At 46.1% G+C, this 71,504-nt stretch overlaps 4 protein-coding genes across 8 annotated transcripts; 2 read left to right on the top strand and 2 right to left on the bottom strand.

Annotated features, from left to right (window-relative positions):
• Positions 1–32,949: 32,949 nt before the first annotated feature.
• On the top strand, positions 32,950–37,125 carry LOC125526636 (Pyridoxal-5'-phosphate-dependent enzyme family protein). Its single transcript, XM_048691287.2, has 6 exons — positions 32,950–33,247; positions 33,341–33,415; positions 34,107–34,250; positions 34,679–35,107; positions 35,195–35,430; positions 36,519–37,125. Exons 1-6 carry the CDS (start codon positions 33,032–33,034, stop codon positions 36,736–36,738), a joined length of 1,320 nt encoding a protein of 439 aa, XP_048547244.1. The 5' UTR covers positions 32,950–33,031; the 3' UTR covers positions 36,739–37,125.
• Positions 37,126–37,202: 77 nt separating this feature from the next.
• Positions 37,203–39,419, bottom strand: SVR7 (pentatricopeptide (PPR) repeat-containing protein). The gene has a single exon (XM_048691286.2). It carries the CDS (start codon positions 39,413–39,415, stop codon positions 37,349–37,351), a length of 2,067 nt encoding a protein of 688 aa, XP_048547243.1. The 5' UTR covers positions 39,416–39,419; the 3' UTR covers positions 37,203–37,348.
• Positions 39,420–39,714: 295 nt separating this feature from the next.
• On the top strand, positions 39,715–52,793 carry LOC147976376 (uncharacterized). Of its 5 annotated transcripts, none has more exons than XM_087518752.1 (7): positions 39,715–39,997; positions 40,113–40,210; positions 41,725–41,754; positions 43,243–43,383; positions 47,643–47,705; positions 49,066–49,128; positions 52,034–52,792. In XM_087518752.1, exons 4-7 carry the CDS (start codon positions 43,246–43,248, stop codon positions 52,199–52,201), a joined length of 432 nt encoding a protein of 143 aa, XP_087374878.1. In that variant the 5' UTR covers positions 39,715–39,997; positions 40,113–40,210; positions 41,725–41,754; positions 43,243–43,245; the 3' UTR covers positions 52,202–52,792. The 5 variants fall into 5 exon arrangements, with proteins under 5 accessions (XP_087374878.1, XP_087374881.1, XP_087374880.1 ...); XM_087518755.1 differs by having other exon boundaries at positions 49,066–49,142; XM_087518754.1 differs by having other exon boundaries at positions 49,069–49,128; positions 52,034–52,791.
• Positions 49,042–50,979, bottom strand: LOC125552288 (zinc finger protein GIS-like). The gene has a single exon (XM_048715787.2). It carries the CDS (start codon positions 50,092–50,094, stop codon positions 49,246–49,248), a length of 849 nt encoding a protein of 282 aa, XP_048571744.1. The 5' UTR covers positions 50,095–50,979; the 3' UTR covers positions 49,042–49,245.
• Positions 52,794–71,504: the final 18,711 nt, after the last annotated feature.

Here is a 71,504-nt window from a genome sequence, read left to right as displayed (position 1 = left end):
CCTACGCCACCTCCCTGTTTCGCTCCTGCACGAGCAGGACGACGGGCGCCTGATCGATCCGGATGCGTCGGTTGACCGCGAGCATGGCTGGGACACAACCATGTCGCGGCTGCAAGGCCCAGCGCCCACCTCGGCTTTGCCATCGCCGTGGGCCGCCAGATCCGCCAGCCTGTTCTACAGATCTGGGCCTTGGCCCATGGTGAGGCACCGATACCCCAGCGCCCAAGTGCTCTGTATGCCTAGTTTCGGCCTGTGCCTGTTTTTTTTACTGTCCGACATTTTTTTCTAAATAACCCGTGCATGCATGATTACAGAATTGCCATCATTTTAAAATGCTCACACCTAAATAACCATGCATCCTATTAAACAAATTTAATATGTAAAATGGTTAGAATTTCATCTAGTTTCATAATATCCCACTTTCATCTATGTTTAAAATGTTTAAAATGTTGCTTGTTTAAATTTGCTCAAATAACATGCTAAAATGATTTATTTCATAACTTAATAATCGTAGCTCCAAATTTAATAAAATTTATATGTAAATGGGGTAGAAAAATGCATATTTTAACATGGTGGCATTACTTTGCATTTTTAACAACTCTAAAATTGTATATAGGGCAGAACGGTACCAAATCTAAAATATGCACATGAGGATTTTCCGGACTTGTTGCTTGTTGTTCCGGACTCATTTAAACTTACCTAGATAGGGAGTTTTATTATGCTTCACATCTTGCCATGTTTAACAACATTTAATATTTTTGGGTACATAAACGAGAGTGAACTAAATGTCTGAATGTGGTGTTTCGTCAATATGTAACTCGTTGCATATTGAGCTCCACTTAACTTGTAGTTTTGTTTGTGCACTTTGCCATGCCATGTTTCATTAAATCGGACGTGCATCATACTTGGTTGTGCATCATGCCATGTTTATGTGATGGTTGTTTACTATGTTGCTTGCTTCTTTCCGAGTTGCTTCTCTTGTTAGCTTCGGTTTCGTTCCGGAGTTGTGAGGATTTGTTCGACTACGTTGGGTCGTCTACTTCTTGGACTCATTCTTCTTCCTTGCGGGATCTCAGGCAAGATGACCATACCCTCGAGATCACTTCTATCTTTGCTTGCTAGTTGTTCGTTCTATCGCTATGTCGCACTACCTACCACTTGTTATATCATGCCTCCCAAAAACAACACCACAACCCCACGGAGAAGAACTAGGCCGGATGAGACCCATTCTCTCTTGAATATCGAGTTGCTTCTTCAGCTCCTTCAACTCTTCAGGTCCGAGCTTGTAAGGACGCTTGCACACAGGTTCCATGCCAGGCTCAAGATCGATGACGAATTCAACTGGCCGGTGCGGAGGCATTCCTGGAAGCTCTTCTGGAAAGACGTCTTGATATTCGCAAACGACTGGAATTTGCGAGATAGCATCCAGTTCACCCTTCTCATTGAGAGAAAATAGACAGATGGTATCATCACGAGCGGCAAAGACAATTACATCCTCAGACGAATGAGTCAATTGAATCTGCCTGGCTGCACAATCAAGATGCGCCTTGTGCTTAGAAAGCCAATCCATTCCGAGAATAATATCAATATCCGAGTCACCAAGAACCGTTGGAAAAGCCAGAAACTTGTAGTCACCCAAGGTGATAGTAACATCCGGAACGATGGAGTTATCATGCATGCGCTTACCGGGAGAGACAACTGCTAACGGACTAGGCAAAACTTGTGAAACCAATTCATTCCTAGATGTAAACGGTCTCGAGATGAAACAATGCGATGCACCAGTGTCAAAAAGAACTCTTGCGGGAATATCGTTAACAGGAAGGTTACCCATAATGACATCAGACGAGTCCTCTGCCTGAGCTGCATTCATCAAGTTGACCTTGGCGTGCTTGGGGTTATGCTTGACCATAGCTGTACTTGCCGATCTGACAGGAGGAGGAGGAGGAAGACGCCTCTGGTTGAAAAACTTGTTGGCATAGTGACCCTTCTGTTGGCACTTGTTGCACGTGACCTCTGAAAGCGGACGGTGATACGGAGCACTCGATCTTGGAGCTTGAGACGAAGTCTTGTTCTGAAAGCCAGGGTTGGGTGGGTGGGAAGATCCACTGCCACCTTTGCTCTTCTGCTGATACGGCTGACGGAATGGAGGAGGAGGAAGCCAATACTTCTGCTGCTTGGCCACTTGAGTAGAGGAAGAAGGAGTAGCATCTCTGACTCGCTCCTTGGAAGCATCACACCTCAGTTGAGCGGCCTCTTGCTTCAATGACATGTTGTAGAACTCATCGTACCTCAAGGGCTCGAAGAGAACAAGAGCTAGCTGAATTTCTTCTCTGAGACCACCCCTGAACTGGTATATCATGCTCTTCTCATCAGGGACGTCCTGCTTGGCAAAGCGGGCGAGCTTCTGGAACAACTTGTTGTAGTCATAGACAGATAAAGAGCCTTGCTTCAGGTTGCGGAATTCCTCACGCTTGCTTTCAACCATGCTCTGAGGGATATGGTGAGCTCTAAAATCTTGACGGAATTCATCCCAGGTAATAACACGTCCACCTCTGGAATCCTTGTACTGCTGGAACCATTCTGCAGCTTGATCTTTGAGTTGGAAGGAAGCGAACTTGACGAAGTCCTCAGGCCTAACGTTACTGCACTCGAAATGCTTACACGGATCCACGAGCCAATCGTCAGCATCAGTTGCCTCAACACAATTGCTGAAAGTCTTTGGCCCGTTAGCAAGGAACTGGTTGAGTGCAGAAAAGTGATTCTGATTGTTGCCTTGGTTCCCTTGGTTGCCTTGATTGCGCTCTTGAAGAATTTGCATGATCAACTGTGTGTTTGCATTGGTTGCGGCCATCACAGCTTGCCATGCCTCCGGAGGAGGTGGAGGTGGTGGCGGATCCTGATTCTGATTCTGATTGGTGCTCTTAGCGGGAGCCATCCTGAAGAGGTTGACCACCGTTAGCACATTGACAGATAAAATGAAGCTCAATCAAACGGAATGAAAATTGCAACATAAAGTCTTCACATCCGAACATAAGAACGAATGCATTCCTCTTGAAATGGTCACATATCCAAAAATTGAGAAGCCACTTAGAATTTAGGTAGAGAAATAAATCAACAAGGTACGGATCAAGAACGAATACTCGGTAAGAAATCCCAATCTCAAACCAAATATCTGTGGAAGAAGAACTAGAGCTACTTGAATTCCCACCTATGAAACTCCCAAACATTTTCGGTTATGCAATCAGGTGTGGGGATACAGGGGAAGCATAATATCTCACCCAAATCTAGCAAATCCTACATCCAGCTGTATCCATCCTTCAACACATAACCGAGAAAAACTTCGAAAACCATCTACCTCAACCTTCGAAAAGCATCCGTTATACAAGTTATGGCGATACTCCCGAACTCCCGCCCTAGTACTGGGTGGCGTCGAGGTTATCTCACCAACGAACTGCATAAAAGAGATTTTCGATGTCGGCGTACTAAACTCAGGTATTCCAGAACTGCAACGATAAAATTATGACGACAACACCTCAGAGCTCAACTCCCCGGGACACTTCCACAAAACCCCTGACAGGAGGCACCAAGACAATGTTCTCATCATAAAACCATCGGAACGATTCCAAGATACCCGCGTGATCCTAAAAAAAATTTTAGTGAAATTTGAGAAGAGAAGAGTCAAAACTCTACGTCGCGATGCCTTACCAGAGCGATGAGGAGACTAGGAAGTAAAAAAGAATTCCTAACTCTCCGATATATAATTCCTAAATGACTCAAAACATTTTTCTAGACACAACTCGGCTACTCTGATACCAACTTGTAACACCCTCGATGCGACTATATCTCCCACGTGTCGAGGCACGACTTAGAGGCATAATCGCATTGAAGGCATATGTCGCAAGTTAGGCAATCTTCACAACATCCCATGTAATAATATAGATAATAAAAGGGGAGATAACATAGTTGGCTTACACTCGCCACGTCAATCAAAGTGCATAAATAACATTACATCATCCAAACACTCATGGCCCGACTACGGCGCCAAAATAAAAGATAACCCAACATGCGACACGGTCCCGATCACCCCAACTGGGCACCACTACTGATCATCAGGGAAAGACACGTAGTAACATTGAGAGTCCTCGTCGAACTCCCACTTGAGCTCGAGCGCGTCACCTGGAGCGGAATCATCAGGCCCTACATCTGGTTTGGAAGTAAACTGTGAGCCACAGGGACTCAGCAATCTCGCACCCTCGCGATCAAGACTATTTAAGCTTATAGGTAAGGCAAGGTAAATATGTGGAGCTGCAGCAAGCAACTAGCATATATGGTGGCTATCCTGTTCGCAAAAGAGAGCGAGAAGAGGAGGCAAAGCGCGAGCGAGAAACTAGAGGACAACCTGCGCAAGCATTACTCCAACACCGTGTTCACTTCCCGGACTCCGCCGAGAAGAGACCATCACGGTAACTCACACTGTTGATTCATTTTAATTAAATTATAGTTCAAGTTATCTACAACCGGACATTAACAAATTCCCATCTGCCCATAACCGCGGGCATAGCTTTCGAAAGTTCAAATCCCTGCAGGGGAGTCCCAACTTAGCCCATGACAAGCTCTCACGGTCAACGAAGGAATAGACCTCCTCCTGAGATGTTCCGATCAGACTCGGTACCTCGGTTCTTCAAGACACTCCGACAGGTTAAAACAAATCCAGCAACACCGCCCGAATGTGCCGACAAATACCGATAGGAGCTGCACATATCTCTTTCTCAGGGCACACTCAGATTATCCTAGGTACAGGTAGGCCAGCCCAAAGTTTCCCCTGGTGGCCACCGGCAGCTGACAGGTGGACCAACACTCAGAGGAGCACTGGCCCGGGGGGGTTTAAATAAGATGACCCTTGGGCTCCGAAAACCCAAGGGAAAAAGAGGCTAGGTGGCAAATGGTAAAACCAAGGTTGGGCATTGCTGGAAAAGCTTTAATCAAGGAGAACTATCAAGGGGTTCCCATTATAACCCAACCGCGTAAGAAACGCAAAAATCCGGGAACATAACACCGATATGACGAAAACTAGGGCGGCAAGAGTGGAACAAAACACTAGGCGAGAGGCCGAGCCTTCCACCCTTTACCAAGTATATAGATGCATTAAGATAACAGGGCAATATAATGATATCCCAACAAGTAAATAAATGTTCCAACGAGGAACGGTCTCCAATCTTCACCTGCAACTAGCAACGCTATAAGAGGGGCTGAGCAAAGCGGTAACATAGCCAATCAACGGTTTGCTAGGACATGGTGGGTTAGAGGCTGAACATGGCAATTTGGGAGGCATGAAATCAAGTGGTAGGCATCGTAGCATGGCATAGCAAAAGAGCGAGCATCTAGCAAAGCAAAGATAGTAGTGATTTCGAGGGTATGATCATCTTGCCTGCACAGTTGTCAGAGTTGACTGGATCCTCGAAAGCAAACTCAACGGGCTCCTCATTAGCGAACTCGTCTCCCGGCTCTACCCAAACAAGACAAACAAGCAAATGGAACACAATCAACCACGTGCAAAGCTCAAACAATATGATGCAAAGATGATATGCTATGCGGGATGCAATGCGGGATGCATATGCAAGATGTGACAAGGAATGCATGAACCTGGCCTTAACTTGGAATTCCAAGTGTGCCACTGGAAAGATGAGATGAAATCGCTTGAAAACGATATAAAGAACGCCGGAATCGGAGTTATGGTTTGGAAATGGCAAGCGATTCAAATATGACCACGTTATGTGATTTGCAGCAAGTAGCCATATAAATGCAACAAGATGAACATGCTACACCACTCAAACATGGCATAAAAATACATGGCAGGGATGCATTCAAGAAACTTAACAAAAGTCTAGCACTGAGCCACGGCCAATTCATCCATTAACAGGTTCAAACAAGCATGGCAAAAATGCATATGGTAAACAGATCTCACACTTAGTGAAATTAACACTTGTCTGGAATTTCAGATCAGATAGCACTCTTCGGAGCAACAAAACTACATGCTACAGGACCTGAACATGGCAAAGTAAAGCATGGCATGGAGCTACTCAAAGAGCTTAACAAAAGTACCTTAGTGACCTTGAGCCAAAAGGGATCAGAAAATAAAATTGCAAGCATGTGAACATGGAAAAAACATAATCAGTTCTCAGACTTAGTGAAAACTGGAGCATGCTGAAACAGATATCAAGTAGGCATGTTTACGAGCTCGATGCACTCACTACAGAGCAAGTCATGACAATCTAAGCATACACCCATCAAGAATACACAAAATGCAAGCTAGACATGGCAAGAACAATAACATAGCATGCACGGATCAACTACAACATCATCGGCAAAATCGCTAACAAGTAGACAATCTGCCCAGATTCACGAAATGACAAAAGTAGAGCTCGATTGACTCAAGCTAGGCTGCTCCATAATTGCAAACAAGGACATGGATGGATAGACCACTATAAGATTAACAAATCATCCTTACTGATCATCCTCAAAAGAGGCACGGATCACTACGAAACAACATGAACATATGGCCATATGAGATACACAGGTCAAGGACTTAGTGGGAATGCTAAGTCCCTGAAATCAGCATTATCAAATGTCTCACTTTGCAAGCTTGTGCTAGTCACCACACACATCACAAAAATACATGGGTTGCACCTCTGGAAAGATGGCAAAACCCTTAACAAAACATATGTAGAGCTCATGGGCATATCATGCACACATTAATCATGACAAAAATGACAAATATCTAAATGGAGCAGCAGATCTGACAATTAACTCAAGTAGCACTCTTCTAACAGCATTTCGGGCATCAAGATGAACTCAAATAAAAATGATGAAATGAGATGAAATGATGAGCTCTCTGAGACGAACATTTTGATATGCTATATGCCCAGAACAGAGCTACGGATGCGGATAAGAGACATGATGAACAGGAGCAAATAAACTAGGGTTTCGGGGCAAAAGTCAACCCGAACGGATCTCAGATCCAGATCTACTGTAGTTGCACGGATGACGAGGATCGCTGGCCGGAGCTTCGAGCTCGCTGGACTTGCGGAAGGAGGGGGGCCGGCCGGATCTGAGGTCACCGACGAGAGGCGCCAGCGGAGAGGAGGCGCACGCCGGCGCGGGGCGGACGACAGCAGCTCACGCCTGCGGGCGTGGCGGCGCCGGCGATGGCGAAGGGCGGCGGAAGGCGGCGGAGATGGTGGCCGGCGTGCGGGACGGGCGGCGCGGCGGCTCCCAGGCGGCGGGGCGCGCGATGGGCCTCGGGGGGCCCGGTTTGGGCCTCCCGGGCCGGCGGCGGGGAGAGATCCGGTGGGACACGTGGCGCGACGTGGTTGGGCAGGCGGTGGCGGCAGACGCGTCCGGCTCCGTCCGGACGTGTCCGGCGGCCGCGGAGATCCGATTTTTTAGGGTTTGGGAGAGGGGATCCGCGAATTTAGAGGAGGGGGTCTATTTATAGAGGTAGAGGGAGCTAGGAGAGTCCAAATGAGGTGCGGTTTTCGGCCACGCGATCGTGATCGAACGCTCTAGATGATGGAGAGGCTTTTGGTGGGTTTTGGGCCAATTTGGAGGGGTGTTGGGCTGCAACATACACGAGGCCTTTTCGGTCCCTCGGTTAACCGTTGGAGTATCAAACGAAGTCCAAATGGTACGAAACTTGACAGGCGGTCTACCGGTAGTAAACCAAGGCCGCTTGGCAAGTCTCGGTCCAATCCGGAAATGTTTAAACCCTACACATGAAAGAAAGGTATAAATGACCACCGGAGGAGAACGAAGCGCCGGAATGCAAAACGGACAACGAGGAAAATGCTCGAATGCATGAGATGAACACGTATGCAAATGCAATGCACATGATGACATGATATGAGATGCATGACAACAACAACACACGGAGACAAAAAACCGAACCCGAGAAAATAAAATAACTTAAGGCCGGAAACGGCAGGAGTTGGAATACATATTGCGTAAGTTACATCCGGGGTGTTACAAGGTGCCGATGATACCAGTGCAGGTGACGCAACCGAGCTCAAGTGGGAGCTCGATGAAGATCTTGATCGTTATTATGTGTCTTTTCCGATTGATCAGTAGTGGAGCCCAGTTGGGACGATCGGGGATCTAGCATTTGGGGTTGTCTTCCTTTATTTTGGTTCCGTAGTCGGACCTTTGAGTGTATTTGGATGATGTATGAATTATTTATGTATTGTGTGAAGTGGTGATTGTAAGACAACTCTTTATCCCTTTCTTATTCAGTACATGGGATTGTGTGAAGATTACCCCTCTTGCGACAAAACCACAATGCGGTTATGCCTCTAAGTCGTGCCTCGACACATGGGAGATATAGCCGCATCATGGGCATTACACCAACGAGGAGCAAAAGGAAATGACAAGCCGTTTTTAGCAAGGTATTCTCTGGAAGCACTAAAATTATAAGTAACGAGTAGTTTGATAGCAAGATAATTTGTAACGAGAAAGTAACGGTAATGGTAACAAAAGTGCAGCAAGGTAGCCCAATCCTTTTGAGGCAAAGGACATGCCAAAACGGTCTCTTATAATAAGCAAAGCATTCTTGAGGGCACACAGGAATTTCATCTAGTCACTTTCATCATGTTGGTTTGATTTTTGTTCGCTACTTTGATAATTTGATATGTGGGTGGACCGGTGCTTAGTTGTTGTTCTTACTTGAACAAACCTCCTACTTATGATTAACCCCCTCGCAAGCATCCGCAACTACGAGAAAAGTATTAAGATAAAATCTAACCATCGCATTAAACTTTTGGATCCAAATTAGCCCCTTACGGAATAGTGCATAAACTAGGATTTAAGCTTCTATCACTCTCGCAACCCATCATATAATAACTACTCCACAATGCATTCCCTTAGGCCCAAATATGGTGAAGTGTCATGTAGTCGACGTTCACATGACAACACTAAGGGAATCATAACATACATACCATCAAAATATCGAACACATATCAAGTTCACATGATTACTTGCAACAAGATTTCTCCCGTGACCTCAAGAACAAAAGTAACTACTCACAAATGATAATCATGCTCAAGATCAAAGGGGTATTAAATAGCATAATGGATATGAACATATAATCTTCCACCAAATAAACAATATAGTAATCAACTACAAGATGTAATCAACACTACTAGTCACCCACAAGTACCAATCTATAGTTTCGGTACAAAGATTGAACACAAGAGATGAACCAGGGTTTGAGAGGAGATGGTACTATTGAAGATGTTGATGGAGATTGCCCTCCCCAAGATGGGAGAGTTGTTGGTGATGATGATGACGATGATTTCCCCCTCCGGGAGGGAAGTTCCCATGGTGGAATCTCTCCACCGGAGGGCAAAAGTGCTCCTGCCCAAGTTCTGCCTCGAGACGGTGACGCTTCGTCCGGAAAGTCCTCCCTTTATTTATTTTTCTAGGTTAAAATGACTTATATACCAGAAGTGGGGCACTGGAGGTGGGCCGAGGAGGGCACAACCCACCAGGGCGCGCCTGGGCTCCCTGGCGCGCCCAGGTGGGTTGTGCCCACCTAGTGGGCCCTCTAGTACTTATTTGCTCCATTATTTCTTATATATTCCATAAAAAATCTCCGTAAAGTTTCAGCTCATTTGGAGTTGTGTAGAATAGGTAGCCTGACGTAGCTTTTTCAGGTCCAGATTTCCAGCTGCTGATATTCTCCCTTTGTGTGAACCTTGCATATTATGAGAGAAAAGACATTAGAATTACTCAAAAAAGAATTATTATGCATAAAACATTATAAATAACAGTAGGTAAACATGATGCAAAATGGACGTATCAGTAGCCGACCGCGAGGAAGAACTCGGTGAAGCCGCTGGGGGTCCTCCACCTTGATATCGCCCACACACGTAGTGTACGCTCAACGTACACACTGATAGGGTAGAGCTTCTCCGGCATAGTGGGTGGGAAGCGGTAGGTTGGTCTGTTATACTGCATGGCGAAGAAGATGGGGTCGAAGAACAAGAAGGGCAGATGGCAAATGATGGGAGATAGATGAGGGATGTGAGAGGAAGAAGACGATGATGGGTGGCTTAAATAGCCGTAGTGCGACGTGTTATTTCGCCATGGCAGTAATGGGGTCAAATGTGAACTAGCTTGTTTTCACACCCACCACGACATCGGGAACTCAAAACAAGGGTGAAGCAAAAAAACCCAGAGCCAATGCGACGGCCCAACCAGATCTTGGTTTCATGTAACACCCGTGATGCGGCTATATCTCCCACGTGTCGGGGCGCGACTTAGAGGCATAACCGCATGGTAGGCATGTTGCAAGAGGGGTAATATTTACACATCCCATGTACTGAATAAGAAAGGGATAAAGAGTTGGCTTACAATCGCCACTTCACACAATACATAAATATATCATACATCATCCAAGAATACAATCAAGGTCCGACTACGGAACCAAAATAAAGAAAGACCACCCCAAATGCTAGATCCCCGATCGTCCCAACTGGGCTCCACTACTGATTAATAGGAAACGAAACACAACAACGAAAAGATCTTCATCGAGCTCCCACTTGAGCTGGGTTGCGTCACCTGCACTGGCATCATCGGCACCTGCATCTGTTTTGGAAGTATCTGTGAGCCACGAGGACTCAGCAATCTAACACCTGCGAGATCAAGACTATTTAAGCTTATGGGTAGGGGTAAGGTAATGAGGTGGAGCTGCAGCAAGCACTAAGCAAATATGGTTGTTAACATACGCAAATAAGAGCGAGAAGAGAAGCAACGCAACAGTCGTGAACTAGAAGTGATCAAGAAGTGATCCTGAAACTACTTACGTTCAAACATAACTCCAAAACTATGTTCACTTCCCGGACTCCGCCGGAAAGAGACCATCACGGCTACACACGCGGTTGATTCATTTTAATTAAGTTAAGTTTCAAGTTCTCTACAACCGGACATTAACAAATTCCCATATGCCCATAACCGCAGGCACGGCTTTCGAAAGTTCAAAACCCTGCAGGGGTGTCCCAACTTAGCCCATCACAAGCTCTCACGGTCAACGAAGGGTATTCCTTCTCCCAGGAAGACTCGATCAGACTCGGAATCCCGGTTACAAGACATTTCGACAATGGTAAAACAAGACCAGCAAGACCGCCCGATGCGTCGACATCCCGATAGGAACTGCACATATCTCGTTCTCAGGGCAACACCGGATTGTACAAGATTCCGGTAGGCCAACCCAGAGTTGCCCCTGGTGGCCACCAGCGGCTGACAGGTTCGGACCAACACTTAGACAAGCACTGGCCCAGGGGGGTTAAAATAAAGATGACCCTTGAGTCTGCAGAACCCAAGGGAAGGTGATAGGTTGTTAGGCAAATGTAAAACCAAGGTTGGGCCTTGCTGGAGGAGTTTTATTCAAAGCGAATTGTCAAGGGGTTCCCATAACACCCAACCGCGTAAGGGACGCAAAATCAAGGAACAAAACACCGGTATGACGGAAACTAGGACGGCAAGAATGGAACAAAACACCAGGAATAAGGCCGAGCCTTCCACCCTTTACCAAGTATATAGATGCATTAAAGTAAATAAGAGATAATAATGATATCCCAACAATATTCATGTTCCAACATGGAACAAACTTCATCTTCACCTGCAACTAGCAACACTATAAGAGGGACTAAGCAAAAGCGGTAACATAGCCAAACAACGGTTTGCTAGGAAAGATGGGTTAGAGGCTGACATGGCAATATGGGAGGCATGATAAAGCAAGTGGTAGGTAGCACGGCATAGCGATAGAACGAACAATTAGCAAGCAAAGATAGAAGTGATTTCGAGGGTATGGTCATCTTGCCTGAAATCCCGCAAGGAAGAAGAACGAGTCCACGAACAAGACAAACGTACGTAGTCGAACGGATCCTCACAAATGCGACGTTATCGGAACTAACCCGAAGAAGCAACACCGGAAAGAAGCAAACAACATAGTAAACAACCATCACATAAACATGGTATGATGCACAACCAAGTATGATGCATGTCCGGTTTAATGAGGCATGGCATAGCAAAGTGCAACAAACAATACTACAAATTAAGTGGAGCTCAATATGCGACGAGTTGCATATTGACGAAACACCACATGAATTATTTAGTTCTCTCTCGGTTATGTACTCAACAATATTAAATGTTGGTTAACATGGCAAGAGGTGAAACATGAGTAAACTACATAGTTAGGTATTTTAAATGAGGCCGGAAACATCAAACAACAATTCCGGTAAATCCCCATATGCATTTAGCAATTTAATGCAACAACAATTTTAAACATTTTAAATAGTGTTATCATGATGCAGATGATATATGCAAGTTTATGCAATTTTAAGAAAATATTGGCATGAGCATGTTATGAGCATTTGTCATCGTGGCGGAAACGAAAGGGGTGCCACGACAACGAATCCGAAAATGATGCCATGGCAACATATCGGTTCCGGTAGCTCATAGAGATACCGGTGCAAAGGAAGTGTGACGGGAGCGTGTCATGCAAGGATGGTGGGGTGCTCCCGAATACCGGGTTCCCACATGTCGACGGCAAGGCAACGAGGAACTCGCAAAGAACAACTCGGACACGGTGCAACCATGATCCACTCAAACATCACATGCATTCATACACAGATGGTCGTCTCGGGGTTATACCTTCGAAGCATGCAATTCGGGAGCGGAACGAGTTCGTAGTGGAAGTGGTGGAAGTAGACGTTCTCGTGACGGTAGTTGAAGTAGTGGTACTAACGGTCATCGATGGTAGTGATACATGTTTTCCTGTAGATGTTCGGATTAACGAGGGGGTACTTGGTGCAACATGGTCTCCGGGGTCGTCGGGTACACGTCACGAAGTAGTCGTACACGTCGACGGTAGTTGTTCACTTGATGACCTTCAACGAGGGTAGTTGTTCTCGTATCGTCGTGGAAGTAGTGGTACTTTTTCAAAGAGGAACTTGATTAACCCAACATCTCCGAGGCGACGGTAGTCGTACACGGCAATTGTAGTTGAACTTGTAGGGTCATCCATTTCGTGGTACTTAGGTGAATCCACGAGAAACGGTAGTCATACACAGTTCATCGAGGAACTTGACGTTTCGGCCTGCAGTCGTTCAAGCGTCCGACGGTAATGGTACTCGGTCATTTCGAAGAGGTATTTGGGGTCTTCGAACTTGCCGGTCTTGATTCTTGCGACGGTAGATAACTTGACGTATCCGAGGGTACTTGACGACCGACGGACATCGTGGTACTTGTCGGTCCGGTCTTCGTAGTGTCGTGGTACTTGGGGCTTGGGATTGATTCCAGGGTTGCATGCGTCCACGGCAACACATCGCAGGTGCAAAGAGGCAACGACTTGCGGTTCTGGCCAATGTCTCGGGCAGCTTGTGTTGGATCTTGATGGGATGGCCGAGCTTGGCTCGTACAGTGCATAAGGGGACGCTCAGGAAGAGAGCAAGCTGCGGGCGTGACAATGACGAGGCGGATCTGGGCAACAGGCACGACGGCGCTGGGAACCGGGAGGACGCAAGCAGGTCCGGGCGGCGTCAGCAGCAGAGTTGGTCGGAGAGAGCGGCTCGGGCAGGAGTTCGTCAGCACGGGGAGGAGACTGGCGGAGAACGGCGAGGTGGAGACACAGGAAGGCGGGGCCGCGGGCATCCATGGTGGCCGCGAGCAACAAGGGTGCAGCAGCGCGGTGCCGGAGCATGGGCTCGCCGGGCGGTGCGGTCGCAGGGCAAGGCGAGGTCGAAGGAGCAGGAGGGAGCACGCAGGCGAAGGAAGCGCGCGAGACAGTCGGAGCAGAGGACGCAGGCGGGCAGCGATGCTGGCGACGTTCGAGGACGACGCCTCCGGTCAGCGAAGCACAGGTGCAGGGAAGGCGGAGTTCCTGCTCGGGGAGGCGCAGGAGATGGGCGCCGTGGTGCTCTGCTGCAGGGTGGCTGCAGATGGAGGAGGCGCGGGGAGAAGGAGAGGGATCGAGAGGAGGGAGGAGCGTGGGGATCGAGAGAGCATCTCCTTGACGGCGCGAGGTGGAGGAGACGATGGGGAGATGGGGATCGGGAGAGAGGCTAGGGTTAGGTGTGGCAGGGCCTTAGGGAAGGGATGGTTGGGCCTCGTGGCCTGCTAGGCTGTGCACTCTCTTCCCCCTTCTCTTCTCACCTTTTCCATTATTAAAACAAAACAGAAAAAGAGAAAGAAAAGAAAGAGAAGGTAGGGGTGGAATCTGGGCATGGGGATAATATTCACGGACTCGTAAAAATGTGCACGGTCCACGAAAAATAGAAGAGGCGTGATTGAAAGATGTGATTCAAGCTCATTTGAATTTAATTCAAATGGGTTTGCACTAGGGCTTGGTGAACGGGTGGTCCAAAAATGTTTGAATTTTTGGTGGAGCTCCAGAATATGATGAAAGAATAAATAGCAAAGTTAGAGGCCAAGAGTTGTGATAACAAAGGCATTGGGATTTTTGCAAGTGTGTTATGGTGAAATCCAAAATAATGAAATATTTAATATAGCTCCCTGATATCGGGAGGATATGTTATAAAGAGAAGTCATACTTTCCTCGATTTAAATAGATCAAAGATCTATGCATTTTATTTAGTTGAGTTTACAAAATTAAATGACATGATGACCTGATGCGATGCAAAAGATACAATGATGAATGCAACAAACCAACAACTCACACGACGAAAACTCGGAAAACATGAAAGGCGTCTGAAGCTCCGGTCTTGGGGCGTCACATTTCATTTTGGGCCCAATAACTACGTTTTTTCGCAGAGTCAATGGTGAGTGAGCGCAACCAATGGGAGAATATCTCGCAGATCGCCCCATGGTCCAATAATGCGGAGCCGTCCGTCTGATCCAACGGTGTGGAGACTACATGCAGCCATCCCTTCTAGAAGACCACATCTGAGGGTTGTCGCTTGGCGCTAGTGTATGATCGGACAGCTGATGTTCGGAGCTAGGGTTAGGCGAAACTCCACGGCGTTTAGAGGGGTTTTGAGCTGATCAAGGGTTATCTAGGCTTTGACTAAGCATAACTAATTTTAAAAAATAGAAAAAATATGAAACCTTCGACATTCGTCATTTTATAAGACACACTAACGAGGAAAAAAAATACTAAACTTGGTATACGGAAATTTAAAAAAAAAACTAGGTGGCATGATCATGGTCAAATGAGCACCATTAATTTCAAAAAATCAAAAAAATATAAAACCTGCGCACAATGTTGTCTTATGTGACATGTTACCAACCAAAATTCACAAACTTGGTCTATGGACATTTTCATGAAAAAACCTTCACACGTATGAGCTATCACGTACAACGTTGTAGAGAGTTCAAGGAGAGGAGGTAGGGTTCCCTTAGGTTTTTGAAAAATTTAAAAAATCTAAAAAATCACCAAATCTTGATTTCAAAGTGAATAAGAAGGATCTGAAGTTAATTTTCCATTTTTCATATTTTAAACATGTCTTTAATGGTTTTCTATTAAAGCGTAATTTTTTCAAAAAAAGAAAAATATGAAGATTAATTCAATAAATAGTGAGACTTCGAATCTACACTATATAGATTGAATAGATGTTAATTAAAAAATATTTGGCTCATTTGGAGTAGGTCCAAAAAAACTTGATTACAAATGAAGCTCATTTGGAGCACATTTCTCATGACTATAAGTTTTATCACGCAAAAGAGATCGGATTGATCACCTAATGTTTATAATAGCTCAACAAACTTTGCAACATCACACCACAGGGCAATGGACTTCAAATGTTGGTTCAAATTCAAATTTTGCCTCAAATTCAAATTGGAATATTTGATCTGTTATTGGAATACTTGATCAAATGTACTATCTTCATTCAAATGTTGTTTTTTTGCTCTCATATTGGAATATTTGATCAAATGATGGACTATTTGCTTATTCTTTGCAGCATGTCTGTCAGTGAAGCAACACTGAAGCAACATGTGTGATCATTGCAACACCTAAACTCATAGCTTACAACATCTAAACAGAACATACCATACACCACAGGCAAATTTAAGGACAGACAAATATAGATATCATAATACATTACTACCATAGATCGCACACAAAGTTTAGATACCACCACACAAAGTTTACCAAACAGACACATTCAGTTTACCAAAAAAAGATAAAGATAAAACATCATCACATCACACCGGAGTCAGTGCCTTTTGCGAGGGCAGCATGCTGCCCCTAATCTTGTAGTCCTCCCGGCGAATCGCTACATCCTCTGCATGAGACACAAGGTGATCGAAGCGGCCATCCTTTGGCTTTTGTCTTGGTGGTGCAGTAGGGGCAGTGCCACTTCTTGATCTTGCGGTTGTAGAAGAAAGCAACTCCCTTGGCCTTGATCTTCTCCACCTCCTTCGCTGTGAAGGACGCGACGTTGCTGTTGTACACATCTTCTCCAGAATCATACTACACACATGAATGAATTACATTAATACATTATAGATTCATATACACCATGTCAAAGGAACTAAATGATCAATCTAAATTTCAAGTAGGCTTACCTCATATTCTTCGTCGTCACTATACTCTGGATCGTACGGGTCAAACCTAGTAAGGCCCAGCTTCCTCTTATTCCCCACAGAATCGTCCTCCTGAATATACAATTACATCCATTACTGGTAAATATAGAAGCCAACTGATAATTTTTAGATATGCACACATGACACATTGATCATATTATCCATACTATGACCCTATTTGCATTTTCCATTGTCATGCACACACATTGAACAACAAAGCTAATATAACTACATATTGTGGACAAATTTATATACTGATGAATCAAGTAAGTTCTTAATCAATTGATAGGTACATCAAAATTAATGCATTCCATTTGGGCATATGACATTCAAAGCACCAATTTGTGTAGCATTCAAAAACAAATCTAAGCATACATGTCTATAGCATTCAAAATCCCAATCTGTATAGCATTCAAAAACAAATCTAATAATCACATGTAGCATTTCAGCACAGAGATCCCTATCTCTCATTAAGATATGTCTAGCATTTTTGCAACGAATGTGATCCAAAAAACCCCATACAAAAACCCCCATCCCCCTATACAGAAAACCCATCCCTCAAATCAATTCTAACCATCTGTACTACCCTAAGAATCACAATCCAACCAATGTGTAAGTGCATCTAGTGCCACCCCTAGTTGGTTTTGGAGTATTGACGACAAACCTAGTTGAGGGACTAACGTGTTTGTGAGAATTGCAGGAAAACACAGGTAGAAGTCCCTCATTGATTCGGTTTTATTACCAGAGATGACCCCTAAAAATGTACGAAGACATTGAAGACAATGGTGGTTTATGAAGATATTCATATTGAAGACAATGACATGAGAAGACTCCCTATGAAGCTTATTGAACTCGAAGACTTAGATCCTTCGTAGTTTTATTTCATTTATGTTGTGTCATAGGAATCACCGTACTGTTAAGTGGGGTCCAAGAGAACCAGTCAGAATGACTGAAGTGATGCCTAATTCAAATCCTATGTCTTCGAGCGAAGACTTTGAGAGAAAATCTTGTCCAGAGTCAAACAAGTCAGCTTTACTTGTAGCCCAAGTAAAGTTGCCGTGTGAGTTCAAAATTTGACCGTTGGTACACGTGTCAGTTCCTTAGTGACCCAGGGTCATTTCGGACAGATCAGGTCGGGTTGCCAAGTGGCTATAAATAGTCCACCCCCCACAACCATAAACGGTTGGCTGCTCAGATTTCAGTGCACGGCTTTTGTCGTTTGAGAGCAACCCACCTCGAAGCCTTTGAGAGAAAAATTCCTACTGAGGAGAAAAGCCCTAACCACCCAGAGCCAGAGTAAATTGGGCATCACTTAAGTCTTCGTGTCTGTGTGATCTGAAGACTTATTACACTTGAGGACTGTGCATCCTCCAGACGGTTAGGCGTCGCGTTCTGAGCATCCAAGAGAAATTGTGGATTGCCGGTGAACGAAGTCTGTGAAGGTTTGGGAGTCTACCTTGAAGACTTACCAGAGTGATTGGGCGAGGTCTGTGTGACCTTAGCTCAAGGAGAAAACGGTGAGGACTGGGTGTCTTGGACTAAGTGTCCTTGACTGGGTGTCCGGGACTGTGTGTCCTTCGGTTTAAATACCTAGCCGCTCCAACCAGACGTACAGTTGTCACAGCAACTGGAACTGGTCCAACAAATCATTGTCTTCGACGTGTCACTGGTTTCATCTACACTTCCTTTTTACTTACAGTTATTCATTGTGAAGCCATCGCGTGCTTGCTTTATCTTTTGTCTTCAAAACATGAATGTATGATCTGTTTGGCTTCATAACTTCTTCCTACCTGATCCTTATTACACTGAAGCTGTTTGTCATTGCGCTTTCACTCTATTGAATACATGACCATGGCTGGCCTAGTGTAATCTAACTTCCGCTGCATAGTAATAGGCATAATCTTCACTGTTTGTCTTCATAACTCTCACGTTTTGAAGACTTTCATAAAAATCGCCTATTCACCCCCCCCTCTAGTCGATATAACGCACTTTCAATTGGTATCAGAGCGAGGTGCTCCCTTGTTCTGTGTGATTCGGTTTAACCACTTGGAGTTTTATCTATGTCGACTGCAGGGATAATCAAAGTCTCCGCTGCTTGCCCCGTCTTCGATGGAACTGAATATCCCTACTGGAAAAATAAGATGTGCATGCATCTTGAAGCCATTGACGTTGACCTATGGTATGTCGTCGAAAACGGCGTTCCCAAGGCTGGAGAAGGTGTCACTGCTGCTGATGTCAAGAAGTTCATTCAACTGGATTCTACTGCCAAGAATATCATCTGTGGTCATCTGACCAAAGGACAGTATGGCCGTGTGAGTGCCTTGAAGACATCAAAGCTAGTCTGGGACTGGCTCTCCAAGGTCAATGAAGGCATCTCAACCCAGAGAGATCAAAGAATCAGTGTTCTTCGCAACCTCTTCAACCGCTTCAAGCGAAATGACAATGAGAATGTCCAGCACACATTTGACCGGCTCACTGACATCACAAATGAGCTTCAAGCCCTCGGCGCCACTGAGATCACCAAACATGAAATCTTCAAGACGCTGCTGAGATCACTTGATAGTTCGTTTGACATCCTGGCCCTGATGATTCAAGAACGTCCTGATTTCAAGACACTCGATCCGTCTGACATACTTGGGAGGCTCAACACACATGAGTTTCAGCTTTCTGAGAAAAGAGATATCTACGGTCCAAACTATGGGCGAACTCGTGCCTTGAAGGCAAAAGCTGTCTCCTCATCTGAAGAAGAATCTGACTGCAGTTCTGATGATCCTGAAGAAATTGGAAGAGAACTTGCAATGCTAGTGAAGAAGTTCCAAAAATTCACTAAGAAGAAAGGCTTCAGGAAATCTTCACGATCAAGCTCAAGGAATGATGAAGCTTCTGCTCATAACTACAAGAAGAAAACATGTCACAAGTGCAAGAAAACTGGACACTTCATCTCTGAGTGTCCACAGTGGGACAATGAGAACAGAAGGAAGAAGAAGAGCAAGGAATATGATTCTGACGACAAGAAGAAGAAGAAATTCTCAAAGTCTTCTTCCAAGTCTTCATCAAAGTCTTCATCACACAAGAAGAGCTCATCTGGCAAGGCACGTGCGTTTGTTGGAAAGGAGATGGATTCAGAAGAGGAGTCCGCATCTGAGGAGGCAGAGGTGGAGTCTGAGGAGGAGTCTGATTCTGGCATTGCGAGTCTGGCTACAGCATACGTCGCCAAGTCCATCTTCAACACTGAAGACAATGACTGCATCACCGACACCGACGCAAATGACAAGAACGACTCCACTCCTACCTACTGCTTCATGGCCCGCGGTGCCAAGGTAAACACATGCACTACTCGCTATGAAACATCCAGTGACGATGACTCTGAATGTGATTCAAAACCTAGCTACAAAACGCTTGCTAAAATTGCAACTGAACAACAGAAAGCTATGGAACATATTCAAAAACTGTTAGACAGAAGCGATGATCTGTTGGGTGCTGAAATGACTCAATCTGAATCCTTAATTGAAGACATAAAAAACCTTCACGTTAAGTATCAGGAACTTGAAGATCGTCATGATACTCTCTCAACAACTCATGAAAAGCTTGCCTATGATTATCTTCAAAGGAAGCAAGAACTTGAGAAATTGAGGGTGGCTCATGAAGACCTTCAAAAGGAAAATGAGTCACTTTGCTCCGAACAGATCAGTCCCGCTCAGGAAGGATTTGAACCGCCATGTCTTAAATGCATTGAGCGTGATAATGCTAATTCTGTTGCTGAATGTTCCACTGCTACTACTGTTGCAATATCCTCAACTGTTAACGTGGTAACTAACCCCTCTCCTGAGGATACCACTGCTATTGCTGATGAGAATGCTAGGTTGAAGACATTGCTTGAAACAGGAATGTACAAAAGTCTTCAAGGGCATCAGACATTATGTGATGTCCTCAAAAAGCAGATCCTGAATCGTAACCCTAGGAAAGAGGGTGTTGGATTTGTGAGGAAAATCAATGCAGATGGCTCTTACTGGAAACCTGAGCAGTACCCCAAAACTACATGGGTTGCTGCAAAGGAACTTTCAGCAGATCCATCCAATTTATCTGGCTTCACTTGTGCTAACCCTATTATCATTGATGAATCCTTTGATGCAAACTATAAACTGTTTAAGAATCAGAATGGTGAAGTGTTTGCCAGGTACATTGGTACTAACTGCAGGAATGGACCGCCTATGAAAAAGATCTGGGTTCCGAAAAAGTGTCTGGAAAATCTTCCTGTGAATGTCTTCATGACACCTCACTTGAAGAAGACAAACCTCAGACCAAAGGCTTCATACGGTCCAAAGGCTTCATATGAACAGAGGACTCACCAGAGTCGCACTAACGCTAATGTTTTGCAGGGAAACCATACTCAGGCATACGAATATGAGAGCGGTTCTTCGAACCGTCATGTTCATATGACCAAAATTATTCTGCTTATTCTTATGAGTATTATTGTCCACCTGCTAGACTGTTTGCTAAGGCTTCAAAGCCAAAATTCTCAGATGCTGCACTTAGACTTATTGCTTCTAAGCCACCCTTGAAGATGTGGGTGGTTAAGAAAGCTTAACTCTCTTTTGCAGGGAAAGGTCTCCAGCAGAAAAACAAAATCTTCTGATGCTATTGCTGGGGACCTTAAAAATCTTGTAGGGCGCAAGATAAAATGCCCAAATGGCATCATTATGTACTTCGTTCCTGAATCGCATGCTACTCTCCCTATTAGTCCTAATCTGGATTTAAGTTTTCATAATCCACTGGTTCGTCAAATGTTTATGCTTCACAATACCCTTCGTGAAGCCTATCCCCCTAACTGCACTGTAGGGTACGACACCAGTGACTTCAAAGTCTTCAGAATGGATTATTGACAGTGGGTGTACAAATCACATGACTGGCAAAAGAAGCCTTCTCATGGACTCAACTTTACGTCCATCCGACAAGAGCCACATTACATTTGCTGACACTGGTAAAAGTAAGGTATTGGGTCTAGGTAGAGTTGCAATCTCAAGGGATCAACACATGGATAAAGTCATGCTTGTTGAATCCCTTGGCTTCAACTTAATGTCTGTCTCAATGCTTTGCGATTTGAATATGATTGTAATGTTTGGCAAATATCGCTGCCTGGTGCTTATGGAATCTGACAAATCTCTAGTGTTTGAAGGGTATCGGAAAGATGATTTGTACGTGGTAGATTTCTCAGCAGGACCACAACTTGCAGTATGTCTTCTTGCAAAAGCTTCAGAATGCTGGCTTTGGCATCGAAGGCTTGGGCATGCTGGCATGAGGAACCTCCACACCCTTGCAAAGAAGAAGCATGTCATAGGCATCGAAGGCGTCAAGTTCAAGAAAGATCATTTATGCGGTGCCTGTGAAGCAGAGAAGATGACAAGGGCAAAACATCCTTTGAAGACAATCATGACTACTACACAACCCTTCGAACTGCTTCACATGGATCTTTTCGGTCCCACTCACTACTCAACTTTTACTACTTCTGCATGCCTCTATGGCTTCGTAATTGTTGATGATTATTCTAGATATACTTGGGTGCACATAATCCTTTACAAGACTGAAGTGCAGGATGTCTTCAGACGCTTCGCAAATCGAGCTATGAACAATTTTGGCGCCAAGATAAAGCACATCAGAAGTGACAATGGCACTGAATTCAAGAACACTGGCCTTGATACATATCTGGATACCTTGGGGATCACACATGAATTCTCAGCTCCATACACGCCACAGCAGAATGGCGTCGTCGAACGCAAGAACAGAACACTCATTGAGATGGCCAGAACAATGCTAGATGAATACAAGACTCCAAGAAAATTCTGGACTGAAGCCATTGATACTGCATGCCATACAATCAATCGTGTTTATCTTCACAAGCTTCTGAACAAGACATCTTATGAACTCCTAACTGGCAAGAAGCCAAATGTCAGTTACTTCAGAGTATTTGGCGCAAAATGCTGGATCAAGGACCCACACCACACCTCAAAGTTTGCACCAAAAGCACATGAAGGCTTCATGCTTGGATATGGAAAGGATTCGCACTCCTACAGAGTCTTCAATCTCTTCCACTACAAAGTGGTTGAAACAGTGGATGTGCGGTTTGATGAAACCAATGGATCACAAAGAGAGCAATTGCCAAATGTGCTAGATGAAGTTCCAGCTAATGAATCAATCAAGCTTATGGGAACTGGAGAGATTGTACCTTCTGAAGCTCATCCTGAAGAAGAACTTATCATCTCAGCACCTGATCCACATGAAGACAATGCTCAGCCTGAAGATATACCTTCAAATGACCACATAGATCAGCAAGAGCAAAGTCTTCGCCCTACACACCCTCGTGTTGCAAATGAAGTACAAATTGACAAAATACTTGACAGCATCAATGCACCTGGTCCACTCACTCGTTCAAGGGCAACTCAGCTAACAAACTTCTGTGGGCATTTCGCATTCGTCTCAATATCAGAACCCAAGAAAGTTGAAGAAGCCTTCATGGAACCTGAATGGATTCAAGCTATGCAAGAAGAGCTTCAACAGTTTGAGCTGAATAATGTATGGGAACTGGTTAAGCGTCTTGATCCACGGAAGCACAACATAATAGGCACCAAATGGATATACCGCAACAAGCAAGATGAGCATGGTCAAGTTGTCAGATACAAAGCTCGTCTCGTTGCTCAAGGATATACTCAAGTGGAGGGCATTGACTTCGATGAAACATTTACTCCTGTGGCTAGGCTTGAAGCCATACACATACTGCTGGCCTATGCAAATCATCATAACATACTTCTCTATCAGATGGATGTGAAAAGTGCCTTTCTCAATGGCAAGATTGAAGAAGAAGTGTATGTTGCACAACCACCTGGCTTTGAAAATCCAAAACATCCTGATATGGTATACAAGCTCAACAAGGCACTGTATGGCCTCAAACAAGCCCCTAGGGCCTGGTATGATACACTCAAGTACTTTCTGAAAAGCAAAGGCTTCATACCTGGTTCCCTGGATCCCACTCTTTTCACGAAGACATATGAAGGTGAACTGTTTGTGTGCCAAATATATGTGGATGACATTGTCTTCGGCTGCACCAATCAGAAGTATAGTGAAGAGTTTGGATATATGATGCAAGAGCAATATCAGATGTCCATGATGGGGGAGCTGAAGTTCTTCCTCGGTCTTCAAATACGGCAACAACGCAACGGCATCTTCATATCTCAAGAGAAATATCTTAAAGAGTGCCTGAAGAAGTTCGGTATGCAAGACTGAAAAGGCTTCACAACACCAATGCCAGCCAAGCATCATCTGGGTCCCGACGACAATGGTAAAGAGTTCGATCAAAATACCGCTCCATGATTGGGTCTTTGCTTTATTTATGTGCATCTAGGCCAGATATCATGCTTAGTGTTTGCATGTGTGCTCGATTTCAAGCGACACCAAAGGAGTCGCATCACTTAGCTGTGAAGCGAATTCTTCGATATTTGGCTCACACCCCAACTCTAGGATTATGGTATCCAAAGGGCTCAGAGTTTGATTTGGTTGGATTTTCGGATGCTGATTATGCTGGTGACAAAGTTGATCGCAAGTCTACATCAGGCACATGTCACTTTCTGGGACGATCACTTGTATGTTGGTCTTCAAAGAAGCAGAACTGTGTATCACTCTCCATTGCTGAATCTGAATACATTGCTGCTGGATCTTGCTGCGCTCAGCTTCTGTGGATGAAGCAAACACTCAAGGATTATGGCATTCATCTGAAGCAAGTGCCACTTTACTGCGACAACAAAAGCGCCATCAAGATTGCCAACAACCTAGTTCAGCACTCGAAGACAAAGCACATTGAAATTCGTCATCACTTTCTCAGAGATCATGTTGTGAAGGAAGACATTGATATCACACACATCCTAACACTTATGCATATTGATGACTTAGATGTGCAACACACGAAGTAGCGTATATCTTCAAACAATGAAGACATACATTCTAAGTGTGAATACATTAATGTGGAATTTGACTTCGGAGCGCCACGATAATTGTGCGCCGTGTCTGGGTCTAATACTTCCTATACGGTGGGTAACGCCACCACCAAACGTTCCATTTTGAAGTGTTTCTCTCATGGCGTTACCTCTCAATGTCTTCACATTTGGTTTGGCTTCATTCTCAATATGTCTTCATGATTATCTTCACTGCGTTGATTATATGGATATATATGTACTGATGTTCTGTCCTCTACAGCATTCACTTATAGCTATGTCTTCTTGGTTGAATCTTTTGAACTAAGTGAATGTGATCGGACCCTAACCTCTCTATGCTTTCTATCTCAAACTCTATCTCTCCAAGTCATATGCATTCTGTTGAAACTGTCAAATGTCTTCACTGTGTCCTTGTCAGCTGAAGACATAGTGACAACCATAAAAGTCCGTTTTTAATGCTCATTCCTCCACATAAGATCCGGAGAAGCAGGAACGACCGCCCGACAATTTAGGCGTGCGTGGGACGTGAAACAAATCCCAATCTTTCTCTAACTGGCCACGCGTGCCTCAAATGCGAACCGCCAGGGGTACCTGCGTAATAGCGCAGTGCTGCCTCTATCCCTATAAATATACGATTCACTGCGGTCATTATCTCCTTCTTCCACCCTCGCACGAACCCTAGCGCCACCGCTAGCACTCGACGACGCCGGCGACGAAGCGCTTCACTGCCGCAACCTCTCCGACGCCGTTTTCACGCCGACAGCGGACATCGCTCTCTCCGCCGTCGCCGTAGGTGTCTTCCGTCGCCAAGTTAGGGCACGGAGGATCGAACTGCTCGACCTCAACTCTCACTTCGTCTAGCAGTTCCAAGTGTGGTAAATAAAACCTCTTTTTACAGCCTCTTTTGGTCCCATAGTTCAGTCACTTTCTGCCATAAGGAGTTTCTCTTCACATCAGTTAGTTATCTCGCTACATCTCATGACATGCCTAGTATATTCACCTGTGCTTCATAAGGTAGTTAGATTCCTCACTTGTACTGATCTGTGGGTTCGTACAAATCTGGAACCAACTTCTTATCTATGAGTGAATGTCTTCGCACAATGAGGTCTATGTCTTCTAAACCGATTTATCTTCAAAATCTTCTGAGAATGCATATGACCTCTTCCCCTTCCCTCGCACCTTAATGCTGTCACAGGTACATGTCCGTGGGAGAATCCTTTGGTTCTCATAGTGTGCATTCATTTGCAGAGTACTTGCAGCATCACATCAACTCTCCTGAAGCCAGTTCTTGCAAAAGGAAGCCTTTGAACATCTTGAAGCCTTCCAAGTTATTCATGGCTTCAGAAACAGCAGCAAGGAAGGGAGGCAGACAACGACGTGGTGAAACGTCCAAAGATCTGCCTGATGAATTGGCAGAGATGTACAAAACTGATCCTGAAGAAAGCTATGGTCAGCGCAAGACACGAATCCAATGGATTCGAAGATATTGGGCAGAGCAATGGTTCCACTACCGCTTCGTCACTCAGGAATATGCGGAGAAGTGCGCCATCAAGAGACCGTGGGGAGACGTACTATACAAAAATCTCGTACCCAGGTCCAGAGTCGAAGCCATTGCTCAAGGCTTCTATCCATGCATGGTGAGAGGACCAAAGCCAGCTGAAGCACATCCGTCATCACTTCTCTGGTGCCGCGATGATAATCTCTTCAAGCGCAACTTTCAGTTTGCACAACAGTCAGCGAAGATAAACAAGAAGAAATTTGGGCTTGACTTCAACCCTGGTCCCTCCTCACCAAGGGCAGATGGCACACGCGACGCCGATCCCAATATCATCGGGCCGTATGCCAATCTTGCAGGCCTCATCACTCGCATCCTAGTCCAAGGGACTGCTGTGAATGACCCTCCAGCAGATACTGAGTCAGATGACGCCCCTGCTGCTCCGAAGCCAAAGCAGAAGAAGTCAAAAGCTCCAAAAGCTTCAAAGCCAGCCGCTTCTCCCAAAATCTCACGAGCGAAACCATTGGCAACTGCACCTCCTGAAGCCAGTGTGCAGTCTGAAGACATATCACGAGTCTCCAAGCCACAAGAAGCCAAGAAGCCTCAGCCACACACAGGCAAAGAGCTCACAGCTGCTGCCGTTCTGCGCTGCGAAAACATTGATCTATGAAGCGATGAAGATCTTTGAGATGACGCACTTGAGCAGCTCATCAAGAGCAAGGAGGAGGCTGAAATCTTCAACAATCTGCCTCTGTTCGATGTCGCCGTCATCCACAGCTTCATTGATGAATGGTTTGACACACCAGACATAAGCTTCGATGATCTGCAGCTGCCCATAGGCCTCAGCGTTGCCTTTCAAGGTGCAATTGCTTCAGAACTTGCAATAGCCCAGCGAATTGTAGAACTGAAGCAGAAAATTGATTATGAAAAGGCTCAGTTCAAGAAGCACGTGGCCAAGCTCAGCGTGCAAGAAGTGAAAAACTTCAAGATCATGTTGCACGAGCTGAAAGAGAACTTTCTGAAGACGCGTGCTGAAGCTCAAGGCTCGCGAGAGCGCATGAAGACTTTGGCTGATCGCTGCGTGCAGGCCTACAATGAGGCAGAGAAGCGCAAGGCACTTGGGCGTCCCGGCATTGACCCCAGGATGGCCACGAAGAAGAAAAAGAAGGCTGTTGTGCCTGAACCTGAAGCGCCAAGGTCAAAAACTGCTCCGATTGTCTTCCCCGCTGCAACGACTGGCTCGAAGCCAAAGAGTCGATCAACCGCCTCACAGCTCAAGAAGACATGGACTGCAGAGGCTGAAGCTAAGAAGAGAAAACACTCTGAAGCCTCTCCTTCTGAACCCATCATCAAGAAGCGCAAGACCAAGAAATCTCGGGCTGCTCCCATAGAGCCCTTGACAGTTGAACCCCTCTCCGTCCGCTATCCTGACGCAGATCGTCAGTTGACTGTGCATGAACCCAACGCTGAAGACATTCCAGCAGACGAACCCAACGCTGCTGAAGACATTGGTCTCCAAGACAATGTGCAAGGTGATGCAGCCCTTCCTCAGCTTGAGACAAGCGAACTGATCAGTATTGGTCGTCCATTGACGCCAATCACACAAGATGCATCGTGGGCAGATCGCCCACAGGAGGAAGATGAGCCCCAACCCACTACAACTCCACCGGCGCCTACATTCTGTAGGCTTCGCAAAGGGCCAAGGGCTCAGGCTGCTGACGACATTCCGGCTGCATCAGCCGAAGAGCATGCAGAGATACCACAAGCTCCAACTCCCCCACACCAACAAGAAGCAGTTCTCCAGGAGAACGTGCCTGAGTCTGCAAATGTTGAGGCTGCCACAAACAACGCCGAAGCAAATGTGGAGCCCAACCCAACAATAGCTTCAGAAGACAATGAAGCTACTGCTCCTGAACATTCTGTGCCTGAGTCTGCTGCCGGACCACAATTCAACTATCATATTGCGTACAGACCCCAGGTCCAGAAGCCGATCCCACGACTGCCAAGGTTCCCAGGTCCTGCATCAGCTCCTGGTTCCTTCAACATCAACGGCTTCAGGGCAGATAACACGTTTTTCGACCGCTCCGAGAACCCTTATTCAAGGGAACGGATTGTATCAGATAGGTTCTGGAGCCATCAACAGCGCAGCTATTATTCATGCATCCTATACAACCAAGGCCGCATCTTTCCTCACAAGCGCCTTGAGGTTGAAGCTGTTGCTGGTCTGCCTGGTCTGGAAGAAGCACTGGATTGCTTCAAGCAAGTGGGTTTGCTGCCATTTATCACTGATGAAGAGCACTGGAACGAAGAGTTTCTGCTCCAGTTCTATGCCACTTTGCATATCAAAGGCTATAACAGAGATCCGAAGACATGGATTCTGGAGTGGATGACAGGCAATATCCATCATGAAGCCAATGCTTTCGACCTAATTGAGCTTACCGGCCTTCCCACTCCTGGCGAATTCTTTGAAGAAGGGTGCCAACTCCATGCTGAAGCAATTGAGAGCATATTTCAGCGTCCTGAGCCAGATATGAGTCAGATGCTCTCAATAATGAAGCCACTGCCTCCTAATGCACCCTATCCAACTAGGTTCTTCGTTGAAGACTTAGAGTACCTGCCCAGAACAATATATCACATCATAAGGCGGACTCTATGGCCTGTAAAGGGACACTCTCGATATGCAACAATTGATGGTGCAATGAAGACTCTCATCTTCTGCATTCTTCATGGCAAATGCTTCAATGCACAGGATCTCTTCATCCGTCACTTTGCAGCGTCTGCCTCAGAACTGTTTGGATTAAAGTTCTATGCTCCTTGGGTTATGAGGCTGATCAAGCTTCACTCTGCAATCTCCTATCAACCCTCAGCCCGCAACCATAGGATATTTTTGCCAGATGTGGACACATCTACTGAAGCAATATATCCAGAGCCTGGCAAGCAACCATTAAGTCTTCAAAATGCAGAACACCAGAGCTTCACTCAAAATATTCAAGGTGTTGAAGCTCTCTCCCGAGTGTATCCAATGGCTGGCACCACACGTGCCCCTGCATCAACTGAAGCCACTGACAGCACAGCTGCCAAGAGACCCAAGAAGCGCGCTCGAGCACTCAATGACCGAGAGCTTCTTGTGGCTCTTCACCAAAAGCAAGATAGGCATCACGACTGGCTCAAACGGCAGATGAGAAGCATCATGCAAGACGTCAATCGCATCAGAAATCTGGCAACCAAGAATGCGTTTGTCGCACACGAGACCTGTCGCCGCACTTGGAAAGGCCTCACCATGATGAGCAATGAAGCTGAACTGCAAGAGGATGGCTTCAGAGAGAGATTCCAATTTGACTCCACGCCTCCAAGAAGAGCTGTGATGCGAAGCACACCATCACTTGAAGAGTCAGAATTCTCTTCTTCTGCTGCCACCGTGTCTGCCCGGATTATTGAAGAAGACGACGATGCGACATCATCTCCACCTGCTTCAACACACATCGAATCTGCACCAAGCTCATCTGCACCGCCACCAAACAACTCCACCGATCCTGCTGCGCCTGGGAACGCGTAGAAAACTCTATGTCTTCAAACCTTTTTGGTCATCACTGACAAAAGGGGGAGAAGCATGATGTTTATAGTCTTCAAGCGGGTCACTTTGGGCAGGTGCCTTTATATTTTGCTACATTTTGCTTCGTGCTTACAACTCCCGTTTTTGCTACATTTTGCTTCGTGCTTACAACTCCCGTTTTTGCTACATTTGCTTCTTTGAGTTGTAACACTTAGCCTTGATGGCTGTCTGCTACCTGTTTGTCACTCCGTTATGCGAAGATAAATTCCGCATGTGCGACGATAAATTCCGCACTCATCTCTTACTGCAGACGTCCATTTTCCATTATGCATGTCATTATCTTCATATACTTTCACATGCATAGTGGATTGTCATCATAAGTTGAAGTGGATCTCCACAAGTACAACCTGCCATGTGCATTTGCATTCAAAAGGCAAATTACTTATATGCACATCTTCAGGGGGAGCCCTTGCAACTTATGAAGACAAATTCCTTTACTATTTCACAAATTATGTTCCCCGTTGAAAACTTCAACTAGTTTGTCATCAATCACCAAAAAAGGGGAGATTGTAAGTGCATCTAGTGCCACCCCTAGTTGGTTTTGGAGTATTGACGACAAACCTAGTTGAGGGACTAACGTGTTTGTGAGAATTGCAGGAAAACACAGGTAGAAGTCCCTCATTGATTCGGTTTTATTACTAGAGATGACCCCTAAAAATGTACGAAGACATTGAAGACAATGGTGGTTTATGAAGATATTCATATTGAAGACAATGACATGAGAAGACTCCCTATGAAGCTTATGGAACTCGAAGACTTAGATCCTTCGTAGTTTTATTTCATTTATGTTGTGTCATAGGAATCACCGTACTGTTAAGTGGGGTCCAAGAGAACCAGTCAGAATGACTGAAGTGATGCCTAATTCAAATCCTATGTCTTCGAGCGAAGACTTTGAGAGAAAATCTTGTCCAGAGTTAGACAAGTCAGCTTTACTTGTAGCCCAAGTAAAGTTGCCGTGTGAGTTCAAAATTCGACCGTTGGTACACGTGTCAGTTCCTTAGTGACCCAGGGTCATTTCGGACAGATCAGGTCGGGTTGCCAAGTGGCTATAAATAGTCCACCCCCCACAACCATAAACGGTTGGCTGCTCAGATTTCAGTGCACGGCTTTTGTCGTTTGAGAGCAACCCACCTCGAAGCCTTTGAGAGAAAAATTCCTACTGAGGAGAAAAGCCCTAACCACCCAGAGCCAGAGTAAATTGGGCATCACTTAAGTCTTCGTGTCTGTGTGATCTGAAGACTTATTACACTTGAGGACTGTGCATCCTCCAGACGGTTAGATGTCGCGTTCTGAGCATCCAAGAGAAATTGTGGATTGCCGGTGAACGAAGTCTGTGAAGGTTTGGGAGTCTACCTTGAAGACTTACCAGAGTGATTGGGCGAGGTCTGTGTGACCTTAGCTCAAGGAGAAAACGGTGAGGACTGGGTGTCTTGGACTAAGTGTCCTTGACTGGGTGTCCGGGACTGTGTGTCCTTCGGTTTAAATACCTAGCCGCTCCAACCAGACGTACAGTTGTCACAGCAACTGGAACTGGTCCAACAAATCATTGTCTTCGACGTGTCACTGGTTTCATCTACACTTCCTTTTTACTTACAGTTATTCATTGTGAAGCCATTGCGTGCTTGCTTTATCTTTTGTCTTCACAACATGAATGTATGATCTGTTTGGCTTCATAACTTCTTCCTACCTGATCCTTATTACACTGAAGCTGTTTGTCATTGCGCTTTCACTCTATTGAATACATGACCATGGCTGGCCTAGTGTAATCTAACTTCCGCTGCATAGTAATATGCATAATCTTCACTGTTTGTCTTCATAACTCTCACGTTTTGAAGACTTTCATAAAAATCGCCTATTCACCCCCCCTCTAGTCGATATAACGCACTTTCACAATGAAACTAGGGACTAACTCTACAATCTAAATATTGCAACTAGGGTACAAGCAAATGGAAGTACTTCATGTACCACCTTCTCCTCGCCAGGGGCGGATATGGGGGCGCCCGGACGCGTCGGGCACGCCCGCCATGTCGACCCAGCCCACCCCGACCCCACTCCGTCCCCATAAATATTCCCAATCCGAAAATCCTAGCTCACTCCACTCTCGACCCGTCTCTTATTCTTTCCTCCGATTTCTCCTATTCGATCCACTCCGGTAACTGCTGTGACCATGTCGAGCGCCGACAACTACTTCTGCTCTGACTCCGACGAGGACCTAGCCCTCTGCGTTGCCCTCAAGAGGTCCAAGGTGGACACGGGTGTAAGTTCTGGATCGGCCTCGCCTCTTCCCTGTCGTTGCAGTGAGGAAGCGGTGCTAGCTCCTCCCGGCCCGTGCTTAGCGCCGCGCGGGCTGCGCAGTCCACGCTTCCCCCACGCTGTCCCCCGTCCCTGCCGCGGGCAGCGGTGGGTGCTTGTGCCTGCCTCACCGGCCCGGACACGCACGCATGAGTCAGAGGTGCGCGCCGCTTGCCGCGAGAGGCAGCCGGCAAGGGAGAGGGACGCGGTGGAGAGCTCTGTCGGCTGCCGCCGCGGCTTACCCGTGGAGCCTGATGAGGACGAGCGGCTCCTCGTGCGGGTCTACCCCCGGTCGCTTACGACGTCGGAGACAGATGCTCAGCGGCTCCACCGGAAGAATGCGAAGGTTCTCTAGCTAGCTATATCGAGCAGTTCGAGCGCGAGGCCAGAGAGAAGGCAACAGAGGTGGCTCGGCTGGCGAAGCTCAAGCGGCAGTAGGACCGGGCCGTCCGGCGCCTCAAGGGCCTCCTCATCGTCTCCTCCTCCTCCTCCGATGGCTCCTCGTCCGATGACTCGGATGATCCTCCACCAGCCCCCGGTGGCTATAGCTGCGCCGACGACCGGAAGGGGATGGGGCTGCCCCGGAAGTGGTGAAGATCCGCTTTTCTTCACTTTAATTTTAAGTTTAAAATGTAGTTTCAAGTTGTCTGTCGTTCATGTAAACTTTGGTGGTCGTTTGAACATCTGATCTTTTGGTAAAAGTAATGACTTACCTATGTTCGTTTGTTTATCTATGTAGTTCGATCGATATTGCATGGTTCAGTATGAATATAAAGGATCAGATATAAGATACACGGATGTAGACGAAACTATTTGAGGAGTGCCCGCGGGCACGGGCGTTTGAGAGGATTTACACGGCCGTTGATGCTCCTCCGATATTATGTGGGACGGATGGAGTAGTTTTTTCTTTCCCTATATTTTTTCTACTCTTTTTTTTGAGGGACTCCTCCCGGGTTGAACCAAGTCGGTTTGTCCCCCTCCCTCTCAACCTCCACAGCCGAACTGAACTTCTGAACCCCAAGGGTTCCGCTGCCCGGCCCTCCCACCCTCGCGATGGCGGCTGCTCCTGCCGCCGTCGCAGCCGCTGCGGCCGCCTCCTTATCCTTGTTTGCGTACTACCTCCTCTTCGGCAGGAGCGGGTCCAAGTTCCCATGGACCCGCACCACCGGCGCGGACGACCGGAGGACGCGGCGGAAGGGCCTCGTGGAGGCCGTCGGCAACACGCCCCTCATCCGCATAAACAGCCTCTCCGACGCCACCGGGTGCGAGGTATATTCGTGGGGTATCTCCTGTGTGCAGCTCCGCTTTGCTGTTTCGGTCTAAGTATTGAGGTAGTGAATTTGGTATTCGAACGGGCTGCAGATTCTGGGGAAGGCCGAATTTCTGAACCCGGGAGGCAGCGTGAAGGACCGCGTGGCGGTGAAGATCATCGAGGAGGTAATTTGTGCAATTTGGTGTATAATCAATGTTACTCCCTCTGTTCACTTTTATAAGGACACTTCAGACAGCGTGCAAAACAGCTCAATTTCAGTTGTCTGAAACAACCTATAAAAGTGAAAGGAAGGAGTAGTTTATAGAAGCCAGAAGGGGAGAAGTGTGAAGTAGATAGAGTTCGTGGTGTTTCCGCAATAAAAAAAAGATAGAGTTCGTGGTGAGAAGTTCCTGAGCGATTCATGCAATGTTGGTCACGACCACATGTTTTTTAGTCATTTGGGAGGTCATGTTCATGTGGCGAGTTCCTCCTTAATGAAGGATATGCTTATTGGAAATTTTAAGTATAGTCCTAGCATATGTACCCTTTTATATGTTATGAGTTGCTAAAGGAACAATCACAGTTGTTCTGGAACAAAGCATTCATGGAAAGCACCATTCAGTTATGACTTGTGAGTTTCAAGTATAAAAGAAAAGGGATTTTGAATTGTGCTTTTTTGGCATGAAATGCAAAAAAGTAGATGATAATATCGAATTACTTCCTTGCATACTTGGATCTAGCTAAATTATTTACATTTCAATGGATGAGGCATGAGATACGTTGTTGATATTCAGTTTTTGGTACAGTATATTGATCTTATAGAAATTTATTTTATCTTTTGACTTAACATGACACTGGGATTTTTATGGTGATTAGGCTCTGAAATCTGGGGATCTTGTCTGTGGTGGTGTAGTAACAGAAGGGAGTGCCGGCAGCACGGCTATTAGCTTGGCCACTGTTGCTCCTGCTTATGGCTGCAGGTGCCATGTTGTTATTCCTGATGATGCTGCCGTTGAGAAGGTATGGAGGTTCTGTTATGTTCGAGAATTCTTGGTGTACTAATTAGGACATTCTGCTGCCGTAGCACCCTGAATTTCTACTTGAATTGTCTTGTTGTACTATAATAAGATGAACTAATTTAGATCAGACCAGCTAGACCGGGTCTGAAATCAGGTTCTCAATGGGCCCAAGACCTATCACAAAAAATAAATCAAGATAACACCATAGGATTGTATTTCCAAGTATCAATATTCTGGGGTTCAGGCCTGAGCTTCCGGGACTGGTCTAGACTTGAGCCTGCCCTTTCAAGGGTGTGGGGTTTTTCAGGCCTGGTTGGATATTTTAGATGCTCCGGTGGGAATTTCTCCTACCAATGTTGCACAGTATTTCAATCCTGTTTGTTGCTTATGTTCCTGCTATGTAGTTTTACTCAAAAGATTGCTTTCCAGTCTCAAATAATTGAAGCGCTTGGAGCTACCGTGGAACGAGTGCGTCCTGTTTCAATCACTCACAGAGACCATTTTGTCAATATTGCAAGAAGAAGGGCATTGGAAGCCAATATAGCATCAGCACAAAGGGAACCTAATGACATACAAACTAATGGTTCAGCCTATGTTGATACTAAAACGCTGAACTCCAAACAAACTAACGGTTCAGCACATGCCAGTTCTGAAGTGCCTGACACTGGCAAATGTTGCCCTAATTCTGATTCGAAGGGAGGTTTCTTTGCTGACCAGTTTGAGAATATGGCAAACTATCAAGTGCATTACGAATGGACTGGTCCTGAGATATGGAAGCAAACTAAAGGGACTGTTCATGCCTTTGTTGCTGCCGCTGGTACTGGCGGTACGATTGCTGGAGTTTCACGATATCTTAAGGTTTGTATGCTTATTATTGTCTTTCTTCTATATATGTTTTCTTCTTGGGTCAACTAATTTTTTATTGCTATGATATTATTTACTTAGGAAATGAACAGAAATGTCCGATGCTTTTTAATGGATCCACCTGGATCTGGTCTGTTTAATAAGGTAACTAGAGGGGTTATGTACACAAAAGAGGAGGCTGAGGGCAAAAGGCTGAAAAATCCTTTTGACACTATTACTGAAGGAATTGGAATCAACAGGGTCACAGCAAATTTTATGATGGCAGAACTGGATGGTGCTTACCGGGGAACAGATAGAGAAGCTGTTGAGATGTCAAGGTACATACTTTCTGAGTTTAAATTTTTATTGACCAGCAGTTATGGAATAGCTATGCATACGATTTTGGTGTGCGATTCCTGTACTATGCAGTTCCAAGCCACACAATTTTGAAGAATGACTCAATCTATTGGTGTAGGCGTTTTTTCGTACTGAGATCGTATATAAATTGTCGTATGCACAGCGTTGTTCTAGCAGTTATTATCTGAAAGAGAAACAATAATTTGTTTAGTTGTATAGATTACATCATTTTTTTACTGCAGTCCGCCTTTAACTGATCAACCAATTAGCCTGATCTTGTAATATTTCCCTACAACTTAAATACATGTTGACAATATTATCTCTTGGGTTATTGGGTCCCTTGACCCCTCAAAAAATAAAGAAAAATGAGTACACATCCCACCCTTTTCTCAAACTCCAGTAGAAGCCTCAATCGTCATTTGTTAAGCATGTTTTTAGAACCAATATGAAGACTTACATACTCCCTCCGTTCCTAGATATAAGGTGTATAGTTTTTGGAGAAAAAAAATGCGGACTATAGGGTGTATTGCCTTTGTTGTCAATTTTACCCCTCCACCGATCAGCTCACACACATGAAATCCCTAGAAAAAAGGAGATGATTTATTTAGAAGACTCCCACCCATGATTTGAAGGGGAGCCTTGGCACAGCGGTAAAGCTGTTGCCTTGTGACCATGAGGTCACGGGTTCGAGTCCCGGAAACAGCCTCTTGCAGAAATGCAGGGAAAGGCTGTGTACTATAGACACAAAGTGGTCGGACCCTGCGCAAGCGGGAGCTACGTGCACCGGGCTGCCTTCTTTTTACTCCCAGCCATGATTTCATGTGTGGGAGCTGATTGGTAGAGGGGTAAAATTGACAACAAAGGTTATACACTGTATATTCCCTTTTTTTCTCTCAAAAATCTATACACCCTATATCTAGGAACGGAGGGAGTATTTATTTAATCACCTTAGACATGATAGTTGATGGAAAGTTTGCCGTTGTTCATTCTTCTATCTTACCAAGTATGTTACTGAACTGTGAAAATACTTCCATCCATCTGACCTCAGTTACTTGAAACATTAATTTAGGTTTCTGCTGAGAAGAGATGGACTATTTGTTGGGAGTTCTTCAGCCATGAATTGTGTCGGGGCTGTAAGAGTTGCCCGGGATTTAGGTCCAGGACATACAATTGTGACAATTCTCTGCGACAGTGGGATGAGGCATCTAAGCAAGTTCTTCAATGATGAATATTTGGCCAATCATGGGTTGACACCAACTGCTACTGGTTTGGAGTTTCTTGATCAGTAAAAACTTCACAGGGGAATGCATGATTTCAGCAATTTTGTCATTCTTCGTTGTCCGTCTTGAAAACAGTTGACGAGTGAACACCGAGGCGCCGAAACATTCCATCTAACAAGGGAACTGTTGGCTCCAGATAATGGACCTCAAATTTTATGGCACCCTGATCGAAGGTTCCTCTGGAAGATATAGTTATGTACTTTAGAGTAGTTGTCATAGCCATTTAGTAGGGGTTGGGATAGCCAACCATTCAGACTGTTCTACACTGCAAATCTTCTTGTTTTTCTTCAGGCTGTTGTACACTGCTCAAGTCACCTGTTCATCTATGTATACGCAGTTATTTAGTATACAATCATCTATGCTACTACTGTCTTGGTTCTCTGAGATGGCAGCACACATCAACTAGTCTGCGATAAAACCATTGTAGGTGTTCTAACAGATCATCGCATGCATCATGCTAATGGTAAGAGTACTGAAAAGAACTGGTATTCTTTAGTCATGAAAGTAAACAGAAACATCTGTCACCAGAAGGGTGATTATGAATATTTCAGAACACCCACAAGTTATGCCAAATCAAAAAACAAATAAATCCTATGTACCTCCTCCTAGATTGTGCATCCTACACGGCCACTAGTTCTGACGACTTTTTCGCCTCCAGCCAGTGCTTGGCAGCAACGCTCGTCGTCAGGAACCAGCCGGCCTTGTCGGGAGCGCCATGGAAGGGCGCGTCGAGCTCCTTGAGATGCGACTCGAACACGGAGGCCAGCCCTTTGTCAGAGTACATGTTCCTCCCCTCCCCTGTGTGGATTCCGAGCAGCGGTGGCAGCTCTTCTCCGCTCTGAAGCGTCGTGTACAGGTCGTTCATCCAGACATGGAGAGTGGTCAGGGCAGCGCCGACCGAGAGGCCTCTGAGGTGCAGCGACCACTGCGTCTGCGTCCTCGTCTGCACGTTGCTGTAGATGCCGAGCTGCAGCGCGGCGTCGAGGAGCGCGCAGGCTTTCTCCATCTGCCCCAGGTTCACGCACAGGTCCATCAAGCAGTTGCAGTAGGGCATCTTCACCACGCCACGGACGCCGCTCAGGATGCCCCTAGCTGCCTCCTTGAAGGATTCAGTGGAGGCTTTCCTGTCCGCCAGGAGCTTCACCACGGTGCCAAGCTCGGCATTGCTTCTGTCGATGCAGTCAACCACCTTGCCGAGCTCCTCCACCGGCGTATCCGCTGCCACGGTAAGAAGGCAGCCGCAGAACCGGTCGTCGGGCGTGATTTTGAGGTCCTCTAGCATGCCGAATGACCTGACAACGTCGTCGGTGCATCCCGCTTTACCGTAGCACCGGATGAGCGAGGTGAGGATGAAGATGTTGGGCTTGAAACCTGCCTCTGCCATCTCCTTCAGTATGGCCTCTGCACCAGGGACATTGCCAGTGCAGGAATATAATGTCACCATTGATGAGTAGGTCCAGCTATCAGGCTTGCACTTGGTGTCCATGGACGACTTCATGTCTCTGAAGATCTCCTCGGCCTCGTCGACGTAGCCGATGTCGGCGCACATTGACAGGAGCATGTTGTACAGCACCACGTCGATGTCCATCACCTCGTCCTTCGTCTTCCGGTACACGATCATCGCGTCCTCACCGTAGCGTGCCCTGGTGTACGCCTGCAGGAGACAACAGTAGGTTGCCCTGTTGGGCTGCACCTTCTGGCTGACCATCTCTCTGTGGATGGTCTTCACTACCCACGGCCGCATGGCACGGCCCATGGCGTCCAATACGGTGTTGTACACGACCAGGTTTGGCTTGACGCCGACGGCCTTCATTTCCTCAAACACGTTGAGCGCGCCGTCGAAGTTGCCGCTGGTCGAATGCACCTTGATCACCGTGGCGCATATGACAGGGTCGAGCTGGCATCTCTCGGACCTGGCACGGTCGTACAAGCGGAGTGCCATCTCGGCGTCCCCGGCGCGGCCGTACGCGTCGATCACGACCGAGTACGTGAGCATGTCCGGCGAGCACCCCGACTCCGGCATCTTCTCGAACCACTCCACGGCCTTGCCGGGCGGGCCGCAGGCGCGCGCGCAGCTGATGACGGTCGAGAAGGTGGTGTTGTCCGGCTGCACGCCGTCCCGCAGCATCGCGTCCCAGAGCGCCTCCGTTTCGCTCCAGCGCCGCCGCTTGCGCAGCACCTTGAACACGACGTTGTAGAGGATGACCTTGCTGCGGACATCCGCGTTCTCCAGGAACCAGCGCAGCGCGAGCACGGCGGTGGCCGGGTTGCCGGCGGCCGTGTTGAGCACGATGGCGGCGTCCTGCTCGGAGGGGGTCTCGGGGAAGGCGGCCTCGAGCGCGGCGGCGACGGGCGCCTCGGCGGGCTCGCACGCGGCGAGCGCTGCAGCCGCGGCGGCGAGGCGGGCCCGGCGGCCGGATCCGGCGCGCGCGCGGGCGAGTTCGGCGGCACGCGGGCTGTTGGGGTTGACCCAGAGGAACCTCGCAGTGCTGGAAATCTTGGGATTCTGGCCCGGGTCGGAGGGAGGCGCCGGGTCCTGGGGCGGCGAGTCCTGGACGGAGACATGTGCGGCGGCCGGCGAGGCGGAGGAGGAGTGGTTCTTGGGCTGGAAGGAGAGCGAGATTGGGCGGTGCGGCCATGAGAGGAAGGAGGAAGGGGACGACGGGCAGATAGGTAGGGAAGCCATCTCGCTGCTCTGCCCCGCTCTGCTCTCCTGTGGGTGGATTGTGGGGTGCCCACTGCCCAGAGCTTCGCTTCGGTTGGGGAGTGACGACGCGACTGTGTCTTGCTGTCAGCAAGTGGGGTCGAGATGCCAGGGACACCTCGCGCCAGAGCGAGGCGAGGCGCTCTTCCCGCCGCTCCTCGTGAGGTGAGACCCCAAACTGCCAAAGTACACACGAGACACGCCGCGCCGCGCCGCGTCCCTCGCACTCCACCGCCGCGGCGGCGCCACCGCCCCGGGCTCCCTCGCCGACCGACCGGCACCTTCTCATCCTCACCGACTACCCGCCGGGCTCCTACCCGCGCCTACCCCGCTCGACGCGTTCCCCGACTCCTCTCGAGCCCACCACCGCCGCGGCGGCGGGATCGGCGTCGGATTCACGCACGCCGTCCATGCCACCGAGCCGTGCGGTGCAGCCGCTCCCGCGTGTGATCCTGCGCGGCCCGGTCGTGCACTGGATGGATCGCGGCGAAGCGTGGGCTGCCATTGCCTTGCCTCGGGCGTGTGATTTACCCGGGCAAAGTCGTCTTCTCTCACGAGGGCGCGGTAGGTGTTCGACGAAATAGACGAGCCCGGAGTTTCTCCCCGGGATCAATCGTGTTTCAGGAGCTTCTAGTGCTCGAGAGTGGCTTACCTGCAGCTTTGTGTTCCATGGTCGCAGGTTCTGTACGGCGCGCGACTGAATTTCAGGGCATGATGCATCAGTGACCAATTTCTAGCACAAAGCTGCCCAGTTATACAATCTGCAGTTCTGCCCAGGTACTATGGACGGGAGAGCCAGTTTTGAGCCTTTGCGTTTGTTGTTTAGGATGCTACTTAGTCTTGTAGCAAAGATGTTGATGTTTGTACCATTACAAAGTAAGCTTCAGTTAGCTAAATAAACCATTCTGATGGTAATGGTACCTCCGAATGATACATTATATGTTATGTGTAAAACTCACAGAAATGGTAGGCCTATATTAGTAGGGAAGTTACGCAAACCAAATAGTTCCTACACACAGAACTGCCTACATGATGTGAGCCAAGGATGACGTTAGCCGATCTTTATTAAACAGAAGGGAGAGTTTACAGGTACAATACTTAAATGGTTGGGATTCCACTTCCGTTCATGTCGTTTCCCCAAATCAATGAGCCTGTATGTTCATAGAAACATATGTGCTTATGTAACGAAAGTTTTGATTGTAAATTGGGGTGAGTAGCGTGCATTGACGCCTCGATTCGGGGCTCAAAATTTCAGTCTCCGAGTTCCTCTTTTTTTTTTTTTTTGAATTTTGTTTCTCTTCCTTTTCATCTCATTTCTAGCTGAGCCTCGTGCTTTTTATGGTACTTGCTGCCCTATAGTCATCAAGCATAGTATCAATTGTAACCTTTTCTTAAATTGAGCAATTTTTCTGACCAATATTGTTACCCTCTGAGTTTTATTCCCTTGTTTTAATTCTTTTTATCCATTTTACAAACGTAGTGACATACTTGAAGGAAGAAAACTTAATGGAAAACAAACTTCTAGAATGGTAGAGAAGTGACAAGACAGATACTTGCTATTTTTTTGAAGCTCATGATTTTTTTTGGAATCAGTGCACAGTAACAGCAAGCACCCATATAACTCTTTTCTTTTGCGTGGAAGCACTCATATAACTGCTGCATTATCAGCTGTGTGTGCATAAAAACCATTGGAGATCATCGCTGCCGTAGAACCAGAGCATGGATACAGGAGTCAAGGTAGTAGGATTGTTAGAGATCACGAGCACAATTTCGTTCCCAGAGGTTCGTTATCTCAAATAAAGCACTAAATGGTATCACTGTAAGTGGAAATCGATAATATTTCCACTTCTCTAGTACTCACTCAAATTGAAATTACATGATAGAGAATGAAAACTGGCATAACAAGTTGGGTGGGACCCTGCTGAACATTCAGATTCGGGTATCATACAATGCCCATACTCTCAGGTAGCCAATCAGCCACAGTTCATACCTCGCTTCAACAACAGTTCTGGTAGTAAGAAATGTGAGGGTTCTGGTTCAACTATAACGTTCAATTCCAAGTAGTCAGATTATTTTTCATTGTACTGGAGAATCGGGCTAAGTGGTGTAGTCGATTTGTGTAAGAGATCTTTCTATGATCATGGAAGAATAGTTCTGTAATATACAATGTGTGGGCTGTCCAGTGTTAATAACTTTTAAACTTAAAGCTAGAAGCATTATCGCTATGCAATCTTTCATCTAATTATTTCAGCCAGTCAAGCATGAACTCATGTTTGTCATGAATATTGCAGGCTGCAAACACTGGGGAACGTCATCACAAGGTTTGTACGTCTTTAAGTGCCCTTTGGGAACAACCTGTCAACTCATTCAGTCTGTGAAGTTCCCCTTTTCTGTTTGGTACACTCATGGTTAAATATTTCTATAGTAGCATAATACAATGAATGCATGGAATGGTGTTTGGTGTTCCCAAATGGATGTGTGTTGGTCATGATGTTGTCCACCACTGGTGGTTCTCATGATGGTGCTCATTAAAAGGACAATCTTAAATTGCTAATCCTTTTGTGGAAAAATTGTTTACCAAGTTCACCTAACAACTAATGTTGAAGTTGGTAAAATTATTTTTTTCTATTCCATTACATACTATTAAATTTGAATACATTCATGCAGAAACTATTTCACTATTTGTAGTTGTACCGGTGTGTGCTTCCGCTATCTTACCTATATAATGTTTCTTGGGAATTAACATATGTGCCCATTCTCTCACCTCATGTAACTTTTACTACATTTTATTCCAGTTCTATTTTTCATCTTTGAGTCATTGTCATCCTTCATGTTTGGGTCTATGAACTAAGGACTAAGTAATGTTTGTGCTACTTTATTTCATTGCTATTGTACATTTGACCAAACTTTAGTATTGGAGACACGGAACATTTTCTCATCTAGAAATATTTACCAAAAAAGGGAAATGAAAGGAGAGTAGCAGCAAATAGATGTGTGACTTGCACATTGGATTCCGTGAGTTGAGGCAGTAAGGAGCATGGGCCCAAGTTTTTTTTGGTGTCTTGTGAGCATACATGGTACTTTCTGTACCAATGGTGTATTTCCACATACGATATATATATGCTTGGTTTGCCTGACTGCGTGAGAATGAATATTCAGTGGCTACTTATGTATGCATGTGAAGTCACATTCGTCGATTTCAGATAATTTGCATTATTTCCGCCACTTTAAAATGTGTTGTCCTGAATAATGCAAAGCAAATAATTCATTGGCTTTAACATCCCATCTGAAAAGCATAATATTAATCTGTGTGCTATGGTACCTAGACTGGCCCATCTAGGCCCAACAAGTTCAAAGTTGCTGATTTACGTATCTTACGAATCTGACTTAAAGTGATAATATCGGGTCACACAAGTTTTAGGGCTTGAAGCTTTATAAGTTTGATATTACTGAGGATTTATAATTTTTAATAGAAGAGACATTATTTAAGTCTAGCAGAGCATGCCATCTGAACTTTAATCTACACTTTATTCCAGGAAGTTATGAGTTTCCTTAATCAGAGTAGTTCTTGTCACTGTGCTCATATTTACCTGATATCTTATCTTCTTCTGTTTTCGAACTGACGCTGGGGGATTATCGGATTAGTTGGTTTCCCCTATATGCCTGCAGAGCAGAATACCATTTACTGTGGACGGGCACACTCGCATCACATCGGTCACTCTACTCAGTTTTAACTGACATGTTTATTCTGTTTTTTAACTGATGTTGGGGGCTGCGTTTAATCGACCAATTATTTGGTTTTCTTGTAGGGAATGCTGGATGGAACACCAGTTGCTGTAGACGGGCTGCACACGCATCACATCGGTCGTCCAACTCCAGTGTACGGCACAAGGCACATGGGCGCCTGTCCTTGTGGAGCACGGCCATTACAGGCTCATGCTGAAACTAAGGTTAGCAGTTGCAAACTCTGACCTGGAAAACTGCACGGGTGATCTGTTTTTTGCGAGCTGGAGCTAGAACAATACATAGACTTCGGTGTCAGGAGGCCTGCCGTGTGTGTTCCTTGCATGGTGATGCCTGTTTAAGTGCCCAGCTTTTTTCGTGACCAGATGAACCAGAATTTAACTGGTGCAGTGTGCGCCAAAGCCTGCCATTGCATCAATAATACGAGCATTGTACGTACAGACTGTAGCCAGCCTAATTGAATCTGTGAAGGCCTTAGTCTGGGGCTCACAGGTTGGCTCCTGCATGCCCTCAAGTTTTCAGAGTTCAGAGCTTCAGACCTCCGGCCCAGTCCCTACTCATCTTCACGTCAAATTAAAGAAATGCACCCTGTAACTGATACATTAGAATTCGTTTCCTGGCCCCGTGCAATTTAGAATGGACGCGGTGTTCCTGTGCTGCGGTGGCTGGTGACCAACCTATTTAGCCTTTTTCTTTTTTCAGACGAATATCTAGCCTGCTTACACATAGCTAGGGTTAGTACTGATAGGTTGATTGGCTATGTATATGCAGTACAGTACACAAGTTAAAATGGCTGGGAAATCTTGGAGGTAAATAAAGGCTCGCTGCCCGGCGAAGGACTTATGTACGGGAGGGAGGGACCTCTATGTACAGGATGTGATGCACATTCAAAAGCCTATCTGCTTAGTATAACATGGGTATGGGGCTAGTATGTACGGTTGCAAACACAGCAGCAAGAGACATACTGGGATAACTAGGGCTGCCATGCATCTCGATCTAGTCTTGGGAACTGTTGGAGATGAACGGGAGGTATAGTAGTATACGTAGGATTGATGGTGATGTTATATCTGTTGGAAATATGCTCAACATGTATTCTCATGGACTCATAGGCCCATATGTACACACGTATAGGTGAGGAAAATGCACAGAAAACCCCTTATACACTTGAAAAAATACAAAGGATGTTCACGGCTGTATAACAACACCCCCCTTCCCATCCTTAGTTTGGAGAGATAGAACCTATGGTGTGCTCTAGTCTGGGCCATGTGAAGAAATCTGGACAAGGGATGCCTACAATCTATATGAGAGCGCCGTACGTGTATGATCTCAGACAGTGGCGGACCCAGTGAAAAAATGAAGGGTGTGCACAATTTGAAAAAAATCTGCCTAATCTAAGTGTCATATCATATATGGCAAAAGAATAACACAAATAGCTCAATCAAGTCTCACAATATTACGTTTCAGTAAATAATTTCAAATTTGCAAAATTACAATACAAATAATTATGAAAGAGACACAAGAATACCTTTGGTTTGCCCTTCAGCTGCAACCTTCTTTATTTGAACTCATGTTTTCAACCAAATGGACATAATATTACCAATCCTCTTTGTCTTGAGTTATGCAAGTACAACAAAACAAGAGGTGTCCAACAATTACAACAAAATGGTGACGGTTGTTTTGTTCAAAGGATAAATAGTTTTTATGTCATTAAACAAACAAGAATGTGGGCTTAAATGGACTGCAATGTCCTATTTTCACGGACTAGAGGGCAACTGATGCGGGTGATCCATGCATCCAGCTGGTCAATGGCAAGCATTTCGGGGCGGATGGCCGGTGGAGAAAGGAGGGGAAGGGACCAGGCGACAATGCGAGCGGCCGAGAGGAGGGAAGAACGGGCAGCGGCGATGTCCAAAACGCAGTGGAGCAGTCGAGACGAGTGATTAGGTTTGGATGGCTGGCTCCCGCATTTGTGTCCGTGGACTGATCCTGATTTGTCCATGGACGAATGCGGCAGAAAATTTATGGGTCAACGTTGAAAATATCAAATCTTGTTATACCTAGATTTTCTTTCCCCTCTCGCAAGGCAATTAGGGAAAGCCTTCCTTCCTTCGATCTTCACCGGCGAGTCCGTGCATTTGCCTCCCCTTCGCCCGCCGCTCCGGCAGCCGGTGGAGGGGAGGGGATTTCTTGTGTCTCGAATCCCACTAATAGATAGGTATGATTTTAGTCCTCGCAGGGGCGGCGTTTGGACGTATGGCGGTGCTTCTTCATCGAGTCAGTCTTCCGGGCTACGACCCTCCTCAAGTTTGTCCGTTGGGACGGATTAGACGGAGCTCCGGCGTAGATCCCTGCCAGTTTCTCGGGGCGGCGAGGTTAGGTTTTCTTGTCGTGCGCACGCAACGGCGATATTTGGTGTCAGGTTCTTCAGATCTATTAAAGGATTCAACGGCGATGGCTGCGGCTCTGGGGCGCTTGTCCTTAGGGGCACGTGCACGAATACTTCCCAGCTGTCATTGACAAGGTCAGACCGGCTCCGGTAGGGAGCGGTGATAGCGGCGGCTCGTTCTGGCGGCGGCTGGTCATTCGGTCGTCCATGGACCTCGATGTAATTTTTATTATGCTTGAGGTGTTTTGTACTTCCGATGAATCTTTATAATTGATTTGATCCTTTTTGCAAAAAGAAACGTTGGAAATATCCCGTGGTAGATCGAGATTGTCTTGAAAAATAAAGTGGTAGATTCAAGAATCCTAATTTTTTTCTTTTTTTTTGTTTGCAATCTACACGAGTCGCCCCTAGAGTTTTCGTTGAGTTGATCGATGGAATTGATCTAGCTAGCTTCTTCCGGGCGCATGTATCTATAGGAGTCTTTGGCTGGATACACACGTAGTGCTGATAGTAGAAAAATCAATCAAGCTGCTTCTATGGTTTGCTAGATTTGCATGTACGTGTACGGCTTCAGATGAATTAGTTATAGTACTGTAAAACCAACAAAATCAGGAAAATATGACATATAGTGAAAAATATCTGCAAAATGCTGGGTGTGCCACGGCACACCCGACACACCCTCTAGGTCCGCCAATGATCTCAGACAAGAAAAGCGCAAGAGACAAAAAAAAAATACAATCAAGAACAAGCTGCGGCGTTCAGGAGAAAACCTAGGGTTCTGATATCATGTTAGAAATATGCAACTTGTATTCCCATATGGCCATAAGCTAGCAACTATACACATGCATGTGTGATAAATATGCAGAAAGCCCCTTATACAACAGAGAAATATAGTATACTCATCTATAAACATAACTCTAACAACCTTTAGTTATTTGTTCTTTTCCGGAAGAGGATTTGTGGCTCTCAGGTGCCACACACTCATATATGAATATAACATTAAAAAACATATTAGGATATTTCAAAAATAAATCTGAAAAATTTGGGATATGAAACATGGGTGCCCGTTGTACACCTGTGTTCAGTTTCAGTAAAAAAGACAAAAAAATCGTATGTATAGAAAAAAATTGGATGTATCGTATGTCGGATCATAATTCCTGCATCGTGGATACCACGGGCATCCCTTCGCCGTGAAAATGAACACCGATGTAGAATGGGCACCCAAGTTTGATATCTCAAAATTTCAGATTTTTTTTAAAAAATCGATATTTAAAAAAATGTTATTTTCATATAGGGTGCGTGGCACCCGGGTGCTCCAATGCATTTCCCTTTCTTTTCCCTTCTTTGCTCTCCTTAGCAACTAGCGAGTAGCTGTAGCTGCTTTGATTTTTGTTCTTACAGCTAGTGTTACTCGAGTTGCCAACAAAGACGGCGACTACTTGGCAATGCAGTGAGAATAATCGAGGTACTGTGGTCGGGCGGTATTGTATAAGGGGTTTTCTGTGGGCCTGCAGGCTAAGATGGCCGGGCGGTATTGGATCATCTTAGCCTGCACAGAATACACGTTTATGTTAGCTGACCATTGCATTGGCTATTTTTACTCACCAGGTACTGTGGTATGTCTAAAAGTATACGTACAATGACATATTTCGTGCATGCAAGAAAAAAAGGTGGTGCTGCTAGCATTTTTGAATTTGTGTGGACAGTTCCTGTTTGCACGCAGAAGGGAGAAAACGACACTTCCTGAAGTCGCATTGGATCTATCACCAATAATAGTGTCAGGAACAGCACTGCTGCAGCAGCAACATCAAAAACGATACCATTGGACATTAAAAGCTTCAATGCAGGGCACACTCACTCATACCGATGATAATTAATCTGCCTTAGACCACTTACTTAAAAGAAGCGGCCTATGCGTCAGGCTGCCAGCAAATCTGCTGCATGGTTTGTAAACATTCCCTATTTTCTGGAAGCCATGTTTAATCGTACTTTCATCTACTGATGTAGCGTTAAATAATGTTTCATTTTCCTGAAGCTATTCCCCACCGTACAAGTTCTTCTCACTTTTATGGCGTGCAGGCTAAGATGATCCAATACCGCCCAGTCAGCAAAACAGTACTTCGAACTAATTTGCACCTTGAGGTAAATACTCCACCCTAACTACTCTCCTGTGAAAGAAGAGGAACATCATATAATCTCTGTACAGCCGGCTAATGACCTTCTTTTCTCTCTCAAAAAAAGATAATGACCTTCTTTCAGTTTGGACAATCTCACAAGAGTAGCACCCACTGCCTAGTCTGATCAGTAGACATTTACATAAGATATGAGCCTGACATCTCAAATCTCATACCTTAATAAGGGCGAAACCCTAGGACAAGATCCATGTATCGTTGCTTTCGTATTGCTAGCAGTACTAACATCTTAGATGGGTGTTGGGAAATAATTATGGGTGGCTAGCTTTCTGACTCAGGGAATATACTCATCATTTTGAGCTGTGATTTCTCATGTGCCTGGTCTGTCTGAACTCTGAACTCCTTATCCTTCCTGCTCCCCCTTCTCATACCTGTACTTTCCCTCGCCTATCTTTCTCTTGCATATATCTCTGCATGCACTTTACTGGTCTTTTTTAAATATAATATAGTTCACTCAAAAGTAGGCACATATTAAAAGACCACACGAGACATCGACCCTTTTTCTTAGGAATAGAACATTGTTTAAACCTGTATATATAGCTTAGCTTTCTAGATAGAGAGATAGGGTCAGCACTGTAAATACCTAGTCAACTTTAAGAAGTCAACTGTAATGGAATCATATAATATATATATTTTTAGTACGTGCAAACTATCTTGAATCAACACCAGAAAGCTGAATCTACCGCTATAAAGCTACAGCCTTTATATTGGGCATCCAAGTTGCAGCGGCAGTTTCTCACATATATATGAACGTATGTACTGGTTAAACCCCTGGTGGGGCTCAAAATATTTTAACATTTGCATTTGTGTGTGTATTCTTTCAGAACTTTATATGCGTTCACATGTATATTTGCTTAATTAAGCTGCAGGTTCATACAGACCTGTGGCAGCTAATTGATGACTGGCCATTATCTCAATATATATTAAAAATGAAAAGGTAAACTCCCACCAAAATGAAGATAACCTTCCTATAAATGGATGCTAGACTACAATCTGTTTTATTCATCAGTCTCTTCAAATTTATATTGTTACTCAGAAACACAAAAAAGCTGTTCATCACTTCTTTATGCCTAATAATTTGTACTGTTTGTTATCTAAATTGCGAGAAATAAAAATGTGTATCTGAATCCTAAAATTAATCACATGTATATATCCTACAGTTTTAGTGTGTAACTCAGCTTAACTGAACTGAAAGTGTTTCATAGAATTTGCAATTGAGTATAAAGTTGTCTTGCTGCATGAAAGTTATAAATCAAAAAGGTAAACCCTAATCATACAACCCATAATGTTCTTTATGTGCATGCAAATAGCAGGATCAAAGCTTTCATGGATGGACATATTACTCACGTGTCACGAGCCGCGAGTGGAAAAAGGTAATATCAGCCAGGTACGATCCGAATGCAGTAAAAGGGTAGTTTCAACCAAAGGAAAAGATTGGGAAATCAGTTCTCGGAGTAATAATAATCTACTAAAAACAACGGAGAAGGCACTTATAGATGCAAATCTAAGCTCACACCCTCGGGTGCTGCGGTGGTGGCTGGCTGCTCGCAAGCAGACTGACCTTGCGGGGAGAGCAGTAAAGAGGAAGAGGAGGGGGAGGCCGCCCCAAGAGAAGGGGAAGCTCTTTGCTCTTCTCCGAACATGTGCAGCGTGACCGGCCGCCGCTCTCCAGCCAACGGCATGCCCATGTTGCCATGCGCAGCCAGCGGCCTCCTCCACTGCGCCTCAGGCAGAGGGTTCCCGTTGATCGGCTGACCGACCGACCCGATCCCTCTGTAGAACTGCTGGCCATAGGAGATGCCGCCACTCACCGTGGTCCATGACGGGTAGAATGTCGCACCGAAGCGGTGCTGCGGGTAGCCAAGGAGGTGGTGGTGGTGGTGCGCGCTGCCAGCAGCCGCTGCCGCTGCGGCCATCGCTGACTGCATCTGCACCCGCTTCGCGTGCTGCCGCTCGCGCTTGTGCGCGTTCTGGTGGCCGCCGAGCGCCTGTGACGTCGGGAAATGCCTGCAGCAGTAGTGGCACTCGAACTTGCGGTTGCTGTCCGGGGCGGCGCTTGCAGCGGTGATGGCAGCTCCACTGCTGCTCTGCGTGGTGGCAGAAGGGGTCGCGCTGCTGGCAGCGGTGGCTTCTTTAATTCTTCCCTCAGGCGATGCATGCGGGACGTCAATGCCGAAGAGACGAATGCCAGAGTTGGGGCTTTCTCGCGGAGGAGCGCCGGAGCGCAGGAATGGCAACTCGGAGAAGGACGCAACGTTGCCAAAGTCATGAGGCTCCCGCACGGTCGCAGCGCCACCACCGACACCACCTTCACCGCCTCCGCCTCCACCGCCACCCATGCAACCAGAACCAGGTGGATTGAGAAAGGCACAGAATTTCCTAGGCTATCTAGCAGCTCTTTGTGAAGTACAGCACAATGTCTCAGGCTCAGCTGCTAGTCTAGCGGCAGCAACAGTGAGTAGCTGTTGGGAGGAAGAGGAACCCCGGCCCTGAATATCATGGAGTTAAGGAGGGGGCCGGCCGGGGCATGAGAAGAGAGCCAAGGAGAGAGAAGGTATTAGGAATAGAAAGGGCAAGAAGAAGGTCTGGTGTTCATGTCGCTCAAAGGAGGAGTGCCAAATGTATAGAAGCGATAGGTTTCGCATCGCATGCTTGCTGAGGCGAATGGGGTACCGACGGATGGGGCAGGGTAATTGTCACCTTACTATCGTGCGTGGTTAGTTAGGAGGAGGTGGGGGCATCCTGCTGCTGCTAGATGGGAGGTGGATACATGCATCGTCCATGCATCCATGGTGATGTCGTAGTAAATTCTTGGGGAAGGGCTGGGGCCTTGTGGTTGGGGGAGCCCATAGTACACAATAAGCTCTGGCAAGTACTACTGCACTGCACTAGGAGGCTTTTGGGCTCTCCCACATAACAAACAAGTACCTGTCACTGAGTCTGAGGAAAACCGTCTCTCTCACTCCCTCACTCTCACGAGCGCTCTCTCTCTCTCCTCTCTCTTTTCTTTGCTTTCTTCATTTCTCTGGCTTTCATGCATGTGTAGGCATCAGTGAGTACGTGACAAGCTCTGAGCGTGGGCCTGTCGCTCTATATAGCAGCTATGTGGGGGTGGTACTGGCTGTTTTATGGGGGCTCTTTATAGCTGTTGGCTTCTTTACATCTGGAGCTGCAGGCTTGTGTTTGGAAGTGGTCCTGTCGTGCAGATCTAGTGGTAGCACCCTCCTTGTGGCTACGCTAGCACAGCTGCAGCTGCGTGACTGATCGATTTCTCTCGACCACCTCCAAAAAAAGACTATACCCTGCTGCTGTCTTAGTTTCTTATCTTGTTTGCTTTCTCTATTCTTAAGCTATACCTTATATGGGAGCGTCCTAAAATATCTGCCTACTCCTGTTTACCGCCTATTCATCTCAAAAGCTAACCAACTGTATCCATCAACTATCCTAGCTAAGCTTGCTTCTTGTTATTGTTAAGCGGCTAACCACACAGGAATCTTGTTGCCATGTTCACCTACCAAGCTATGTAGTACTAGTTACCTCGGAATATATATCGATCTACATGCAACTAGACGGTGCATGTGTGGCTAGGTTCATCATGCTAGGCTCTGCTTTGTTCTTTTGCTATAATGAAGCTACTCAGCACTCGCTTTGTTTTTTAGTCCCTACGATTAAAGCGAGGCCACCTGAGATAGCGGACACATGCATGATTTGCGGGTGCCTCTTGGATGATCAAAGAATAAAAATGTTACAAAAGCTTTTTCTCTGAGGTCACTCCCAATGATGTCACGTCAGAGGTATTTATAGGTGGTATCATAGGACTAAAGATGACATGGAGGGGAAATAAAGAGAAAATAATAGTAGTACAAAAAACTAGCTAGACCACATCATCACAGATGGTTTAGCATTGCCACTGACGAATTACTGGGTCCATGTATATATGCAACAATTGTAAGATTGGTATCATTTACATGTTCTAGGTGGCATGCGTATGGATACAGCAAAACAAAGGTCATTCGCAGCGCCTTTGTGAAGTTTTCATGCCTTCTAGAGACAAAACCTTGCGATTTTTTCTCCTGATCTCTACCATCACATTCCCCTGACATGTTTTCCATTTTTTCATAACTTTCCTGACCCCTCATTTGCTATTCTCTATTCCACGTTGGTTCATGCCTCTGGGGGCCCTTACTTCTTGATCACTGTACTTCATGCAATATGCTTAAACTATAGCCGCATGGATATATTGTGATTAAACAAACCGAGCACGTATGTGTTCCACAGGGTGGAAGAAAAGGCAGATGGCTGTTTCTCCGGCCGGCCAAGCTCCCACGTTCCAGGGCGATGGGGATTCTGCTGCACCAATGTGCGTGCTGTTTACATGGAAAGGTGTGCTCCTCCCATCAACAGACAACAACCTTTGTTTTTATGAAGCATAGCATCTTCCGTTAAAAGATCACCCAGGTGCTTTTCTCTCGTGAATAGATCCTGTGTCCATGTCAAGATATCATGCATGCCACTGCTGGAGATCGTTAGTATCTTTCCAAGACTAGGGAAGAATAGTACTCCCTCCATAAAGAAATATAAGATCGTATCACTATTTTAGTGATCTATACGATCTTATATTTCTTAACAGAGGGAGTAGTTGGCATCAGCTGTAAACGAAGCCACACAATGACCAGCACCTGCAGCCCGAACCACAATATATAGTTTGACTTGTTGTGTGCATAGTATCATACAAAGACCGCGGGGGATCACTCTTCTGTTGTCTCTAAAAAGGATGGTTTAATTTGATGTGCTATTTGTCATCAGATCAGAATTTGCCGTATTCCAATAATTATCAAGAGGACTTGAATGTTTTTTTTTTGCATGGAAGAGAACTTGAATGTGTGGCTGTTGGTTGGGACATGCAAGTTGGTACCTAGTACTTCCATGTTTATATGTGTACGTACGTACCTAGGGTTGAGTACATAGTGGTACACGTGCCTTGTTTGTGTGGAATTTTTAAAGCTGTTCACAGTATAGCGGTGACTGGTTTGTGGAACCAGTCAGTTGTTGCGTGTATGAATTCAAGATCTAGCAGCAGGGTCACTAGGTCCAGAATTTCGCGAAGCGAATTATGCTGTGCGTCGTACTAGTGGCTAGCTAGTCGTACCAAATGATTCAGACAGACAGAATGCATGGTCGCTACTCGCTAATTATATTGATTGATTACGACTCTCTTGACCAGAACCAAATACGTAGAAACCCTAGTGGTTGGTTACAGGTCTAGATCTCACCAGCAGCTAGCATTTCCAGCACTTGATAACCAGCTACTTGTGCTAATCAGAAGGGGACCTAATTTCTTTCGTCTTCAGAGAAGACGCCACCATCCTTGTCCACCTCTACTAGCAAGCCTTGCTGTTTTGAAAGTGGTGGCGGGTCCATGCGGCATAGGAGAAAAAATGGATCTTGTCAGTTTTGTTAGCAAGATCAAAGCCTGCTGCCTGTGCGAAATTTGCTCATTACTCCCGCTCGCTTTCTTTCGGAAAATGTTGCCTCATTATTCCTCTTTAACGATGGTTCTCGTGCATGCATGTGGGCAGTACATGTGGGTGTACTGACTTTTAACTGCGGCGTTACATGTGTTCCTACCAAAACAGCAACTTGATCATTAAGACGCGGGGCCTCCTCTATAATGATAAATTCAACAAAGTGGGGACTAAATCTTCTGTCTGCTGCCACTATATACGCTCTGAAGAAATATGCGACAAAACAAGAAATTTGGGAGCGGCATTCTCCAAACTTTACGGCCATTTCCGCATGAACATCATATGAACCTGAAAAGTTTCTGAAGAAAGTTTCTAAACAATCTTTTCTGTGCCTGTTACGCAACAAGAAATTTGCAAGTGATGCTTCCTAAATTGGACCATATGTATGGCATATTTCCTGATCATATGAACCTGAAAAATTTCCAAACAAACTTAAGAGGTAGAGTTTTTACTTAGGGTGCGTGAATCATTTTCCTTGACTAAATACATAGCACCTTTTGATCAACTAAATATGGAGAGTCTGATTGCGCTAGATGTCCATGATGAACCTATATCTTACTGATCAGTAGCCAGTGCATGCGGCAGTGCCTATCCTTTGAGTACGAAGCTGATGATCATGCAAACTGAGTATGGTGGTCGCTTTACTGATGTTGTGATGCAGTGCCCTGACTCGTAGGCAATTATTCTTCCTCTCATAACTGTGCACAGCTTCCCTCTTTATTCTGCTCCCTGCAGTTCCCATCCATCACCTTGGGCTTGTGAAACGTACGTACATCATCTTGGTTCACTCCACAGCTGCAGCTGCAGTGCAACCCTCCTGTTAGATGGCCGAGTAAGGTACGTACATGTCTGTTGCGCCTCCCCCCCCCCCCCCCCCCCCCCCACCTCGGCCCCACCTCGGCCAATCGTGAGCCCACCTGTTTTCTCACATTTGTGGGTGTGTTTCCGTCGGAAAGATGCTGCTTAATGTATATATAATTTTTCTCTCTTTCGGTTTGATGAAAAGGTATCCCTTTTGCCCTTTTCTTGGAAAATGAGAAAAACGGCTCCCTGTCTATGCCAAGAAAATAATAAAGAATTAGTAAAATGCTCATGCGTTGCTACGGGCTGTAATGCATATGCATGAATCAAACAAATGATTAAGATCGTCTCTGAGGTCAAAGCATAAAAGCAAAAGTCAAACTTTTGTTTTGAGGCAAAGCAAAAATCAAGTATGAAGTCAAGAGGCAACCCTATATCCATACGCCCAAGAAAAGATGAAGCCCACCAATGTCATCCCTCATGGACCAAGGCCCGCAACCCTCCATGAACCAAGTGCATGGACCCAAGAAGACTAGAATTGAACCGGTGGTTCGTGGAGCATCTGGCTTACTGCTCATCTCCCATTCCCGATGGTCTGCAAGACAAACAAGTTAGTGTAGCACATTTTGTAGGATTAAAAGTATGTCTAGAGGGGGGAGGGGGGGTGATTAGACTCCACTCGATGTGGATCGCGCCCATGCTTGCTCAGCTCCAGGATCAGGCTCCTAAACCTATTTTCAATAAATAAGTCATCTGGTCTATGTTGTTGGAGTTCCGCATGACGCCTTAATCCCACCTCTGTGTCTAAGGAATATCCTTTTCTTTTTTTCTTTATTGTTCGTGGGAACATGTAAGATTAGCAATGGAAATTTAGCTACGGCCGACCAAATAAAAATCTAGCATTTTTCCAAATTTAATTCTTGGCAGATTTTAACAACTTAGCACAAGTCAAGCATACAACATACACATGCAATTCTAAAAGTATAGTAGCGGAATGTAAAGCAATTGCATATGAAGGTAAAGGGAGGAGTTTGGAGGGAGCAAACGCAATGTAGACACGGAAATTTTTAGCGTGGTTCCGATAGGTGGTGCTATCGTACATCCATGTTGATGGAGACTTTAACCCACGAAGGGTAACGGTTGCGCGAGTCCACGGAGGGCTCCATCCACGAAGGGCCCACGAAGAAGCAACCTTGTCTATCCCACCATGGCCGTCACCCACGAAGGACTTGCCTCACTAGGGTAGATCTTCACGAAGTAGGCGATCTCCTTGCCCGTACAAACTCCTTGCTTCAACTCCACAATCTTGACGGAGGCTCCCAAGTGACACCTAGCCAATTTAGGAGACACCACTCTCCAAGAGGTAACAAATGGTGTGTTGATGATGAACTCCTTGCTCTTGTGCTTCAAATGATAGTCTCCCCAACACTCAACTCTCTCTCATAGGATAGGATTTGGTGGAAAGATGATTTGAGTGGAAAGCAACTTGGGAAGGCTAGAGATCAAGATTTATGTGGTTGGAATGAAGTATCTTGACCTCAACACAATTGTAGGTGGTTCTCTCTCAGAAAATGTATGTTGGAAGTGTAGGCATGTTCTGATGGCTCTCTCTTCGAATGAAGAGTGGGTGGAGGGGTATATATAGCCTCCACACAAAATCTAACCGTTACACACGAATCACCAAACTCGGTGGGACCGAATCATACAACTCGGTCAGACCGATTTAGTTCATAATGTGACCGTTGGGGTTTTTGGTGGGACCGACATGTCAACTCGGTGCGACCGATTTCGTTAGGGTTAGGGCATAACGTAATCTCGGTGAGACCGATTACACAAACTCGGTGTGACTGATTTTGGTAATAGACTATAACACCCCGGATGTGACTTTCCCAATTTGTACTCCAACTCTTGCCGTTTCCGGCATTAAGTTATTTTATTTTCTCGGGTTCAGGTTTTTGTCTCCGTGTGTCGTTATCGTTGTCATGCATCTCATATCATGTCATCATGTGCATTGCTTTTGCATACGTGTTCGTCGCATGCATTCAAGCATTTTCCCCGTTGTCCGTTTTGCATTCCGGCGCTTCGTTCTCCTCCGGTGGTCAGTTCTAGCTTTCTTTCGTGTGTGGGAATTAAACATTTCCGGATTGGACCGAGACTTGCCAAGCGGCCTGATTTACTACCGGTAGACCGCCTGTCAAGTTTCGTATCATTTGGACTTCGTTTGATACTTCAACGGTTAACCGAGGGACCGAAAAGGCCTCGTGTGTGTTGTAGCCCAACACTCCTCCAATTTGGCCCAAAACCCACCTAAGCCTTCTCCATCATCTAGATCGTTCGATCACGATCGCGTGGACGAAAACCGCACCTCATTTGGACTCTCCTAGCTCCCTCTATGCCTATAAATAGACCCCCCCCCCCAAAATTCGGATCTCCTTCTCCCCCCGAAACCCTAAATATCGCCTCCGTGCCGGCCGGACACGTCTGTCCGGGCTGGACAAAAATCGCCGCAGCCAGCCATCGACCGCCACGTGGCCCGGGCGAGCCCCACTTCGCCGCCACCGCCCGAGCCCGCGGGAGGCCCTCCCGGGCCCATCGACCGCGCCGCCCCGCGCCTCCTTCTCCTCCGACGCCGTCCGCCGCAACCGCGCCCCTCACCGGCCGGATCTCGCCCCGGCCGCCGCGCAGCTCGCCGGCGCCAGCGCCGTCGCGCGCCCCTCGCCGCCATAGCCGGCCGGAGCCGCCGCCCTTGCCGGATCGGGACGAGAGGGGGCCGGCCTCGCCTCTCCCTCACCTCCCCCTCGACTCCCCTCGCCGGAGCAGCCGCCACCTCGCCAGATTCCGCCTTGGTTCGCGTGCCGTGAATAGTAAACCCTAGATCCGTGATGTGTTTTTTTCTTCTAAGTCCCGAAATCTCAGATCCAAGTGCTCCTGTTCATGCCCTCGTAACTTTGCATCCGTAGCTCCGATTCATGCATATAGCATATCAAAATGTTCATCTCAGAGAGTACATCATTTCATTCCAGTGAATCATTTTCATTTGAGTTCATCTTGATGCCCGAAATGCTGTTAGAAGAGGGCTACTTGAGATAATTGTCAGATCTGCTGCTCCATTTAGCTTTTTGTCATTTTTGCCATGATTAATGTGTGCATGATATGCCCCTGAGTTATACATATGTTTTGTTAAGGGTTTTGTCATCTTTCCAAAGGTGCAACCCATGTATTTTTGTGATGTGTGTGGTGACTAGCACGAGCTTGCAAAGTGGTGCACTTAGTAATTCTGTTTTCAGGGACTTAGCATTTCCACTAAGTCCTTGAGCTGTTTATCTCATGATGCCATATGTTCATGTTGTTTCCTAGTGATCCGTGCCTCTTTTGAGGATGGTCAGTAATGATGTTTTGTTAATCTTGTAGTGCTCTATCCATCCATGTCTTTGTTTGCATTTATGGAGCACCCTAGCTTGAGTCAATCGAACTCTACTTTTGCTACTTTGTGAATCTGGGCAGATTGTCAACTTGTTTGCAATTTTGCCGATGATGTTGTAGTTGATCCGTGCATGCTATGCTATTGTTCTTGCCATGTCTAGCTTGTATTTTGTGCCTTCTTGATGGATGTATGCTTATCTTGTCATGACTTGCTCCGTAGTGAGTGCATCGAGCTCGTAAACATGCCTACTTGAGTTATGTTTCATCATGTTCCAGTTTTCACTAAGTCTGAAAACTGATTATGCATTTGCTATGTTCACATGCTTGCAATTGTATTTTCTGATCCCTTTTGGCTCAAGGTTACTAAGGGACTTTTGTTAAGCTCTTTGAGTAGCTCCATGCCATGCTTTACTTTGCCATGTTCAGGTCCTGTAGCATGTAGTTTTGTTGCTCCGAAGAGTGCTACCTGATCTGAAATTCCAGACAAGTGTTAATTTCACTAAGTCTGAGATCTGTTTGCCATATGCATTTTTGCCATGCTTGTTTGAACCTGTTAATGGATGAATTGGCCGTAGCTCAGTGCTAGACTTTTGTTAAACATCTTGAATGCATCCCTGCCATGTATTTTGTTGTCATGTTTGAGTGCCGTAGCATGTTCATCTCATTGCATTTAGATGGCTACTTGCTATAAATCGCAGACCGGTGTCATTCTTGAATCGCTTGCCATTTCCAAACCTTAACTCCGATTCCAGCGTTCTTTATATCGTTTTCAAGCGGTTTCATCTCATCGTTCCAGTGGCACACTTGGATTTCCAAGTTGAGGCCAGGTTCATGCATTTCCTGTCACATCTTGCATATGCATCCCGCATCGCATCCCGCATAGCATATCATCTTTGCATCATATTGTTTGAGTCTTGCACGTGGTTGATTGTATCCTTGTTGCTTGTTTGTCTTGTTTGGGTAGAGCCGGGAGACGAGTTCGCTAACGAGGAGCCCGTTGAGTTTGCTTTCGAGGATCCAGTCAACTCTGACAACTGTGCAGGCAAGATGATCATACCCTCGAAATCACTACTATCTTTGCTATGCTAGTTAGCTCGCTCTTTTGCTATGCCTTTGCTACGATGCCTACCATTTGCTTTCCAGCCTCCCAATTGCCATGTCAAACCTCTAACCCACCTTGTCCTAGCAAACCGTTGATTGGCTATGTTACCGCTTTGCTCAGCCCCTCTTATAGCGTTGCTAGTTGCAGGTGAAGATTGGAGGCTATTGCTTGTTGGAACATTTATTTACTTGTTGGGATATCATTATATTATTTTGTTATCTTAATGCATCTATACACTTGGTAAAGGGTGGAAGGCTTGGCCTCTCGCCTAGTGTTTTGTTCCACTCTTGCCGCCCTAGTTTCCGTCATATCGGTGTTATGTTCCCGGATTTTGCGTTCCTTACGCGGTTGGGTTATAATGGGAACCCCTTGATAGTTCGCCTTGATTAAAGCTTTTCCAGCAATGCCCAACCTTGATTTTACCATTTGCCACCTAGCCTTTTCTTTCCCTTGGGTTCTGCAGACTCAAGGGTCATCATTATTTTAACCCCCCCGGGCCAGTGCTCCTTTGAGTGTTGGTCCAAACTGTCAGCTGCCGATGGCTACCAGGGGCAACTCTGGGCTGGCCTACCGGAAGTTTGGACAATATGAGTGTGCCCTGAGAAAGAGATATGTGCAGCTCCTATCGGGATTTGTCGGCACATTCGGGCGGTGTTGCTGGTCTTGTTTTAACCTGTCGAAGTGTCTTGAGTAACCGAGATACCGAGTCTGACCGGAATGTCTTGGGAGGAGGTCTATTCCTTCGTTGACCGTGAGAGCTTGTCATGGGCTAAGTTGGGACTCCCCTGCAGGGTTTTGAACTTTCGAAAGCCGTGCCCGCGGTTATGGGCAGATGGGAATTTGTTAATGTTCGGTTGTAGATAACTTGAACCTTAATTTAATTAAAATGAATCATCTGAGTGTGTTACCGTGATGGACTCTTCTCGGCAGAGTTCGGGAAGTGGACACGGTGTTGGAGTAATGTTTGCGCAGGTTGTCCTCTAGTTTCTCGCTCGCGCTTTGCTTCCTCTTCTCGCTCTCTTTTGCGAATAAGTTAGCCACCATATATGCTAGCCGCTTGCTGCAGCTCCACATATATTTTTACCTTGCCTTACCTATAAGCTTAAATAGTCTTGATCGCGAGGGTGCGAGATTGCTGAGTCCCTGTGGCTCACAGATTACTATTACACCAGATGCAGGGCCTGATGATTCCGCTCCAGGTGACGCGCTCGAGCTCAAGTGGGAGTTCGACGAGGACTCTTAATGTTACTATGTTTCCTTTCCCGATGATCAGTAGTGGTGCCCAGTTGGGGGTGATCGGGACCATGTCGCATGCTGGGTTATCTTTTATTTTGGCGCCGTAGTCGGGCCATGAGTGTTTGGATGATGTAATGTTATTTATGTACTTGATTGACGTGGCGAGTGTAAGCCAACTATGTTATCCCTTTTATTATCTATATTACATGGGATGTTTGTGATGATTGCCTGACTTGCGACATATGCCTTCAATGCGGTTATGTCTCTAAGTCGTGCCTCGACATGTGGGAGCTATAGTCGCATCGAGGGTGTTACAAGTTGGTATCAGAGCCTTCCCTGACCTTAGGAGCCCCATTGCTTGATCGTTTTTAGCGGCCGAGTTGTGTCTAGAAAAATGTTTTGAGTCATCTAGGAATTATATATCGGAGAGTTAGGAATTCTTTTTACTTCCCAGTCTCCTCATCGCTCTGGTAAGGCATCCTGATGTAGAGTTTTGACTCTTCTCTTCTCAAATTTCACTAAAATTTTTTTAGGATCACGCGGGTATCTTGGAATCGTTCCGATGGTTTTATGATGAGAACATTGTCTTGGTGCCTCCTGTCAGGGGTTTTGTGGAAGTGTCCCGGGGAGTTGAGCTCTGAGGTGTTGTCGTCATAATTTTATCGTTGCAGTTCTGGAATACCTGAGTTTAGTACGCCGACATGAAAAATCTCTTTTATGCAGTTCGTTGGTGAGATAACCTCGACGCCACCCAGTACTGGGGCGGGAGTTCGGGAGTATTGCCATAACTTGTATAACGGATGCTTTTCGAAGGTTGAGGTAGATGGTTTCCGAAGTTTTTCTCGGTTATGTGTTGAAGGATGGATACAGCTGGATGTAGGATTTGCTAGAATTGGGTGAGATATTATGCTTCCCCTGTATCCCCAACACCTGATTGCATAACCGGAAAGGTTCGGGAGTTTCATAGGTGGGAATTCTTGTAGCTCTAGTTCTTCTTCCACGGATATTGGTTTGAGATTGGGATTTCTTACCGATTATTCGTTCTTGATCCGTACCTTGTTGATTTATTTCTCTACCTAAATTCTAAGTGGCTTCTCAATTTATGGATATGTGACTATTTCAAGAGGAATGCATTCGTTCATTTTGTTCGGATGTGAAGACTATATGTTGCAATTTTCATTCCGTTGGATTCAACTTCATTTTGTCTATTAATGTGCTAATGGTGGTCAACCTCTTCAGGATGGATCCTCCAACGCGCACGACTTCGAATCCTGATCTGCCACCACCTCCACCTCCTCCGGAGGCATGGCAAGCTGTGATGGCCGCAACCAATGCAAACACACAGTTGATCATGCAAATTCTTCAAGAGCGCAACCAAGGGAATCAAGGCAACAATCTGAATCACTTTGCTTCACTCAACCAGTTCCTTGCTAATGGGCCAAAGACTTTCAACAATTGTGTTGAGGCAACCGATGCTGACGATTGGCTTGTGGATCTGTGCAAGCATTTCGAGTGCAGTAACGTCAGGCCTGAGGACTTTGTCAAGTTCGCTTCCTTCCAACTCAAAGATCAAGCTGCAGAATGGTTCCAACAGTACAAGGACTCCAGAGGTGGACGTGTTATCACTTGGGAGGATTTCCGTCGAGATTTCCGAGCTCATCATATTCCCCAGAGCGTGGTTGAAAGCAAGCGTGAGGAATTCCGCAACCTGAAGCAAGGCTCTTTGTCTGTCTATGACTACAACAAGTTGTTTCAGAAGCTCGCCCACTTTGCCAAGCAGGACGTCCCTGATGAGAAGAGCATGATATACCAGTTCAGAGGTGGTCTCAGAGAAGAAATTCAGCTAGCTCTTGTTCTCTTCGAGCCCTTGAGGTACGATGAGTTCTACAACATGGCACTGAAGCAAGAGGCTGCTCAGTTGAGGTGTGATGCTTCCAAGAAGCGAGTTAGAGATGTTACTCCTTCTTCCTCTACTCAAGTGGCCAAGTAGCAGAAGTATTGGCTTCCTCCTCCTCCGTTCCGTCAGCCGTATCAGCAGAAGAGCAAAGGTGGCAGTGGTTCTTCCCACCCACCCAACCCTGGCTTTCAGAACAAGACTTCGTCTCAAGCTCCAAGATCGAGTGCTCTGTATCACCGTCCGCTTTCAGAGGTCACGTGCAACAAGTGCCAACAGAAGGGTCACTATGCCAACAAGTGCTTCCACCAGAGGCGTCTTCCTCCTCCTCCTCCTGTCAGATCGGCAAGTACAGCTGTGGTCAAGCATAACCCCAAGCATGCCAAGGTCAACTTGATGAACGCAGCTCAGGCAGAGGACTCATCAGATGTCATCATGGGTAACCTTCCTGTTAATGATATTCCTGCAAAAGTTCTTTTTGACACTGGTGCATCGCATTGTTTCATGTCAAAGCCATTTTTTACCAAGCATGAGTTCGTTTCTTCTCATTTGGGTAAACAAATGGATATCGTTTCTCCTGGCAAACGTTTAAGTGCAAGTCTGGAAGTGCCAGATGTTACTATCACGTTGGGCGACTACAAGTTCCTTTCTTCCCCAATGGTTCTTGGTAACTTGGATATTGATCTTATTCTCGGAATGGATTGGCTTTCTAAGCACAAGGCTCAGCTTGATTGTGCAGCCAGGCAGATTCAATTGACTCATTCGTCTGAGGATGTAATTGTCTTTGCCGCTCGTGATGATACCATCCGTCTGTTTTCTCTCAATGAGAAGGGTGAACTGGATGCTATCTCGCAAATTCCAGTCGTTTGCGAATATCAAGACGTCTTTCCAGAAGAGCTTCCAGGAATGCCTCCGCACCGGCCAGTTGAATTCGTCATTGATCTTGAGCCCAGCACGGAACCTGTGTGCAAGCGTCCTTACAAGCTCGGACCTGAAGAGTTGAAGGAGCTGAAGAAGCAACTCGATATTCAAGAGAGAATGGGTCTCATTCGGCCTAGTTCTTCTCCGTGGGGTTGTGGTGTTCTTTTTGTGAAGAAGAAGCATGGAACGGACCGACTTTGTGTTGATTACCGTCCATTGAACAAGAAGACTATAAAGAACAAATACCCACTTCCCAACATCAACGAGCTGTTCGAACAACTCAAAGGTGCCCAAGTATTCTCCAAGCTTGATCTCCGTATGGGTTATCATCAGATTCGAATCCGTGAGCAAGATATTCCCAAGACGGCTTTCAGGACAAGCTATGGTTCATATGAATACACTGTCATGTCTTTTGGCCTCGTCAACGCTCCTCCGATGTTCTCTCGCATGATGAACTTCATCTTCAACGCCTACACCAATGACTTCGTTTTGGTCTATCTCGACGACATTCTGGTTTTCTCGAAGAACAAGGAAGATCATGCCAAGCACTTGCGCTTGGTTCTTCATAAGCTCAGGGAACATCAGTTCTACGCCAAGTTCTCCAAGTGTGAATTTTGGCTCGATGAGGTTCTTTATCTTGGTCATATCATCTCTGCCAAGGGCATTGCGGTGAATCCTGAGAAGGTGTCTGCAATTGTGAATTGGGAACCTCCTCAGAACGTGAAGCAACTCCATAGCTTCCTCGGTCTCGCAAGCTACTGTCGAAGATTCGTTGAAAACTTTTCTAAGATCGCGAAGCCTCTCTCAAATCTTCTCCAGAAGCACGTCAAGTACGTTTGGTCTCCGGAGTGTGACATTGCTTTCAACACTTTGAAAGAGAAATTGATCACTGCTCCAGTTCTGACTCCGCCTGATGAATCCAAACCATACAAGGTCTTTTGTGATGCCTCTCTCCAAGGTCTTGGCGCAGTGTTGATGAAAGAGAAGAAAGTTATTGCTTATACCTCTCGCCAGTTGAAGCCTAATGAGAAGAACTACCCCACTCATGATCTCTAGTTGGCGGCAGTTGTGCATGCTCTTTTGACTCGGAGACATCTCTTATTGGGAAGAAAAGTGGACATTTTCACTGATCACAAGAGTCTCAAGTACATCTTCACTCAGCCTAATCTCAACCTCAGGCAAACTCGATGGGTCGAGATGATTCAAGAGTATAATCCGAGTATCGAGTATACTCCAGGAAAGGCCAATGTGATTGCTGACGCATTGAGCAGAAAGGCTTACTGCAACAGTCTGATTCTTAAGCCTTATCAACCCGACCTTTGTGAAGATTTCCGCAAACTTAATCTGCAAGTTGTTCCTCAAGGTTTCCTCGCCAACCTCCAAGTATCTCCTACCTTAGAAGACCAGATTCGCCAAGCCCAGCTTCTTGATGCTATGGTGAAAAAGGTGAAGATTGGGATTGCCAAGAGTCAACCCAAGTACAAGTGCTACCGCCTTGATGACAAGGACACTCTCTTCTTCGAGGATCATATTGTTGTACCCAAAGGTGACCTCCGTAAAGTGATCATGAACGAGGCTCACAATTCTCTCCTCTCCATCCACCCTAGGAGCACGAAGATGTATCAGGACCTTAAGCAGGCTTATTGGTGGACTCGAATGAAGCGCGAGATTGCTCAGTTCGTGAATGAATGTGATGTCTGCAGAAGAGTGAAGGCAGAACACCAAAGGCCAGCTGGTCTCCTCTAACCTCTTGCCATTCCAGAATGGAAGTTTGACCACATTGAAATAGACTTCGTGACTGGGTTTCCAAAGTCCAAGCGTGGCAATGATGTTATATTCGTTGTCATCGATAAACTCACCAAAGTGGCTCACTTTCTGCCTATCAAAGAGTCAATCACTGCAGCTCAATTGGCGGAACTCTATACCTCTCGAATTGTCTCTCTACATGGTATTCCGCAAGTGATCTCTTCAGACCATGGCAGCATCTTTACCTCCAAGTTTTGGGATTCTTTTCAGAAGGCCATGGGCACCAACATCCGCTTCAGCACAGCTTTCCATCCTCAAACTAGCGGTCAAGTCGAGCGTGTCAACCAGATTCTTGAAGATATGCTCAGGGCTTGTGTGATCTCCTTCGGCATGAAGTGGGAGGATTGTCTTCCTTATGCTGAATTCTCCTACAACAACAGTTTTCAAGCAAGTTTGGGCAAGGCCCCATTTGAAATTCTGTATGGCAGGAAGTGCCGTACCCCTCTCAACTGGTCTGAAACCGGTGAACGTCAGCTTTTGGGTAATGACTTAATCACAGAGGCAAAGGAAATGTGCAAAGTCATTCGAGATAACCTCAAAGCAGCCCAATCCCGCCAGAAGAGCTACTATGATAGTAAGCACCGTGATTTGGCTTTCGAGATCGGAGATCATGTTTACCTCCGCGTCTCTCCTATGAAAGGTACTCGTCGCTTCGGTATCAAAGGGAAGCTTGCCCCCAGATACGTGGGACCTTTCAAGATTGTTAGCAAGAGAGGCGATCTCGCCTATCAACTCGAGCTTCCTTCAAACTTTGCAAATGTTCATGACGTGTTCCATGTCTCTCAGCTTCGTAAGTGCTTCAAGACTCCTGACCGCACCGTCAACTTCGAGGACATTGAGCTCCAAGAATATCTTTCCTATCGTGAGCACCCAGTTGCTATTCTTGAAGAGACTAAACGCAAGACTCGCAATAAGTCAATCAAATTCCTCAAAGTCAAGTGGTCACACCATTCCGACCGTGAAGCTACCTGGGAACGCGAGGATCACCTCCGTTCTGAGTACCCGGCATTCTTTCAGTCCTAGATCTCGGGACGAGATCCTTTCGTAGTGGTGGAGTGTTGTAACACCCCGGATGTGACTTTCCCAATTTGTACTCCAACTCTTGCCGTTTCCGGCATTAAGTTATTTTATTTTCTCGGGTTCGGGTTTTTGCCTCCGTGTGTCGTTATCGTTGTCATGCATCTCATATCATGTCATCATGTGCATTGCTTTTGCATACGTGTTCGTCTCATGCATTCGAGCATTTTCCCCGTTGTCCGTTTTGCATTCCGGCGCTTCGTTCTCCTCCGGTGGTCAGTTCTAGCTTTCTTTCGTGTGTGGGAATTAAACATTTCCGGATTGGACCGAGACTTGCCAAGCGGCCTTGGTTTACTACCGGTAGACCGCCTGTCAAGTTTCGTATCATTTGGACTTCGTTTGATACTCCAACGGTTAACCGAGGGACCGAAAAGGCCTCGTGTGTGTTGCAGCCCAACGCCCCTCCAATTTGTCCCAAAACCCACCTAAGCCTTCTCCATCATCTAGATCGTTCGATCATGATCGCGTGGACGAAAACCGCACCTCATTTGGACTCTCCTAGCTCCCTCTATGCCTATAAATAGACCCCCCCGAAATTCGGATCTCCTTCTCCCCCCGAAACCCTAAATATCGCCTCCGCGCCGGCCGGACACGTCCGTAAGGGATGGACAAAAATCGCCGCAGCCAGCCACCGACCGCCACGTGGCCCGGGCGAGCCCCACTTCGCCGCCGCCGCCCAAGGCCCGCCCGAGCCCGCGGGAGGCCCTCCCGGGCCCATCGACCGCGCCGCCCCGCGCCTCCTTCTCCTCCGACGCCGTCCGCCGCAACCGCGCCCCTCACCGGCCGGATCTCGCCCCGGCCGCCGCGCAGCTCGCCGGCGCCAGCGCCGTCGCGCGCCCCTTGCCGCCATAGCCGGCCGGAGCCGCCGCCCTTGCCGGATCGGGACGAGAGGGGGCCGGCCTCGCCTCTCCCTCACCTCCCCCTCGACTCCCCTCGCCGGAGCAGCCGCCACCTCGCCAGATTCCGCCTTGGTTCGCGTGCCGTGAATAGTAAACCCTAGATCCGTGATGTGTTTTTTTCTTCTAAGTCCCGAAATCTCAGATCCAAGTGCTCCTGTTCATGCCCTCGTAACTTTGCATCCGTAGCTCCGATTCATGCATATAGCATATCAAAATGTTCATCTCAGAGAGTACATCATTTCATTCCAGTGAATCATTTTCATTTGAGTTCATCTTGATGCCCGAAATGCTGTTAGAAGAGGGCTACTTGAGATAATTGTCAGATCTGCTGCTCCATTTAGCTTTTTGTCATTTTTGCCATGATTAATGTGTGCATGATATGCCCCTGAGTTATACATATGTTTTGTTAAGGGTTTTGTCATCTTTCCAAAGGTGCAACCCATGTATTTTTGTGATGTGTGTGGTGATTAGCACGAGCTTGCAAAGTGGTGCACTTAGTAATTCTGTTTTCAGGGACTTAGCATTTCCACTAAGTCCTTGAGCTGTTTATCTCATGATGCCATATGTTCATGTTGTTTCCTAGTGATCCGTGCCTCTTTTGAGGATGGTCAGTAATGATGTTTTGTTAATCTTGTAGTGCTCTATCCATCCATGTCTTTGTTTGCATTTATGGAGCACCCTAGCTTGAGTCAATCGAGCTCTACTTTTGCTACTTTGTGAATCTGGGAAGATTGTCAACTTGTTTGCAATTTTGCCGATGATGTTGTAGTTGATCCGTGCATGCTATGCTATTGTTCTTGCCATGTCTAGCTTGTATTTTGTTCCTTCTTGATGGATGTATGCTTATCTTGTCATGACTTGCTCCGTAGTGAGTGCATCGAGCTCGTAAACATGCCTACTTGAGTTATGTTTCAGCATGTTCCAGTTTTCACCAAGTCTGAAAACTGATTATGCATTTGCTATGTTCACATGCTTGCAATTGTATTTTCTGATCCCTTTTGGCTCAAGTTCACTAAGGGACTTTTGTTAAGCTCTTTGAGTAGCTCCATGCCATGCTTTACTTTGCCATGTTCAGGTCCTGTAGCATGTAGTTTTGTTGCTCCGAAGAGTGCTACCTGATCTGAAATTCCAGACAAGTGTTAATTTCACTAAGTCTGAGATCTGTTTGCCATATGCATTTTTGCCATGCTTGTTTGGGCCTGTTAATGGATGAATTGGCCGTAGCTCAGTGCTAGACTTTTGTTAAACATCTTGAATGCATCCCTGCCATGTATTTTTTTGACATGTTTGAGTGCCGTAGCATGTTCATCTCATTGCATTTAGATGGCTACTTGCTGTAAATCGCAGACCGGTGTCATTCTTGAATCGCTTGCCATTTCCAAACCGTAACTCCGATTCCGGCGTTCTTTATATCGTTTTCAAGCGGTTTCATCTCATCGTTCCAGTGGCACACTTGGATTTCCAAGTTGAGGCCAAGTTCATGCATTTCCTGTCACATCTTTCATATGCATCCCGCATAGCATATCATCTTTGCATCATATTGTTTGAGTCTTGCACGTGGTTGATTGTATCCTTGTTGCTTGTTTGTCTTGTTTGGGTAGAGCTGGGAGACGAGTTCTCTAACGAGGAGCCCGTTGAGTTTTCTTTCGAGGATCCAGTCAACTCTGACAACTCTACAGGCAAGATGATCATACCCTCGAAATCACTACTATCTTTGCTATGCTAGTTAGCTCACTCTTTTGCGATGCCATTGCTACGATGCCTACCATTTGCTTTCCAGCCTCCCAATTGCCATGTCAAACCTCTAACCCACCTTGTCCTAGCAAACCATTGATTGGCTAGGTTACCGCTTTGCTCAGCCCCTCTTATAGCGTTGCTAGTTGCAGGTGAAGATTGGAGGCTGTTCCTTGTTGGAACATTTATTTACTTGTTGGGATATCATTATATTATCTTGTTATCTTAATGCATCTATACACTTGGTAAAGGGTGGAAGGCTTGGCCTCTCGCCTAGTGTTTTGTTCCACTCTTGCCGCCCTAGTTTCCGTCATATCGGTGTTATGTTCCCGGATTTTGCGTTCCTTACGCGGTTGGGTTATAATGGGAACCCCTTGATAGTTCGCCTTGATTAAAGCTTTTCCAGCAATGCCCGACCTTGATTTTACCATTTGCCACCTAGCCTTTTCTTTCCCTTGGGTTCTGCAGACTCAAGGGTCATCATTATTTTAACCCCCTCGGGCCAGTGCTCCTCTGAGTGTTGGTCCAAACTGTCAGCCGCCGGTGGCTACCAGGGGCAACTCTGGGCTGGCCTACCAGAAGTTTGGACAATCTGAGTGTGCCCTGAGAAAGAGATATGTGCAGCTCCTATCGGGATTTGTCGGCACATTTGGGCAGTGTTGCTGGTCTTGTTTTAACCTGTCGAAGTGTCTTGAGTAACCGAGATACCGAGTCTGATCGGAACGTCTTGGGAGGAGGCCTATTCCTTCGTTGACCGTGTGAGCTTGTCATGGGCTAAGTTGAGACTCCCCTGCAGGGGTTTGAACTTTCGAAAGCCGTGCCCGCGGTTATGGGCAGATGGGAATTTGTTAATGTCCGGTTGTAGATAATTTGAACCTTAATTTAATTAAAATGAATCAACTGAGTGTGTTACCGTGATGTCCTCTTCTCGGCGGAGTCCGGGAAGTGGACACGGTGTTGGAGTAATGTTTGCGCAGGTTGTCCTCTAGTTTCTCGCTCACGCTTTGCCTCCTCTTCTCGCTCTCTTTTGCGAATAAGTTAGCCACCATATATGCTAGCCGCTTGCTGCAGCTCCACATATATTTTTACCTTGCCTTACCTATAAGCTTAAATAGTCTTGATCGCGAGGGTGCGAGATTGCTGAGTCCCTGTGGCTCACAGATTACTATTACACCAGATGAAGGGCCTGATGATTCCGCTCCAGGTGACGCGCTCGAGCTCAAGTGGGAGTTCGACGAGGACTCTCAACGTTACTATGTTTCCTTTCCTGATGATCAGTAGTGGTGCCCAGTTGGGGGTGATCGGGACCATGTCGCATGCTGGGTTATCTTTTATTTTGGCGCCGTAGTCGGGCCATGAGTGTTTGGATGATGTAATGTTATTTATGTACTTGATTGACGTGGCGAGTGTAAGCCAACTATGTTATCCCTTTTATTATCTATATTACATGGGATGTTTGTGATGATTGCCTGACTTGTGACATATGCCTTCAATGCGACTATGTCTCTAAGTCGTGCCTCGACACGTGGGAGCTATAGTCGCATCGAGGGTGTTACATAGACAAACAGAGAGTTGGCCAGGCAAACTCGGTGGGACCGATTCGCTCATCTCGGTTGTACCGAAATGTTACAAAGGGAAACAGGGAGTTTGCAATCCCATCTCGGTGAGACCGAGATCCCTATCGGTAGGACCGAAAAGACTAGGGTTTGTGGTAGTGGCTATGTCAATGAACTCGGTGGCGCCAGATAGATCAAATCGGTGGGGCCGAGTTTTACTTTTGGTTTGGGATATATGTGGATGTGAGAAAGTAGTTGAGGGTTTTTGGAGCATATCACTAAGCACTTTGAGCAAGAAACTCATTAAGCAACACCTCACCCCCTCTTAATAGTATTGACTTTTCCTATGGACTCAATGTGATCTTGGATCACTTAAAATAAAAAATGTAGAGTCCTGAGCTTTGAGCTTGAGCCAATCCTTTATCCTTAGCTTTTTGAGGGATCCACTTTCTAATCCATGCCATGCCAATCATTGAGCTTTTCCTGAAATATTCATCTTCAAGTAGCATTAGCTCAATGAGTTATATGTTGTTAGGAATTACCAAAACCACCAGGGGATAGTTGCACTTTCAATCTCCCCCTTTTTGGTAATTGATGACAACATATAGATCAAAGCTTTGACAAATGATAATAAGATTGAAAAACATCGTCGCTTTGAGAAGTATGTGATAAGCAAGAGCTCCCCCTAAATTTGTGCATTATTTAAAATTTGCTTTTGAATACAAATGAACAATCGATTAGGATCATGGGTTACTCTTCCATGTCACATACATCTTGGTGGAGTGCTCAAAATGATAGAAATTAAAAGCATGCACTCATCACCAAGCAAGTGAATGATCATATATGGAATATAAAGGAAGCATCATTCAACCAAACATTAATGTAGCATATGATCAACCACATGATCATATAAGTATCTCACAAGGACATAAGGTATCTCACACAAGCACACAATAAAAGTAGTTCAACCAAAGTAGCAAGAGAGATAAAAAATAAGACACTCTCTCTCGAAGCCTATGATCTATACATTTTTCTCCCCCTTTGGCAACAAGTTACCAAAAAGTTTGAAAATGCATAGTGCTATATGTCTCTCAGGCTTGGTCTTCGAGAGGAGGTGTGTATAGAACTCCAAGATCGAAGGCTTCCTGAAGTAGTTGGAGCTGCTGGAGTGGGTGCTGGAGGTGGCACTGCAGCTGTAGCTGCTGGTGCTGACACTGAAGTTCTAGTATCTGAGACTGGCACTGCAACAGACCTCGAACCTCGTGGCACACGCTTAAAAGCATCAGTGGTTGCTTTTCTTCTCCTCTCCTCTGCTTCGTCCTGAAGCTGCTCAACTGCAGTCTGAATCTCAGTCACCTTCAGATCAAGATCATAGAATTTTGTTTCCACAATCCTCTCCAGGCTCTCCTGATTCTGAGTCAGGGTGGCCAAGCCCTTCTCAATCCTCAGTGTAGCTTGAATCAGATATCCAAGCTGATCTTGCTTGCTCTTCAGGAATACTTGAGATGCCTCTTCAGTAGTTGGCATCCTTGCAACTTTCTCTGCCCTTGCCTTCTCTCTCTTCTCATGTGCTTGCACAGATGATGGATCTTCCTCAGTCATCACAACAGTATTGTCTTCAAAATCAGGATATATGGGTAGATGCTCCTTGTCTAGCAAATAAGTTCCTGTGCCCATCTTAGAGTTGATGAACTCCTGAATGTGTGGAGCATACCCACAACTTCTCTTCTAGTCAGCAGCAGTCCTCTTGATTGTTTCTACCATTAAGCTCATAA

This window comes from Triticum urartu, chromosome 4A, assembly GCF_056163025.1.
Source record: "Triticum urartu cultivar PI428250 chromosome 4A, HENAU_Tu73, whole genome shotgun sequence".
Lineage (NCBI taxonomy): Eukaryota > Viridiplantae > Streptophyta > Magnoliopsida > Poales > Poaceae > Triticum > Triticum urartu.
Note: the sequence above shows the minus strand (reverse complement) of the source record. Positions and strands in the feature narration are given on the sequence as shown.

Coding starts and splice junctions, on each gene's coding strand:
- LOC125526636 (XM_048691287.2), top strand. CDS start 33,032: ATGGCGGCTGCTCCTGCCGCCGTCGCAGCCGCTGCGGCCGCCTCCTTA. Junction 33,248..33,340: donor CCGACGCCACCGGGTGCGAG/GTATATTCGTGG, acceptor AACGGGCTGCAG/ATTCTGGGGAAGGCCGAATT. Junction 35,431..36,518: donor GAAGCTGTTGAGATGTCAAG/GTACATACTTTC, acceptor ACATTAATTTAG/GTTTCTGCTGAGAAGAGATG.
- SVR7 (XM_048691286.2), bottom strand. CDS start 39,415: ATGGCTTCCCTACCTATCTGCCCGTCGTCCCCTTCCTCCTTCCTCTCA.
- LOC147976376 (XM_087518753.1), top strand. CDS start 43,246: ATGCTGGATGGAACACCAGTTGCTGTAGACGGGCTGCACACGCATCAC. Junction 47,706..49,065: donor GAACTAATTTGCACCTTGAG/GTAAATACTCCA, acceptor GCATGCAAATAG/CAGGATCAAAGCTTTCATGG. Junction 49,129..52,033: donor CGAGCCGCGAGTGGAAAAAG/GTAATATCAGCC, acceptor TGTGTTCCACAG/GGTGGAAGAAAAGGCAGATG.
- LOC125552288 (XM_048715787.2), bottom strand. CDS start 50,094: ATGGGTGGCGGTGGAGGCGGAGGCGGTGAAGGTGGTGTCGGTGGTGGC.